At 41.9% G+C, this 72089-nt stretch overlaps 1 long non-coding RNA gene, 1 other non-coding gene and 1 pseudogene across 3 annotated transcripts; 1 reads left to right on the top strand and 2 right to left on the bottom strand.

Moving 5' to 3' along the window:
* Positions 1-4448: 4448 nt before the first annotated feature.
* Positions 4449-10261, bottom strand: LOC100434040 (spermatogenesis-associated protein 31D3-like; annotated as a pseudogene).
* A 1677-nt stretch (positions 10262-11938) lies between these two features.
* On the top strand, positions 11939-49766 carry LOC129047892 (uncharacterized). 2 transcript variants are annotated; one of them, XR_008509754.2, is made up of 5 exons: positions 11939-12445; positions 15136-15289; positions 23089-23278; positions 27390-27517; positions 49093-49766. It is a non-coding gene; the product is annotated as an uncharacterized LOC129047892 (long non-coding RNA). The 2 variants fall into 2 exon arrangements; XR_008509756.2 differs by lacking the exons at positions 11939-12445; positions 49093-49766 and adding an exon at positions 28137-28298 and having other exon boundaries at positions 15038-15289.
* Positions 37815-37882, bottom strand: LOC112135034 (small nucleolar RNA SNORD95). Its single transcript, XR_002916350.1, has one exon. It is a non-coding gene; the product is annotated as a small nucleolar RNA SNORD95 (small nucleolar RNA).
* Positions 49767-72089: the final 22323 nt, after the last annotated feature.

Genomic DNA, 72089 nt, shown 5'->3' with positions numbered 1-72089 from the left:
GCCCTTTTTACTGCCTTCATAGTTTTGCCCATTTTCAAATGTCATATAGTTGGAATCATACAGCCTTTTCAGATTGTATTCTTTCACTTAATAATACACAATTAGTTTTCCTCCTTTTTTATGTTTTGTCAGTTTATTTCTTTTCAATGGCATATAATTTTCCATTTTTGGATATACCAAAAAGTTTACTTACTTACTGGAAGACATTTCTGTTGCTTCTAATTTTCCCAATTATGAATGAAGCTACTATATAAACTTTCTTTTTAAAAATTCTTTATTGAAACATAATTTATTTACTATACAATTCACTCACCAAAAGTATACCATTCAACAGTTTTCAGCATATTCACAGTGTTGCGCATGTAACACCGCAATCAATTTTAGAACATTTTCATCACCCCAAAAAGAAACTCTGTTTCACTTAGCCTTCACCCCTCAATATTTGCATTCCTCCCTATGTTACCAGTAATCTACTTTCTGTCTCTATCTATTTTTCATTTCTAGATATTTCATCTAAATGGAATCATATAATATGTGGATTTTTGTGTCTGGCTTCTTACCATGATATTTTCAAGGTCTGTTCATGTTGTAGCATGTATCAATACTTCATTTCTTTTTATGGACAAATGACATCCCATTGTATGGCTATATCACATTTTGTTTATTTATTGATTTAGTTGGTGAACATTTGGGTTGCTTTCACTTTGGGGCTATAATGCTGCTGATACAGTAGTTAAGAAGAAATTACCCAGGCAGATAATAAGGGTATGGGAGTCCTCAGTAAATCTTTTCTTTTTAACGAGAATCAGCCCCAAATCATTTTCTAACAAAGAGCAGCCTGTAAATTCGAGCTGCAGACATAGATAAGCAAGCTGGGAGCTTGCACAAGTGAATGCCAGCAGGAACTAGGGGACTAGACATGTTCAAGATGGTGGCTCCATCTTCTTTTCTCTGTCAGCCACATGTACCGTAAGGAGCAGACAAGATGGCACCGATCAACTGGATAGCCCATTTGTGTAATAAGATTAGGTTGGGGCAACCAGCCTTGCCCGTACACTATGTAAACATCATACCTGATTGAACCAATCTGTGAGCCCTATGGAAATCAGATACTGCCTCCTCAAACCTGGCTATAAAATCTGGTGCATTCGCTGCCAGCCAGTCTTTTCCAGTTGGAGACTTTTCTTGGTCTGTAGAGAGAGCTGTTTCTCTTTCTCTTATCTTCTGCCTATTAAACCTCTGCTCCTAAACTCCTTGTGTGTGTCTGTGTTCTAAATTTTCCTGGCACAAGATGATGAACGCCAGGACATATACCCCAGATATTGTAGCCCCTTCAAACTGGGGGCTCATGTCTGATACCAAGGTACAACCTTCATTGACAGGGTGAGTAGAGGAGCGGACTCCAACTCTGTCCTTTCATTTCAAGGCTCTCAGCCTTCATTTTAGAACCAAATCAAACCAAATACTGGGCCCTCTTCAGCCATTTTAAAACAGTTAGCATGGCTGCCAGCCTTACAAGACTTAGGGGACAGGCTTACAGGGAAGAACATGGAGAATCCCCAGGCATCCATGAGTCGCTGATTCTCCACCTCCACAAGTTCTTTGCCCTGGGCTTCATCCCAATTTTGTCCTTCTTAAAGCCTTCCTGAAATCTGAATTATTTCTGCAATCCCAAGCTTCAGACACTGCAGGGTCAGTGGCATACGCATGGACAGGTGAAGAGAAGGATGGTTGAGTGAGGGAGCTGTAGTGCACATCTGTTCTGATTTGTTTTGTTTTGCTTTTGTTTTGACACCAAGCATTCACAAATTTTTCTGGAAAACCTACCTCAAGTGCCCTCTAGAAAACACATCTCATTTTTGGCTGGGCGGGGCAGCTCATGCCTGTAATCCCAGCACTTTGGGAGGTCGAGGCGGGCAGATCATGAGATCAGAAGATTGAGACCATCCTGGTTAACATGGTGAAGCCCCGTCTCTACTAAAAATACAAAAAAAAAATTAGCCAGGCGTGGTGGTGGGCGGCTGTAGTCCCAGCTACTCGGGAGGCTGAGACAGGAGACTGGTGTCAACCCAGGAGGTGGAGCTTGCAGTGAACCAATATCGTGCCACTGGACTCCAGCCTGGGTGACAGAGCAAGACTCCATCTCAAAAAAAAGAAAGAAAGAGAAGGAAACAAATCTCATTTTTTAGTCCCAGTCTGTATAAGTGCAGTTGCCTTCTTTTCAGACCTCTAATCCTCTAATATTTTAAGGGTGGGTATGTTCATACCCTTGGGTAAAAGGAACATTCTGTAAAGGTCCATAGTGAGCCACCAAATAGCTGTAACCCTCATGCATAGTCCAGGACTCACCTCAGATCATGAGCTGTAGGTGTTCTACACAATATTTATTATATTCCACTAACCCCATGAAGATCATAAGTGACACCTCCATCCTGATATGTGCACCGTATACACTAAGGGAAGATCTTGCATGTTGCCATCAACATGGCTAGAAAGAAGACACAGAGATCACCTTCCCTAAAGAGAGGGATGCTATGCTGGACAACAGCCTTGCAGATACTGTTTTAGTCCTTAAAGAACAGCCCCATGTACACTTCTGCCAAAATGGCATCTGTAACCTCTTCAGCACCCTGGTAATCCTCAAGTGGTGGTGCGTAAGTCCAGATGGAGAAAGGGTCGTGATATGGGCGTGAAGGGCATAAACCTTTTTCCACCAGTAGGCTCATCCTTTCCTAGCTCCACTTTTTTCTTACTTTCTCATTCATTCTAAGGCATCTTTTCCTTACTCTCAGCTATATTTTACCCCAGGAGGTAGGTGGTTGCCCGGTCAATATTTCTGCCACAGACAGCTAGGTGATCTTTTTGCCCATTAAAAGTGTCATCAATCCAGGCAGCCTGAAGAAATACACAGGGAGGGGAACTACTTCCCCAAAGTGACTTTGTAGTAAAAAGATCTCAACATCGAGGTCAAAATATGCTTCCCCAAATCATGAGGATGCCCTGCTTGTCAAATTCTTAAGCAGCATCCAGTGTTCCTGACACCCTACCCCAACCAGCAATACCCCAAACACTCCCACCAACTTGTATAACTTTTTAAAAATAGTGATTAAACCACTATTTCTGAAAAATGTACCTGTCCTTCACCCTCTCTTCAGATATGGAAGGCCTGCCTTCCTTACTGCTCTAAAGGAGATGAAGCAGTGAATGGGGAGGAAGGTGCAGGCTGCCATACGATATCAGTAAGTCTCAAGCAAAGAGGTAGAAAAGAGCTCATCTCTTCAGACTTCATCAGGGAGAGAAGGGGCTTTTGGAAGCACATGATACTCATTCCTTCACAAGAGTTTCAGGGGATTGGTCACATTTGAGAAGTCAAAGGAGCAATCAGTAAGAGCTGAGCTAACTCCTACCTTTACCTAACCACAGCTTGGGTTACCCAAAACCTATACCCCCCAACACAATACACAGAGAAAATACTCTTATTAGAACATTTATTGGAGAGAATCAAATTCTCAACAAGAAGTGAATTATTGTGGGGGAAAATTTTCCTCCCTGGAAATGTTTCAGAAGCATTTTCTGTCCAGTTAGTAAAGGCACATCACTGAACACAGTGCTTTTAGCACTGGTTGGGATGGCTGGACACACCAGGTTGACTTGACATCAGCAAGTGGGGTTTGGATGTGGCACAGGCTTCCTATGGGGCATGGATTAGGGATGCCTTGACACAATATCTTCCCCTTAAATGCCTCAACTTTCTGGGGCTGTCTGTCCTTGTCTATGATCTGTCTAATCCTTCTAGGATAATTCTGGCCAACAAAGATAGCTTGTTGGCTGCAAGATTTGGTACATGTCACTTTGCAGGAGGGAGCCATGTAGTTGCAGGGATAGCCCTGGACAGGCTCTGCTCCGACCTGCACTTCTGGCACATGCTGAGCTTTCCCAAGCTCCACTGGGGAGAAAAGGGGCTCTTGGTGACAGGTGATATCTATCCCATGCCTATGCCCCTGCTTCTCCTCTAGGAACTTCCCAGTGTCTTTCCTAATTTTCTGAGCTTCAGTAGTCCCAGGAAAGGCAGCTGTACTTTTAACTCGACCTCTATTCTGCACAGATGATGACAGGGAGCTACCCTTTTCCCGGGAACTTTCTTGTTCTTCATATGTTATGCTGGGTTTATTAAACTGCTGCAAAAAGTCTTCATCCATTTTCTGAAAAGGTTTCAGGAGGAGGCTGTGTTTTCAAGGTTGGGGAAGATTTGCTCCCAAGCACCTCCTCTGATGTCTTGCTTTGAACAGGATGGCCTTTCTCCTTGGTCGGGATGTCCCCAGTCCAGCATCCCCTCCACCAAGCTCTCCTCCTTTGGGTCTTGGCAGTTTCACTGTCTTTGTAGTGTTTGTGAGAAATTCTTTTTTTTTTTTTTTTTTTTTTTTTTTTTTGAGACAGAGTCTCGCTCTGTTACCCAGGCTGTAGTACAGTGGTGTGATCTCAGCTCACTGAAACCTCCGCCTGCGGGTTCAAGCAATTATCCTGCCTCAACCTCCTGGGTAGCTGGGACTACAGGCAAGCGCCACCATGCCCGGCTAATTTTTTTCATATTTTTAGTAGAGAGGGGGTTTCACCCTGCTGGCCAGGCCGGTGTCAAGCTCCTGACTTCGTGATTCACACACTTCGGCCTCCCAAAATGCTGAGATTACAGGCGTGAGGCACTGCACCCGGATGCTTGTGGGAAATTCTTATCTGGGCATTTCTGTAAGACATGCTTAGGGACCGTGGGCTCCTGCTGCTGTTCCTTACAGATCCCTCTGTCCTCCAAGTGGACATACACCACCTGGGAAGTTGCCGTGTTCTCACTGGAGATGCCCTGGGCATGAGTCAGTAAGTCCTTGGAAACCAAGTTATCTAAGGCAAGGGACATGTCAGTGAAATGGCTTTGAACTTGGCTATGCTCCCTCTGGGCCAATCTAAACTTTAACTCGCTCAACATCTGATTTTAAGATATGATGACTTAGGATGTTGGGGAACTGATGTTCTTGATGGGAAACTTTCAGTTGTAGAAGTGCTTATTTATGCATTTATCACTGAGCAGCTTCCTGACTTTCTGGTTGTCAAGTTGTTCTTAAATGGTGTTTGAAGAGCGCAGAGCTCCTCTGCCTTGAACATCTCTTTAGACCCACTGGTGACAGAAAAGGTCTTTCTACTGCCCTGAAGCCTTTCTACATTATTACTGGAACTCTCTCTTATGCCTTCACTCACAGTGAGCCCTAGCTTGCGTCATGGGCACCTTTTGGCTGCATCTACTGGTTAGTACAGTCTGTTTCTGACTGACTTCGCCTATGATGCTGTGTGGTGGGGGCAGGGAAGTGTCTCTGCCATCCTCAATTGTCTGGACTTTCTGTAAGGTCATGGTCAGTATCAGAGAATTCTCTTCTCAGGGCTCCCTGCCTTTCTTTGTCAACAGGTGAGATGATGTGGTGAGGATGACCCAAGATAGGGAATGAGCTTGTTGTTTCTAACTTTTCTCTTTGAAAATCTATAGTGCTTCTTCTAAGAGGCATGGAGGCCCCATCTTTGGACTCTGTCTCTGTAAGGTCATGGTCAGTATCAGAAAATTGTCTTCTCAGGGTCCTCTGCTTTCTTTGCCAACAGGTGAGGTGACAGGGTGAGAACGATCCAGCATGGGAACTGAGCTTGTTGTTCCCAACTTTTCTCCTTGAAAACTTTTTTCTAAGGGGGGTTGGAGACCACATTTTTGGAATCTACACCAGATATGGAGGAGGCTGAGGAGGGAAGGTCGAAATGGGAAAAGGAATTGGAAAGGTCCTCTTTCGAAGTTAAAGATTTCTATGGATTCATGGACTTGGCGGGGAAGGCCCCACAGCATCCTCATATGGAAAGTTTTAATATGGGCTTCCAACATCTTTTGTTTGTTGGAACTAAGGAAGGAAATCTCCTGGGAAGTATCAACGCGGTGGTCCTCACCCAGCAATGCTGCCAAATTTCGATGTTTTATTTGGCTTTGGGATTTCTCAGCAAGAGACATTGTCTGCTTGACTGAGTGCCATGAACTATGCACAGTCCCAGGCATTCGACCCTCATTGATTTCCTCAAATTTCTTGCTCAAATGTACTGTCAGGGCATTTTCGAGTTCTTTCTGACCTAGGCTCACTCCTGAATGATTCCCTGACAGATGCATCACGTGACTGTCCAGGTTTCTCTCAGAGTTAGACCTCAGATCCTCATCTGAAAATGTCTCCGGCTCAGGCAACAGATGATCTTTTGGGCCATTCTCCTGGCTGTATCCCTGATAATTCCCCACATTCTCCAGGGAAAGCATATTTGAGCTCCTCTCATGGAAGCTTCTAGGGATGCTTGATTCGAACTTCATTAGAACATTGCGGCTCTGACTTTCAACCAAAGAGCTATGTAAGGGTCCCTGATTGCTCTCTGACTCAGATATCTCCGAAATTTCCTTCTGAGGATGTAGCATTGACAGAGACTCATGGATTATGTGAGGCAGGCCCCAATTGCTCTGGATGAGTCTCTTTCAAAGTTGGTGATCTCGTTTCTTCCTTAGCTCACAGCTGAATGGAAAATCTCCAGTAATGATGGAGATGGGAACATGGGCTGTAAAGGACTGGCTGAACAATGCAAGATTGGGAGTTGGAGGACAAAAGCCTTCTTGGGATTTTTGAACCAAAGAGGGTAAACCCCACACACTTTCCTGTACTTTCTACAACACGTTCTGCTCCAGATGGTTAATTTCAGATGGCATAAGAGACTGTGCCTCATTCTGGGGTCTATGAAAACACACTCCGCAGCTCCTAACCAGGAATAGAGGACTAGGTAGTAGAGCTGGAAGTGGAGATTGATGTTGAGCCCTGGACTGGACCTGAGTGCAATGTGGGGACTGACCCCAGGGCAGGGTTTGAGGCAAGGGTAGAGGTTGGGTACTAGGTAAGGACAGAAGTTGGGGATGGAGAAGTACTGGAGATTCTTGGAATACAGAGGTATTTGTAATTCTATTGAAGAATACAAACATGGAGTAATGGCCATGTTGGACAAGAACAATAGGGTGCAGAGACTCACTGTGCAGAAATGGGAGACCCCAGAAGAGCTGGACATATTTTTGCTCTAAATGATCCTCAATGCACTTAGAATATGGGGGCTGCTGATGGATGCACAGTTGTTCTAGTTTTTCTTTACTGGCCCAAAAAGGAAGGGAGGTTGCCAAGTCTTGCTTATCTGCAATTGAGGCTAACATTTTCTGTGAAGAATTTAGTTGATAGTTTGGCCTACGTTGTTTTGGAAAAGATTCTGCTTTGTTTTCATTCTTTCCACATCAGGAAATCACTCCTTTTTTTTAACTTGTCTCTCCAGGAGTGCCAGAATGTCATGACTGAGAAATGAGAGGTTAATAGGCTTTATGAGGTTGACCACAGAGTGCCCTCCTATAGTGGTCTCAGAAGAATGAAGGGTAAGAAGCTCTTGCATGAAATCATATGGTGCAATAGTGGAAGGAAAAAAGTCCTTGTCATGAGGCTGCCACCAGGAGAATTCTGAAGATGCAGGGCATGAATGGTCAATGCCTCTGATTGTTGGAGCATAGGTGGATGATCCACCAGAGCTACCTAGAGATAAGTCTCTGGAAAAGGCTTCAATATTGTGGGACTTGCTTTAGACTGAGTTACAGTGCAGTCCTGCAGTGGTAAAGCAGATGGGGTTGGTGGTTCGTGACGCCAAGCACATGAATCAGTGGGATTCATGGCCCAGGAAATATTTGGTAAGGGGTTCATATCTTGGGATAAGGTGGAGTCAAATAAAAAGACGGTGTTCAGAGACAAACTGGCCTCAGGTTGGAGACTGGGCTCCGCTCTCTGAATGTGATGTGGTGGTAAAAGGGGAAAGGGAAGCTGTTGGGGTGGGGAATGGTCTATGGGGAACTTGGAATCCAAGGGAGAAACAGGCTGTGGTGGCAGAGGGTGCCTCAGTGGTGAGGGTGAAAATAAGTCAGCTAAGGTGGTGATCAGGTCAGGTGAGAGAATTAAGTGGGGCGGTGGAGATGGCTTAGGCCAAGGGGACAATATTAGGTCTTCTGGAGGGGTTGCTGAGGGGGTGGAAGCCAGAGTGAACGATGACTCAGTCGCAGAAGCTGAAGAAGCCAAAGGGGACACAGAGGGAGCAGCATCTTTCAGGGACTCCCAAGACAGCAGTCGCTGGATATCAGCAGTTGCTCTGTTACACACCTGACAGACAGGGTCTTGGCATAACAGTCGATGAAAGCAGGTGGTATCATGATGCTGGACCAGGGGACTGCAGGAAGCAGGAGGCCCAAAGCTGCAGCCAGGACCAGAACAAAGAAAGGAGGGTCTGTTAGCCTGGCAGGGGTGGGGCCCCCTGAATCCTGCTACCTGTTTCACATTGCCCCCCACCCATGACCTCACTATGCACTCTGTAGCCTCTCCCCAATGCATTCAATTCACATACCCGTTCCTGTGGAGACCCATGCCCGCAACTATAGCAGGCTACAAGGAATCCCTGAAGTGAATAGAACATGCTAAAAAAAAAAAAAAAAAAAAAAAGGAGGGGGTGGGAACAAGGACAGAAGGGGAATGATTAATCACCTTTTCAGAATAGAAAGCAACTTCCTTTCCTCTTCGGCTTCTCTCTGGAAACTTTTCCAGTCTGGGAAACCAGAACAGTATGTTATATGCAATGAAGGTAGAGGCACAGGGCTCATACCTGTGGTATGGCACAAGGATCTGTGGAAGACCCTTGGGATATTAAACTCTGATAGCCCCAAGAATCAGTAGAAAAGGGCAAATAGTCATTGATAATATTCACAAGTTCACATTTGTATGTGGCATCATTAGTAAAGTCCTTTCACATACATTACCCCATGTGATGCTCAAAACCACCACGTGAAACATAGACATCAGTAGTTACCTCCAGGAGGAATCCGAGCATCAAGGAAGTCAAAGTACTTATGCAAAGTTGTGAGACAGAAGCTCTGACTCCAAGTCAACCAGTAGTCCTTCCTCGATATCTAACTTGGCTGCGTATTGGGCAACACTCATTGCTCAGGTCCATCACTCCATCTTGCCCATGGATGGGCAGAGCAGGGCCTCTGAGCAGTGTCTCAGGTCTTATCGCTTTCCCATAAGCCTGTCTTCTGAGGGCTCTGTTTTCTGAGACTGTATCTAGTAACTGACATTCTAAGAAGTCATGGGACTGAGTCCTCATGAAAGAGACAGGAAGGGTCACCCTGAAGCTCAGATAGAGCAGGCTGACATTACCTTTAAATGTCCCACCTTTCTTTCTCTTCCTGGCTCTGCCCTGATGCTGAGAACGAAGAAAGATGATGACAGGCTAGGACTCACTTCTCTCACTCCTCTAGGAAGCACATTCATTATACAAGAATAATATGACTCTGTAATTAATAGAAAAGCGTTCCTGCTATCAATTCTTGAAGGTGATAAAATATTTCCAATTTTTCCTTCTCTGAAAAACTCAAAGAGGATTTTGTCTATGCGAATCACACTTGATGTACTCAGTTAGCAGTCCTCAAGGAGGGCACAGGCTCAGAGGCCAACATTCACATCTGTGCTCCCTCACAGGACAAGTGTCCCGCAGACAGAATTCTGGTTCCAGCCTCTGCTCAGAGACTATCAGCATTACTCCTCTGGTCAGCCCATAATGAAGGAAGACTTGGTCAAGTGACAGGTGACATGGGAATCTGACTCATGATCAAACTTTAGGAGGAACTATTCTCCTTCAGAGAGCCCACATTTTCTAAATAATTCAGTCCAGGACCACAGAATTATTGCGTTTTGGATTTTATCCTGGAACTCTTCACCACAACCAGATAGGTAATCTATGAGCTTCAGATGGAAACCTTAGTCCTCCTGAACCCCTACATCTGCCCAACCTCTTCCATAGAAGAATGAAGGTCTATCCTCTCTTCAGACTTCCCATCTAAGACATCTCTCTGAACCACCCAAACTTATTTAGAAATGTGGAAATGGGATTGGGAAACAACAAGAGGGAATCTCTCTTGGGTGTTCACCCACAGTTCCCTACCTTTTGGATATCATTATTTTTCCCAAGGGTTGACAAACACAGCATCAATACCACATAGAAAAAGTACAGCATAAACAACCACAACCCACTCAAGTAGATGCAGTTGTGGTCAATATCCATCCAAGCAAGGTGAGTCAGGGCTAAGCCCTGTCTCAGTATAGCTCTTTAGAAAACAAAGGATATTCTCCATGGTTTGAATAGCATGGCTTCCTAAGGCAACTGAATGCTGTGTGTGCCCAGTCTTAACTATAGGCCCAAACCTGCATCACAGAGCATGGAAGAGTCACAGAGGATTTCTGAGGGTGGAGGTAGCAACAAGAGAAAGGTGTGTCCACAGCCCTGCCTTTTACCAGCCCAGCTGACTCTACCCCTCCTGGGCCCTCTAGGTCCCTCTGTCCTACCCTGACACTCCATTTCCCACCTCCATCCTTTCTTCATGTCATATATTTATCTTGGTCGAATTTTTGGTTTGTTCCAACAGTAAACCAGGTATTATCTGAGTCCCCCTTTACTGTTTGGAGCCCTTAACTTGGACCCCACCAACTACACTGCCTTGAAAGCCTGAAATACTGCCTGGAATATTTGCTGTACCCAGGCTTTGCTACTCTCAGGATCACAATAGGTCCTCAAATCCGTCTTATCTACAGAATGTATTTGCCTTACATTAACCCAGATATGAAACTTAAATTTCCTTTATACTTACTTCATTTTGTGAATGTTGAACATTACATTTTTTGTTTTGAAGTCAGTTTTTACTATTTCCAATCAGAGGGACTGTCTCAAATGATTAAAACTAATGTTATCAAGGAAAATGAGCTCACTGCCCAATTTGGGTTTTTGAGAAAAGAAGGTTTTGATTGTAAATTAACCAACAAGGAGACAGGAGTCCAGCTCAGATCTGTCCCGTGTGCTAGCTTTCATGCAATCATTTTATTAGAAAAGGTTTAGGAGGTGGCCTCTGGGATTAGTAGGTGATCTGTGGAAGGAAAGAGGAGGTCTGGGACATCCTCGGGCATGCACAGTTTTGTTTAACGCTACTTCATGGATCGCATGTGCACATTTTGGGGGAGTTAGTTTGAAACATGGTAGAAATTTGGCCTATGACTTCAGCAAGCCTGTTCTGGCCAACTCCAGTTGGCCTTATTAGTTTTAATCCATTTTAGCCGGTTTTTTAATCTCACAAGCAGAGACAATTTTGGTGTTTTAGCAAGTCGTTGTTGTTTAATCTGCTATCCTGTAAACTGATGATTTTTTGTTAGTCATTGGCTTTTTAACTCTCTGGGGCATGGTTTAACTAATAATTCATTATTTAACATCTACAAAACTAAAGCGAGTATAAAATAAATGTATATAATTAAAACTTCAAGGGTTCTTGGAAGTGAATTTATAACACTTATTTTTCTGAAGTTAGTGAAGTTTAAACTGTTCAAAGACCTTTGGAACATGCTCTATACACAAACACACATACACATTGACCTAAAAAGAAGAAATTCAGGCAAAATCAATATAAATAGAGAATTCATTTGGGTCAAGCTTCAGGATCGCAACCTGGGAACACAGATGCAAGTCACCCTAAATATACACTGTAATTAGCACCAGTTGCAAATGGGTTTCTAAAGTCGAAAAAGCAGACAAGGAATGGGCTGATACAAAGTTGTTATCAGGAATTCTCATTGGTTTACAAAAGTGACATTGATTAGTGATTGCCTATACTTTGTTAAGCTATAGGGTGTGGGTTATATTGTCAAATGTGGCATCATTTGGTTAATGTCTAGCTACATGTGGCAATACCAAGCAGTTCCAAGAGGTGAATACATAGCTCAAGGAGGAAGTAGGGCCATGATTGCTGTCTTATTTTAATGTCTATCTAGGCCTGATAACTTAAAAGGACTCATTCCTCAGATAAAATTTCCTTCTTTATAGACACACCCACATACCTATCGTGTGACAAATCAATCAGTATTTTGAAATCCAAAATCAATTAGTTCCTCGTTTTATTTCAATCTCCTATTTGTCATTTGGACCCACAGTTTCTAACTCTACCTCAAATACACACAGTCCCAGCCCTCCTCATCAGTTTCATAACAAGTCTGTGACTCCCTTCAACCAGATACACGTTACAGTGTCCTTAGCTATTGTGATGTGCCCTGTGCTGTAGCTCAGTAGCTAAGGTATTGCCCTTTCACACTGGCAGTCAGATTTGATTCCCTACTTAGAAAGTAAGTTCTTTCTGGTTTCATATCTACATGACCTTGTATAGTCTCTTCTCCTCCACAGGCTGTCTTAAATTTTCCTTTCTCTGAGCACCTGGGAGGTTACTTTTGGTAAAGTTCAAAAGCCAGAAATATCAGCCATTTGGCCTGGCTAAAATAAGGTAATAAGAAATTTTAAAAGACTTTATTAAAGAGTACTATGGTTAAAAGTTGGCTTACTTAAAAGTGGATATTTAAGCTCTAAAAGCCTGGACTCCTTGGGAAAAACAGGAGGCATCAGAGACCCCTTTCTTGGCCCTGTTCTTCCAAGGACTCCACCATAAAGCCAGTAAGCAATTAAGAAACTTAAAAACTGGATAATGAAAAATCTTACAATTATTGTAGTAATCTTCTTCTCTCTGTCTGTGTAATTATACATGTGTTGTGTGTAATGTTTATATAAAAGAGCTCTAATTAATTGGCTTAAGCAAAAATAAGCGCTTAAATCAAATATTTTGAAAGAAAAATAAAAACTGTAATGCCTTTTAGTTCATGTAACTTTAGTAATCTTTGGGGAATAAAAACAGCTTTAAAGATTATTGATAAAATAAAGACATTTTGGCCAGGCGCAGTGGCTCACGCCTGTAATCCCAGCACTTTGGGAGGCTGAGGTGGGCAGATCATGAGGTCAGGAGATGAAGACCATCCTGGCTAACACGGTGAAACCCCATCTCTACTAAAAATACAAAAAAATTAGCTGGGCATGGTGTTGGGTGCCTGTAGTCCTAGCTACTCCAGAGGCTGAGGAGGGAGAATGGTGTGAACCCGGGAGATGGAGCTTGCAGTGAGCCGAGATCATGCCACTGCACTCCAGCCTGGGTGACAGAGCAAGACTCCATCTCAAAAATAAATAAATAAATAAAATAATGACATTTTGTCTCAATTATGCAGGTCAGATATTAGGTTTGCTAAATGCTTTAAGGTCATAAACTACTTTGACTTTTGAAAATTATTCAATTTATTTTGGAGATGTTATATTCTAAATAAGGCCTGGGGATTTATGGAATTAACCATGCCCCCTAGCTATGCAAAGAACGTTATGAAAAAAGAGATTTTATATAAGAAAGGATGTTGTATGGTAAATTCTTGTCCTGAAGTAAAATGACTGGTTGTTTAAAAAGAGGGATATTTAGGGCAAGTCAGAAAGTCTAAATATGTTGTACATGGTCTGTGTAAGTTGTGAAAGAATTTATAAAAAGAATTTATGCCAGAAATGTTGTACAATTTAAAGGTGATTAGGCCTCCTAAATCCTTCATAAAATGCCACTGTGACTCTTAACTGTACAGCCTGCATGACTTACAGCTTGGTGAGGCCTGGAACATATGTGGAGTTAAATGTTGGAAAGAGTCAGGCCTTATCTACATTTCTGTCTGGGTCCTAGGCTCCACACCTAGTACATCATTGAAATTCCTTACTTACCAAGGCTTTCACCAAAAGTAAAAGTTGCTAAGAGTTAACATTGTAATATGTAATTGAGACTGCTGAAAAAATAGGTTTAGATTCAAGGTGTGTAAGGAGAATGAAATGTGTTTTTTATAAGAGATTATATGAAGGTATGAGAATGTGAATTTTTTGCCTAGGTTAGAGGGTTAAATGATTGTTTTAAATTAAATAAAGCTAAAGGTTGGAACAAATTGTGGAAAGTTTATGAAAAATTGATTGTAAGAGATTGTATGTGTGAACAAATTGGCTAAAGTTAAAATGGCATTATTCAGTTTTTTCTATAAATTGGACATTGGAATAAAAGCACAACAGAGTTTTCTTAGAACATTGTTCTGCTTTGAGAAAAAAATTGTAAAGGGTTATAAAAGGCTTATAAAAATCTTACTTTATGGTCAAATTAGTTTAAACTGAATAGATTTATAAAATGTTATTAAAAACTAGCTTTAGTATTAAAAATACACCAATAAAAACATAAAATTTGGATTTTCTCTTTTAAAAAGGATTTTTATGTAGTATTAAAAGATAAAAGTTTTTTGTTTACCTTTTAAGTAAACTACAAAGGACAAAGAGGGGAAGAGAAGGAAAGAAGAGAGAGTCAGTTGGCCTCATGCTATCTTCATTGGGTCTTGTTTGGGAAGCTGTCTCTTCTCTATTAGAATGATATTTTTCCTTCAAAAAAAAGTTTTCAGTCATCTTTTTGGCTAAATGAATGACTTATGGTAACCTAAGATTCTATTTTGTAATATCCAACGTTTTAAACCTGTGGTATTTAATAAACCTTTCAAAATCAAGCTCTGGATTATCATGCTAAATCAGCCAATACCAAAATTGTTTAAATATACAATTTGAATGAACTCCATGGTCTAAGTCAAATTATTTATGATAACCCATTAGTTGTCAATGCTGTGCACCCAAATTGGAGAAACAACTGGTATTCAAGAGAACATAAGACCATTTTTAAGCATGGACTCATGAAGAAACAGGACAGCTGCCTTGTCCTTCCTGAGTCCTTAAAGCTTTTGTTATTAAAGGCTCTGCATTCCATGACTCATTATGGAAGAGATAAAATAATCCAAATTGAAGATATTGATGTGATGACTTATCAATTGCAGAAATAGCTTAAAACCAATGTTTGGTTCCATATTCCTGGGAAGACAATCAAAGCTTCAGGTACCTGATGGGCCATATAAACATTTATAAAGGGATTTCATTCAATTGTCATTTTCAATGCTTATTTTCTTGTTGTATAAAAGCTTTCCCATGCAAGAAGGCTGATGTTATAACAGTAGATTATTATGCTACAGTGTATTTTCACTAGGTAAAGAAAGCTTTTTATGGTTCACTGAGGACAATCCCTTCACAATCTAGAACCTGATTGGATCTTCTGAGAATATCAGAGAAAGATTGTCCTTGCCATCCACACTACAGCAAAACTGGAGCCTTGAACCTTGGGTTCATAATCTCACAACTGAGAAGCGTTCCTCCACACTCCTGGAACTGTACATCCATTGGAATCCTTAAGGTAAAACTAACCAGGAAAGTTTCTCCCCAGAAGAAGATGGCATCCCTGATGTGAACAGCTTTTCCCAAGATCACGGATCAAGACTTCTACTATCACGAGACTCTTATCTTTGAATATTTTTTCTGTGTTTATGCCTCTATGAACAACAGAAATGAAAAGGAGGTCTATTATGTAAACTTACAGGGTATACTTTTATTTGCGAATGATTTTGCAGCCAGCCTTATATATGAATAACCTTATACTTTAATAGATAGAAGATGAAGGCCCAATGTAGGTGAGAAAGTTTAGTGGTTCATACATTGCTTCATAATCAGTCAAAACTCCTCTTAACACACATCATGGATTAAAGAGAACATTGCCACGAGGCCTTCACTCTTCTAGAAGGACATTATTTGTTAGTTCCTTTTTCCATGACTTAGAATAAAAGAAGCAATAATTAGAAATGTCTCCCTCATAATAGGCTTTACAGCAAATTCTACTTTAAAGGCTATCATTATGCAATAGACTAAATTCTCTCCTGAAAGTTATGCTAAATAATAGAATTGGCTAAACAGAAAAGTACCTGTGCAGCTGCTGACACTTGTGGCCTATGGAGAAACACATCAAATGTAGATTATAAAAATTCAGTTTCAAGGGATTAATGAAAAATCCACTTAGTCACATGAGTAGACTCTTCACCTAGCTCATTCTTTAATCTATTTAATTTTATGTCGTTTGGTTTATGGGGGCCCTGGGTAAGGGTCACACTCCAAACTCTTGGTATTATCCTCCCAGTAGTCATAACAGTCTCCCTGGTGGGGTGTATTCTCTCAAAAGTTTTAAATGTTTGCACACAGCCATCTCTAGTACACCAAATATTCTCTCTTCAACTGGAATGGCAAAAGCTGAAAGAAATGTGTGACTACGAGGACACCGTAACCTATGAATAAGATGCTGAGACCAGAAACCAAAATGATGGTAACTGAGAGTGGCACTAAGGCCTTAAGTTTTGGTCACATTCTCACTTAAGTGAGAACCTGGTCAAAAGGGGGGAATTTTTTTTTAAATAAAATTATGGGAGGCCATTATTTTGGACTGAGCTCATGCACTTGGCCCCAACAAACCAAACCAAACTAAAATAAAGTCACTCATGCTAAATGTGACATAATCAAACTAAGGCTTAAAAAAAAATTGATCCTATAACAGACAAGGTTTTGCTTTTCTCCTATAAACAGGATGCTCCAGTGTAAGGAGGTTCCCTCTACTCAGTCTTTATTCTCTCCTTGCAAAACCCACTGTTCTACTCTTTCCCAGTGGGTTTCAAAACCATATAAGTACGTTTACAATCGGGATAGTAACATCAATGACTAACATTATGGTCAATCTCTCAAAATTGAGAAAATGACCAAAATGGGGGAATTTTTAAAGCAAACTAAATATGGCCTGAGAAGGACTCTGCACTTCTGTATTTGAGTCCTTGTAGATGAACTGTAACCTAGCTTAATAGTCAGAAAAATTGAAAACCTAACTCAATAGTATGCACCTGTAACAACAGCTGAGTGTTGGCCAATCCCAGCGGACATACTTCAACCACTCATAGCCTGCTGAATGTTCAAACTGCGTTCAAATAAGGCAAATGCCAAGCTATAACCAATCTCACTGTTTCTGTACCTCACTTCCAATTCCTGTATGTCATTTTACCTTTTTTGTCTATAAATTTGTTTTAACCACAAGGCACCCCTGGAGTCTCTGTGAATCTGCTATGATTCTGGAGGCTGCCCAATTCATGAATCATTCATTGCTCAATTAAATTCCTTTAAATTTAATTTGGCTGAAGTTTTTCTTTTATCAAAGTAGAGAGTTCATTTGGGTCAAGCTTGAGGATTGCAACCTGGGAACACAGATGCAAGTCGGCCTAAATATACACTCCAATTAGCAGCAGTTATAAGTGGGTTTTTAAAGTCAAAAAAGGGGACAAGGAGTGGGCTGACACAAAGTTGTTATCAGGAATTCTCATTGGTTTACAGAAATGACATTGGTTAGTGATTGGCTATACGTTGTTAAGCTATAGGGGGTGGGTTATATTGTCAGGTGTGGCATTATTTGGTTAATGTCTAGCTACATGTGGCAATAGCAGTTTCAAGAGATGAATACATAGCTCAAGGAAGAAGTAGGGTCATGATTCCTGCCTCATTTTAATGTCTCTCTAGGCCTGATAATTTAAGAGGGCTCACAGTCCTCAGATAAAAGTTCTTTTTCTTACAAACACACCCACACACCCAGGCTGTGACAAATCTATCAGTATTTTCAAATCCAGAATCAATTAGTTCCTCCTTTTATTTCAATCTCTTGTCATTTTGACCCCACATTTTCTAACTCTACCTCAAACACAATCAGGCCCAGCCCTCCACATCAATTTGGTAACAAGTATGCAACTCCCTTAAAGCAGGGATAGGTTACAGTGCCCTAAGCTGTTGTGATCTAAGAGACCAAAATAGATGCCCCTTTATCAACAAAGACAGACCCTTAGGTTAAGGAAACAAAGTTACCTATGGGTCAAGGGTTCAGGGCTTGGATGGCATGGCAAATTTCTAACTTTCTATAGCTAAACTCCCTCTCACCAAACGAGCTATCATCTCTGATTGGACAGAGGACCAGCCTTACAAATGTTATTTTCTGATAAGCTATTAATATTAGACTGCCAGTTTCTACCAGCTTATAGAGGCTGCACACAAACCACATTTGCATCCTGTAGTTCACCTTATGATGTAAAGGGCCAAATTCTACCTCATTTTAGTGCTAAACCCCCACTCCAAAGTCAACATGGGATGTATGTTACATATGTTTACTCATTATGGTGTGCTCGGCTCCCACATAAATATATGTAGCTTTTCCCCCAAACTTGTTGAATATGTGTGAATATGAATATAAAACCCAACCTGTCCTTCCTCTATTCCAACAGAGAGCACCTTCATTCCACACTGGTTGCTTTCCCTTCCTGGCTTGCAAACTGATAAGAGCAATGAGGCTCTCCTTTCTACTATTTAGTCATCTTGGTGGTCTTTTGGATGATACTACTGATCCTATCAGTGTTAGGTAGCAGAGTGAGACTTAGGTGTGTCAAATCCTTAGAGCAGAATGTAGTCTTAAGCAACCTCACCTGACTACACTGTGGGCCATGTACATGTGATCTTTTCCTGAGTGCCTTGGCATCCAAAAAAACTTGAGAACATCTGCCCTATATTCCATATAATCACCCCTGCAAATATCCAAATACCAACTTCCTGTCATACTTTATTCAGGCTCCTCTTGTCAGGTTTAAATGATCCCAATATCCCCCATCCCTAACCAGTCTTCCTACACATTCTTTTCTGAACTCTTTATATGCCAGCTGTCCTCTGAACTGTCTCTTAATTTCTCATGTCTTTCTTAAACTATGAAGCCCTTTATCTGACACCCATGGGCCACCACTGCTACTTGATCCCTTTTGAAGGGGTAAGACAGCCTTCAAGCCAGGCCAGGTCTCCTTTCAATTATGCAGGAGAAGGTAACCTGCCTTGAGGATAAAATCTGCCAAGAGATGCCACTTCCTCCTCTCTTTGATATGCAGTCTCAGTCAAGTTTTCATCTAATAAATATTTACTGCTGGAAACTAGGAGACACAAGCATCTGTAAGCCACCGGCTCTGCCCTTGACCTCCTGGTGCAGTTAGAGCAATTAGTTCTACACAGCTCAAGATCTATACAAACGTAGAGGAGAGTTTCCCCCGCCTCCAGCATTTACAATCACCAAGCGATCTCTGGAACTGATCAGATACTGTGGGTCATAACTCCTCAGACACATCATGCTTTTTAGCAAGAAATCCCTGCACGTCCACCCTCTCCAATTTTCTGATACCAATTAATAATTCTTTGAGAAGATGGTCAAAGAACAGCTTCTCTCTTTTAAAATGTCATTCATTAGCTAGATGTCTTTACAAACATGTGTGTGCCCACAGTTGAAAGCTTCACGAAGTTTCAGTAAAAAGGCTTTTCCCCAAATGCTAATAAGATTCCCTTTCTGAACCTGGTAGAAGCTCCTTCAAAATTTAAAGGAACAAGAGACTAGAGATATATTTATTTTCTTTTTTTGTACCACCAACAGTAAATTCCATTGACATTGAGTGGCAGTGCTTCACACTACTTATCCTTTCTGCACTAGCACCAACTAGAAATAATAAATTTGTCTACCTTATAAAGAAGTCTACTTCCAACCATCTCAGTGCATTTTCACAACCTATGAGGTTAGCAGGTCAGGTATTGTGCCTGTTTTTGTTTTTGTTTTTTTCTCTTTTAATTTGCTTTTATTGTAACAGGCACTTAGATTTTCTCTTAATATTGTGCCTATTTTATCAATGAATGCAACCAAAGCTCAGAGAGGGTAAGTGACTTCTCTAGATCAGACAGCATGTAAGTATTAGAGCTCTAATGAATAAATTCTCTACGTTCTCGATGCTTCTACTTTAGACAATATTAATATGTAATTTCGTAAAATTAAAAGTATCCCCTAATCCTAAAATTAAAGCAGCTATATAGCTAAGAATATTCACTTTGCCCATTAAATGTTGACAAATTTGAGAAGTAATGAAAAACTATTTTGGTACTCTATCACCTCTTAGGTAACTTTTTCTTTCCACATTTAGCATCATTTTCTTTATAGGATTTTTTTTTTCCTATCCTCTTCTTAAAACTTGCTTTCAAGAACTATATTACATATGACTCCCAGTAATGTATAAAATAAAAGTTTAAAATGTCATTCCTCCCAAGAAAACATTTCACACATTCTACATGTATCTACCTCCATGCCTTGTAATAAGCTCTTACAAGAGCATTTTAGGCAGCCTTTGGGAGGTGGCAGAGGTGGCTTCTGGTAGAGTGGGACTGTCTCACCACTACCCCATGACATCTTCCCAATTTACCTACATCGCCACCCAGAAGTCTGTTCTTGGATTTCACACTGCACTTGGTTATATTGTCTCCAAGGAGGAGTCTTTTCCAAAAACTCTACTACAGTAATATGCTACCATTTGAGGATACTCAGTATACGTGGCAATAAAGTTACATTTTGTCGAAGCTTGTTGCTCTCTGAGATTTTTGTAGTACAACCAACCATATTAGAATCTCTATGAAATGAGAGCTTTGGAGTCTAAATGCACTTTTCATCAAGTCTCTGGGTGCCTCACTTTGCCCTCTTGCCAACACTCTCAAACTTAGCCCTTGAAATCAGCCAGAATGATGACGTGTAATAATTAACATTTAAGAGTGATGAACACCTAGCCGGACGTGGTGGCTCACACCTGTAATGCCAGCAGTTTGGGAGACATAGGAGGGCGGATCACGAGGTCAAGAGATCGAGACCACGGTGAAACCCCGTCTCTATTAAAAATATAAAAAATTAGCAGGGTGTGGTGGCAGGCGCCTCTAGTCCCAGGTACTCGGGAGGCTGAGGCAGGAGAATGGCGTGAACCCGGGAGGCGGAGGTTGCAGTGAGCCGAGATCGCACCACTGCACTCCAGCCTGGGTGACAGAGCGAGACTCCGTCTCAAAAAAACAAAAAAAAAACAGTAATGAACACCTTATATTTTTGAGGTTCTATTCTTAGTAAGTCAGAAAAGGGTGTCAAAAGGGGAAATGCAATCCACACAGAACATGAGCAAATCTACAATATCTAGAAAAGTGCATGTTTGGTTAAACTAAAGCATAAGATATGTGCCTGAGGATAACCTAGCAAAAAATTAGGCTGAAAAAGTAGAAGGGGACCCAATTGTGAAAGACTTTAAATGACAATGTAAGAAGCTTGACCTTTGTACTGAGGGCAGTGGGAAGCGAATTTTTCTATACCATAAGAACAGCATACTCAGCTCTGTGTTTTGGAAAGAAGACTGGCAAACAGAAGCTGGTGAGAATTCATGGGGAAACATACAAACCAATTACTGTATCACATAATACTCTTTCTCCAGCCAGTGATCTAAAACAAGATGAATTCTGGTTTATACAAAAATGTTAACTTATGGGCTTATATTTGTCCACAATAGAGGAGTAGATCCAGCTTCTCACATACTCTCCCTTGGATATGCCTTCATTCACTCATTCTCAGGCCACGTCTCTGGTGGCCAAAGATGGCATCCAGCCAGGAGAAAGGAGAATCATTGTCCTGGCATTCCCAAGCAAAGTGCCAACTTTGAGGGTCCAGGACCAGCTTAGGTTATAAGAATACTCCTGAAATAATCACTGGTAACCAGAGAGCACTAATGGTCTAGCTAAGTCAGTCTACTCAAAAGTGTGATCCATGGACCAGTCCCTGTCCACACGTTTTGGGACTGTGTGTCACAAGATGAATATAGAAATTGAGAGTGGTTAGAAATTTTACTGCAATTTGACAGGGTAATTCAATCTAATAATAAAAAATTGAGGCTTGTATTCTGTATGTGTTTGTCTTTTTTTTTTTTTTTTTTTTTTTTGAGATGGAGTCTTGCTCTATCACCCAGGCTGGAGTGCAGTGACGTGATCTCAGCTCACTGCAAGCTCCGCCTCCCGGGTTCACACCATTGTCCTGCCTCAGCCTCCTGAGTAGCTGGGACTCAGGCTACTGCTACCACGCCCGGTTAATTTTTGTATTTTTAGTAGAGACGGGGTTTCACCATGTTAGCCAGGATGGTCTTGATCTCCTGACCTCGTGATCTGCCCTCCTTGGCCTCCCAAAGTGCTGGGATTACAGGCCTGAGCCACCACGCCTGGCCTTGTGCCTCATTTTTTTTCGTTGATTCATTTTTTTTTTTTTTTTTGTATTTTACGCAAGTATCAATCCACAGTAGATGCAGGGGTGGGGAGTCCTTCACCACAGATAGTTTTAGAATCTGTGGTTTAATGTACATGCTCCACTGTGAAGTCTTGGTGTATGGTTAATTTTATGAGTTAACATAAGGGAAAGAAGAATTTGCCCCGTTTTTCTGCCTTCCTGCCTGAGCTGGGGCATCAATCTTCTCCTGCCCTCAGACTGAGACTTACACCATGGGCCCCTTTGGTTCTCAGGCCATAGCTTATATATGTCTTACTGGTTCTGTTTTTCTGGAGAACACTGACTAATACAGTAAGGGTGCGTCAGGATCCTGGAAGCACATGGGGAGAATGCTGGGGAAACCTTTCCCTCTGGCTATGAGAAAGGACTAAAACAAATGTCCACTATAATCCTGGGGCCTAATTTGGAGAGGGAAAGGACTCTCCCAGACTTATTTTCTCCCTCCTATTTTCTCATGCTTTCCTCCACAGTGACCCATCCTTAGTCCGAGTCTGGTAAAAATTTACTCTGGAAAAGCTTTGGCCATTATAATAAGCTAAACATTACATGGCCATTCACCCACCTTCCCCTTGGAACTTTATTGCTAGAATCAAAGTATCCAAATGGCTCTCCTAAGCCATTAAGAGCAAAACAACTTTGAGCTAGACTAACACGAGGTAGTTACTAAATTGAGTCAAATTCCTTTGCTATGCTCTTGGCACTGAGGTATGGAAACTCCAGAGTCCTGTAAGAGGTCTGAAGAAAAAAAAAAATGTTCAAGACAAATTTCAGAGATTGGAGTTTTTCATTAAAAGTACGTTTTAGAAAATCGTTTTAGTTAACTTGCTAAAGAAGTTGTATGGGGAAGAAATGTGTGCAGCTCTTTGGAAACTTGAGGTTTTCATTTCTCTCTTTGAAATAAAATGGAAACAATAAAAACACAATTAAAATTAAAATTAAAAAACCATAATCTAAGAGTATTTTGTTTCTTTTTCTAATTAAAGCTCTGCAATTAAAGTTTCACTGGAGAGCAACCTGTGTTTTTAATCTCACTGTCCATGAAGGGCTAATACGGGCAACAGGAGGTGAGATGTCTGCTACACTCTTGGAAGTGACCTTGGAGAACTTTCCAGTCTGACTGAGAAACCTCGTCTGCTTTCTCATTTTACAAATTGGAAACTGAGGCCAAGACAGGTTTAATTCTTTTCTCCTTAATTCATTGTTGCATGCACGTGTGTGTGTGTGTCTGTATGTGTGTTTTCTCTCAGGGACCTTGGAAACTGGATGTCTGCACAGTTTTAACATAATTTAGACACAGAATATGAGATTTTTTCCTCTCCAAGGCCCTAAATAACCTACCAGCACCAAGAGGAGGGCTCAAAAAGCACCAAATTTTATCTTGTGTTGCCTTGAAATACATAATTTTTGCCTAAGTGAACTTCACAAACAATTAAGATAGTAATGCTTTTTGTGAAAATCTAACTAAAATCTAGCTGAAAACGTATGAAAATCCAACTAAAATGTGACTCACATCACTCAAGATTCTCACATCTAGAATTATGTAAGATCAGCTTTGGAAGGTAAGTGCACCTCATGTGCCAATTCTAATAATTGTGGCTATCTGGGCACATTTTAAGGATTGTGAGGATCTGTCTGAAAAAAAAAATGCAGTGATCTGTTAGTGACATCTGGTAGGAGAAGGGAGGAAAGGGGTCAGACTGATAATAAACTTGCTACATATTTGCCACCTTTGGCTTGGATATTAAGGAAACTACCCAAGATTATTTTTTCTGAGCCCTTTCCAATGCTTACTCAAACAAGGTATTAAATACATCAATTTAAAAAAATTACATTCCAGTCATTTCTCAAATTTACATACGTAGGCAAAGTCAACCAAGGGCATTCAAACAAAGGTAGAAAAAGTACAGAGTACAGGCTACATTGCTTCTTCTCAAACACTTCCTTTTTTCATGTAATAACAAATTGCAAAACAGAATTTGCCTGCTGGAAGAGTATGTGGAGAATACAAATATCCCCAGCATTCTGGCTTAGCTATTTCTTGGCCATGCTGCCCAGCACCTGACACTGAGGCATCCTTAGAAATACTTTTGGGAGATTAGGTATGAAAATTCTCTTTGTAAAGCAAAAGTTGCATTGGTCTCTTCCCATCCCTGGATTGCTGGAATGAGAACACAGGCAACCCTTTGGAGGGCACCAAGATCAGAGTCTGCCCTATTGACACAGATATTTTTGAGAATCAATCTAAAATTGTCGTTATTAAAAAATCATTCAGCCAGGCATGATGGCTCACACCTGTAATCCCAGCACTTTGAGAGTCCAAGGTGGGTGGATCACTTGAGGTCAGGAGTTTGAGACCAGCCTCTGCAACATGGCAAAACCTTGTCTCTACTAAAAATACAAAAATTAGCCAGGTGTGGTGGCATGTGCCTGTAGTCCCAGCTACTTGGGAGGCTGAGGTGGGAGGATCATTTAAGCACAAGAGATGGAGGTTGCAGTAAGCTGAGATCATACCACTGCACTCCAGCCTGGTCAACACAGCTAAACCCTGTCTCAAAAAATTAATTAATTAATTAACTAAATAATTAAATTTTAAAATCACCCAGTGGCTGGTTTTCAGTGATTCTTTCCTATAATATTTAAGATTTTGAGAGGGGGACCCATGATTATTTATACAGCTCGATTAGGTTCCTTTCCTTCGTTTGAACCTGAGCTCTTCTTTCCAGCAAGACACAGTGTGATATGCACTGAAGATACAAAGGGAAATAGGAGATAGTCTGTGCTTTCAAGGAGTTCAAACCTAATTAATGATCAAAGAATATATAGAAGCATATCTTAGTCCAATACCAGCAAATTTTTTCTGTAAAGGGCCAGATAGTAAAAGCTGTCAGTGCTGTGGGTCATCAGGCTCCGTGGCAACTACTCAGCTCTGATGCTATAGCACAAAAGCAGCCACAGCCAGTCCTTAAACAAATGGCATGGCTAATTTCTAATAAAAATGTATTTACAGAGAAATTCTGCTAACCAGATTTGAACTACTGTTTGCTGACCCCTGACTTAGATTCTACTCGGTGAATCATAGAACTTGAGCATCTCTCAGGGGAAAGGTTAAAAAATGGGCAGATCAGTTTTTGGTTAGTGTGGTGGCTTGAATAATGACATATTTATTCATAGGTGGTGATTTTTTTAATTTATTGAAATCCCAGAGAAGATCTATGACATCTCTGGTGAATCTGTGAGAAAATTACGTAGTTACATTTACCAATAGAATGGTTTTATTCATTTAAAAACTATTTTTAATTCAAGATTTGCCATGTCACCAGTTGATTCAATGAGGCACAATTGCCAAACTTGAAAGTAATGTTGTAGAAATCCACAGGGCAGAGTGGAGGACACCCTAGAGGGAAATAAGAAAAATCATCATGGAAAGCATACAGTGTATATGCACCCCCATCATGCAGAGAGTGAAAATTTCAAATTATCATGGAATAATCTGGAAAAATCACTCTCACCCCAAAACCTCAACAGGGACTCTCCCTATTGATCTCCCTTCCAACAACTAGGAATTTGTTGAGCAATGGGACAAATAAAGCAGTCTGGAGAATTTGATGGAAGATAAGAAAGCACTATTTTAATATTAGCTGTACTGATATTCTAATGAAATCTTTACCTTACAAAAAGAACTTGCCCCTGAAAAGTGGATTTCAGATGTCCATTGAAACACAAAGGCCTGTTGTATAGTCAGGTGCAGAAGTCCTTCTGCTGATCACCTGGTCATGGACAGAGGCCTGGGGCCAATGATGCCCTGTGTCCTGTGTGTTTTAGTTCATTCTGGGTCACAGTCATGAAGTGTCACCAGTATCCACAGAGCTGTGCGCTCTGTTTTGCACTTGCTTCCATGGCTTCTGCCTCCTGCCATAAAACCAGTGAGTGTCATGGTGCAGGCAAACCCTGCAGGCTGCTGAGCTGAGAGGAGGCCAGATCCCCAGAGAGCTATGCAGCAGCCACTGGGACACCCCCACCCCACCTGGTCCTGTCCCCACACGGAGCTCCCGTGATTAGTAGTCCATATGGATCATGTAGACCCATCCAACACACTCCTGGCCCATGGCTCAGTGACACCCTGCACATGTATTTAACCTCCCCCTTCCTTATATCAGATGTTGAGTGATCAGGTCTGTGGCCTTGTCTCATTAAAGGCTTGTGATTAACTGTGAAAAGAAGGAAGAAAAAGGAAAGGAGAGGAGAGAAGAGGGGAGCGGAGGGGAGGGGAGGGGAGGAGAGGAGAGGAGGAAGGGAGGAAGGAAGGGAGGGAGGGAGGGAGGGAAGGAGGGAAGGAGGGAGGGAATAAGGAAGAAAGGAAGGAAGGAAGGAAATACAAAGGCTTTGTGTAGACAGTGCCACCAGCTCAGCTTATATAACAAAGCAGCTAACGTCCCAAAGTTCATCACACTTTTCCTCATCATATGATTAAATTTCATAGTGTCCTGGAGATTAGAGAGACAAGCACTCTGTTTTACTGTGAAACCTAATTCCAGACAGATTCAGTGATAGTCAATGGCAGAATCATTGCCAACATTCACAAAATGATACTCATTTCTGGCCACCAAACTAACTTCACTTCTACATCACAGATGTGTCTGCTCTAACCCAAGTGTGTGTGTGTGTGTGTGTGTGTGTGTGTGTATCCTTAATATTTGGAGCCCATCAAAATATCCCAAAGATGTCAGCCGACAAATTTAATACATCTTTTACCCGACATTAGGTATTTATATTTTCAAAGAGGATTCTTTAAAGACCAAAGAGTCTTTCAAGGCCTGAATAATGATTTTGTAATGGCAAAACTTCAAACATCATGAGCAATAAAATAATTTAATTGAACAAGGGAAGTGGGCTCTTCTGCAACTAACCCTGACTATTAGTTTCCCAAACACTTAAGAAACAGTTTTTTTCAATCAAGTTAGTAATGGATAACCAGCTGTCCATCCACCATATTCATTTCTCACCATTTTCACACAAATTGCATATCATAGCAAGCTATCCAACGGACTTGGTTAACTAAGTTCTTTTTTTTTCTTTTTTTTTCTTTTTTTTTTTTTGAGACAGGGTCTTGCTCTGTCACCCAGGCTGGAGTACAGTGGTGAAATCATAGCTCACTGCAGCCTCAAACTCCCTGGCTCAAGTGATCTTCCTGCCTCAGCCTCACAAGTAGCTGTAACTACAGGCACGTGCCACCACATCCAGCTAATTTTTGTTGTTGATTTTTTTTTTTTTTTTTTTTTTGTAGAGACAGGTTTCGCTATGTTGCCCAGGCTGGTTTTGAACTCCTCAGCTCAAGCAATCCACCTGCTTCAGCCTCCCAAACTGCTGAGATTACAGGCGTGATCCATAGTGCCCAGCCAACTAAGTTTCTTTGTAAGTGTGTTTATATAAAACCTCACTCTCAAGAATCCGAAATAGAACAGGCAGCACACGTTTCTTAGTTCCCCAACTCTACTTACTGTATAGTATGAAATGCTGGGAACCCTAAGAAATGTAAGCTATGGTTCCTGTCCTAAAGAAACTGGTGTAGTCAACACAAAAATAAACAATAGAGCAAATTGTCATTTGGCCAATGTAATTCCCACAAAAATGTAATAGTACGCATACCAAAACCACTCCACTTTTCACTGGTTTCCCTCTGCATTTAAGATAAAGACAAAGCTTCCTAAAAGGGCCTGTGAGAATCTGTGTGCTCTGGGAAACAGCCTTTCTTCTGGACATAGATCCACTTGCTCTTTCTGCTCCAGACACCCTGTCTTTCGGTTCCCTGTCTGACTATGCTCCCTTCCATCGCAGGGCCTTTGAGCAGACTCTTTCCTGGGCCTGGAAGGCTCTGCACTCCCCTTTTCCCTAGACCATTTCTTTTCATCAGCAGCACTCACCCCAAACTCCATATACTTCCACTGTCCCCACTGGGTATCCTTCTTGGCACTTTTCACTACAGCAAATCTTTCATTCATTATATAATTATTTTATATTTGTTTCTCTTCAGTCTGAAGATAACCCAAGAAAAGAAAAAAAAGAAAAAAAAATTTTAAGTAAAAGATATGCATCTCTCCACTTATATGCTTAGCATACAAATAAATGGACCCATGAATGAATGAATACCTGGAGTTACATAAATAAATTAATCCATAACATTTTCTTTTTTTTTTTTTTTTTTGAGATGGAGTCTCACTCTGTCCCCCAGGCTGGAGTGCAGTGGCGCGATCTTGGCTCACTGCAAGCTCCACCTCCCAGGTTCACGCCATTCTCTTGCCTCAGCCTCCCGAGTAGCTGGGACTACAGGCGCCCGCCACCACACCTGGCTAATTTTCTGTATTTTTTTAGTAGAGACGGGATTTCACCGTGTTATCCAGGATGGTCTCGAACTCCTGACCTCGTGATCCACCTGCCTCGGCCTCCCAAAGTGCTGGGACTACAGGCATGAGCCGCCGCACCCGGCCCATTTTTATTTCAATAGCTTTTATTTCAATAGGGGTACAGGTGGTTTTTAGTTACATGGATAAGTTCTTCAGTGGTGATTTCTAAGATTTTGGTGCACCCGTTCCCAAAGTAGTGTACACAGTACCCAATATATAGTCTTTTATCCCTCACCCTTTTCCAACCCTTCCCCACTGAGTCCCCAAAGTCCATTATATCATTCTGATACCTTTGCATCCTCATAGCTTAGTTCCCACTTATAAGTGAGAGTATATGATATTGGGTTTTCCATTCCTGAATTACTTTACTTAGAATAATGGCCTCCAGCTCCATCTAAGATGCTGCAAAAAATATTATTTCATTCCTTTTCAGGGCTAAGTAGTATTCTATGGTGTGTATATATACTACATTTTTTTTACCCATTCATTTCTTGATAGACCCTTAGGTTGGTTTCATATCATTGCAATTGCAAATTGTGCTACTATAAACATGTGTGTACATATGTCTTTCTCATATGACTTTTTTAAATTAACCCATATCTTTTTATTGGATAGTAATAATTTAATAAAGTTATTAAAAGTCTAAAGTTTGCTCAGCAAATATCTCTAAAATTCCCATTGTATACTCTGCTAGGCACTGGAATATAAAGATAAAGGCATTGTCCCTACGCATGCTGCCTACTGAGAGAGACAGACAAGAAAACAATACACCCTGCATTCTAGACAAGAGAAATCCAAAGTGTCAGGAGATAGAGGCAAGAATTAACTCCTCCTGGAGGAGCTACAGAAGATTTCCTTTTACTTTATTTTAGTTTTATTTATTTTTTGTTTTCCATTTTTTATTTTCGATTCAGTGGGTACATGTGCCACTTTGTTACATGGGTATATTACTTGATGCTGAGGTGTGGGGTGTAAATGATCCCATCACCCAGAGAGCGAGCATAGTAACCAACAGGAAGTTTTTCAGCCCTTTCCCCATCCCTTCCACCCTCCTTGTGGAGTCCCCAGTGTCTATTGTTCCCATCTTGATGTCCGTGAGTACCTAATGTTCAGCTCCCTCTTACAAGTAAGAACTTGCAGCATTTGGATTTCTGTTTCTGTGTTAATTCACTTAGGATGATGGCCTCCAGCTGCATCCACGTTGCTGCAAAGAACTTGATTTTGTTCTTTTTATGGCTGCATAGTATTCCATGGTGTATATGTCCCACATTTTCTTTCTTTTTTTTTTTTTTTTTTGAGACAGAGTCTCGCTGTGTCACCCAGGCTGGAGTGCAGTAGCATCATCTCTCACCACAACCTCTGCCTCCCAGGTTCAAGTGATTCTCCTGCCTCAGCCTCCCGAGTAGCTGGGACTACAGGTGTGCACCACCATGCCCAGCTAATTTTTGTATTTTTAGTAGAGACGGGGTTTCACTATGTTGGCCAGGCTGGTCTCGAACTCCTGACCTCGTGATCCACCCACCTTGACTTCCCAAAGTGCTGGGATTACAGCCGTGATTTGTTTATCCAATCCACCATTGATGGACACCTAGGTTGATTCCATGTTTTTGTTATTATGAATAGTGCTGCAATGAATATATGAGTGCATGTGTCTTTTTAGTAGAATGATTTATTTTCCTCTGGGTATATACCCAGTAATGGGATTGCTGGGTCAAATGATAGCTGTACTTTCAGTTCTTTGACAAATCTCCAAATAAATTCCACAGTGGCTTAACTATTAGGTTGGTGCAAAAGTAACTGAGGTTTTTGCCACTGCTTTTAATGGCAATAACTGCAGTTACTTTTGCACTAACCTATAATTTGTATTCCCACCAAGAGTGGATAAGCGTTCCCTTTTCCCCACAGCTTTGACAGCATCTGTTGTGTTTTTACTTTTTAGTAATAGCCATTCTGCCTAATGTGAGATGGTATCTCATTGTGGTTTTGATTTGAATCTCTCTGATGATTAGTGATGCTGAGCATTTTTTTGTATTTTTGTTGGCTGTTTGTATGTCTTCTTTTGGGAAGTGTCTGTCCATGTCCTTTGCCTACTTTTTAATGGCGTTATGCTTTTTTGTGTGTTGATTTAAGTTCCTTATAGATTCTGGATATTAATCCTTTATCAGATGCATAGTTTGAGAATTTTCTGCCATTCTGTCAGTTGTCTATTTACTCTTTTGATAGTTTTTTCTTTCTTTTTCTTTTTCTTTTTTTCTGTGCAGAAGCTCTTTAGTTTAATTAGGTCTCAATTGTCAATTTTTATTTTTGCTGCAATTGCTTTTGAGGACTTGGTCATAAATTCTTTGCCAAGGCTGATGTCCAGAGGGGATTTCTTAGATCTTATTCTAGAAATTTTATAGTTTGAGGTCTTACATTTATCTTTAATCCATCTTGAGTTAATTTTTGTCTATGGTGATAGGTAGGGGTCTAGTTTCATCTTTCTGCATATGGTTAGCCAGCTTTCCCTAGGGAAATGATGTATGAACTCTTGAAGAAGAAACAGAAGTGCAATGGGCTGAATAGTGAGAGAAGGCAGTGTATGCAGAAAATGCAACGTGGAAACGTAAAAAGGTTTGAAGAGCATGATATAGGGTGCAATAGCAAATCACTTGGTGCCACTGTGACTCAGTGTGCAGAATGGGTATGACTTGAAATGGAATGGAAATTGTTGACAGAGGTGAAATGATGAAGACACGATAAATTTGAGGTAAGAATAAGACAACCAGGTGGGACTGAATGGTAATTAGTGGGAGGTAGACAATAGAGGTTTGAGAAAGTGGTAAGAAAGAGAGAAATATTCTAAGGAAATGATGGTGGATATTTGGGAATCAGGGACTCCCAGTCTCTGACCACTTTTTCAAAATCATACTTCATAGGGTAGTGCTTCCCACACTTCTCTAATGACAAAAATCACATGGTTGTTAAAAATACATATTCCAAGGACATATCTCAATCTTAATGAGCATCCCCAAAGGAAAAGCCTGGAAATCTGTATATTTAACCAACACTGCAGGTAACCCATATTATCAGAGAAGCTTGAGAAATATGTTCAAAGGGAATTCCCTTTTCTCTTACAGATGTGACTCACCATCCTATTCCCCAGCACTGCCCACTCCCCCGTCAGGGACGATGGCTACCCAAAACATCCACTTCAACCATTAACATAACGACCTTTATTTCCAATATGACAATAAAATATGACTAGACTAGCACAGAGAAAGTACTGGTCATTGGGATAATTATGCACACTACTGGAGGAAATTTTCAGCCAATTATGCTCAAAAGGTAGAGAAGCTGGGCGCAGTGGCTGACACCTGTAATCCCAGCACTTTGAGAGGCCGAGCACTTTGAGAGGCAGGTGGATCAGTTGAGGCCAGGAGTTTGAGACCAGCCTGGACAACATGGCAAAACCCCATCTCCACTAAAAATACAAAAATTAGCTGGGCATGGTGGCACATGCCTATAATCCCAGCTACTCGGGAGGCTGGGGTGGGAGGATTGTTTAAGCCCAGGAAGTGGAGGTTGCAGTGAATCAAGATCATGCCACCCTACTCCAGACTGGGTGACAGAGTGAGACCCTGTGTCAAAAAAAAAAAAGTAGAGAACTATGCTGTCTGAGCAGAAAGAGGAGGGCCCATGCACGTCTGCCATTAGCATGGTAGCTGTGGGTGACTTCTTAGGTCTCCAAACCTATTTGCTTCTCCGCAGTTGATCATCAGTTCATCAGTTGAGGTCCCACATGCTGGGCAGTTGGCTACAGAATAATTGAAATTCTTTCCACATTTAGTTGTTGGGCTTCTTACTGACAGAGAGTGGAGAAATGGTATATATCACATAACATGGCTCATTCTGAGGCCATCACACCCCATATACTGAAGAACAAAACAAAAAGTCCATTTCTGTGCTGTTGAGAAATTCTGTGCTGTTCAGAATTGGAGGTGGTGATACCGTAATCATGCGAATAGCAACCCTTCATTTAGCCCACACACTTTTCCTGTGACCAGCTGGGTCACCACTTGACTATCCACAGCTACAGATATAAATGGAAACTTGGTATTGCAAGCCTGAACCGTTTCTAATGGAAAGCTGCTGCCCTCCCTGGGAATCCAGCTGGGTGACTGCCTCCAACCTCAGAACTCACTGAAAAGCAATGCAGTGAAATCTCCTGTTGTTTATACAATTTCCTTCATGGTTTTAGCTAAGTAATTTCACAGCTGTGTTCCTCAGTTTCCTCACCTATGATTCATCACAAATGCAATCTTTTTAACTTGTTTTATATAATACTATAAAAATAAGGGTTTTTTTATTTTGTTTTTGTTGTTGATGTTTTGTTTTTGTTGTTGTTGTTTTGGTTTTTTTTGAGACACAGTGTCACTCTATCGCCCAGGCTGAAGTGCAGTAGCAAGATCTCGGCTCACTGCAACCACTGCCTCCCGGGTTCAAGCAATTCTCTGTCTCAGCCTCCCAAGTAGCTGAGATTACAAGCACTCACCACCATGCCCGGCTAAGCTTTGTATTTTTAGTGGAGACAGGGTTTCACCATCTTGGCCAGGCTGGTCTTGAACTCCTGACCTCATGATCCGCCTGCCTCGGCCTCCCAAAGTACTGGGATTACAGGCGTGAGCCACCGCACCTGGCCTAAAAGTTGTTTTTAAGAGTTTGCTTGACCAAAATTACTTTGCTGGTATCAAACTACATTTAAACAGAAGTCTCCTTTTCCAGCAGGCAAATATGTATAATATATTGAGGGTTTTTTTCTCTCTTTTTTTTTTTTTTTTTTTGTTTTTTTGAGATGGAGTCTCACTCTGTTGCCAGGCTGGAGTGCAGTGGCACAATCTTGGCTCACTGCAACCTCCGCCTCCTGGGTTCAAGCAATTCTCCCACCTCAGCCTCCTGAGTAGCTGGGACTACAGGCGTGCACCACCATGCCCAACTAATTTTTGTATTTTTAGTAGAGATGACGTTTCACCATGTTGGCCAGGATGGTCTCGATCTCTTGACTTCGTGATCCACCTGCCTCAGCCCCCCAAAGTGCTGGGATTGCAAGCATGAGCCACCGCGCCTGGCCTTTTTTCTCATTTTAAAAGCTAACTCAATCAAGCTATATTTACAACAGGCACCTATTTGAGGCAGTAGCAAATTGCTGGGAGGTGAAACCTTTGTTCAAAGGTAGAACAGCTGAGAGATAAATACTACTAAATCTATATTTTATCTTTCTTTCCTGATGACATTTGAATGTCAGATAAGGTGCTCTTAATAAACGAGGACTTGTTTTCCAAAATGTTGTACTACTGATTTGGCAAAAGAGGTTTTGGGGAAGGAAAGCAATGAAAATGGAGAAGGACAAAGCGTAGTTCCTGGGTGTTAGTGAACTATATTCAGATTTCTGAAAACATCAGAAATTGTATTTGGTAGATCATATGGATGTATTTAAATGAGGATTCCAGGAAATGCTGGGCACTGCTTTCTAAATGTCCATCTCTAAATTTTACTGATATTATGCCCACTCAAAATGATTCATGGGGTGTTCCAAGGTTTCTTGCCCTTTGATCCACAGAAGAATTTCTCAAAGTGTGTTTACAATGGATGATGATAGGGATTATATAGAGAGAATAAAATAGGAGAGTCATGCCTAGAACTTGAGTACATATGGACACTTGATTTATAACAAAAAATGAAACTACAAGCAATGGAGAAAGAATAGTCATTACAATAAATGGTGCGGGAACAGCTAGACAGATGCAAGGGGGAAACTTATGTTGAATAAAATATTGTTGGGAACAAAATAATTCACACTGTGTATTTGGCATCTCATAGTACGGAGCAGTGCTTTTCGAAGTGTGGTTCATGGACCACTTGATCCAAGTCACTGGAGTTATAGTTAAAGGTGTAGATTCTTGAGCCTTAGACTCATTGATTCTCTAGGAGTGAAACCTAACAATCTGCATTTTTGTTAAACTCCCTTAGATGATTTTCTTTTCTTTTCTTTTCTTTTTTTTTCTGAAATAGAGTCTTGCTCTGTTTCCCAGGCTAGAGTGCAGTGACATGATCTTGGCTCACTGCAAGCTCCGCCTCCCAGGTTCACACCATTCTCCTGCCTCAGCTGGGACTGCAGGTGTCCGCCACCATGCCCGGCTAATTTTTTGTATTTTTAGTAGAGATAGGGGTTCACCATGTTAGCCAGGATGGTCTCGATCTCCTGACCTCGTGATCCACCCGCCTTGGCCTCCCAAAGTGCTGGGATTACAGGCGTGAGCCACCGCGCCTGGCCTAAACTCTGTTAGGTGATTTTCAGTACACTAAAGCTTCAGCTTCATCAGCACCGTGTTTGTTTTGTTTTGTTTTGTTTTTTGTTTTTTGTTTTTTGAGACAGTGTCTCACTCTGTTTCCCAGACTGGAGTGCAGTGGCTCGATCTTGCCTCACTGTAACCTCTGTCTCCTGGGTTCAAGCGATTCTCCTGCCTCAGCCTCCTGAGTAGCTGGGATTACAGGCATGCGCCACCACACCCAGCTTATTTTTGTATTCTTAGTAGAGAGAGGGCTTCACCATGTTGCCCAGGCTGGTCTCGAACTCTTGGCCTCAAGTGATCAACCTGCCTCGGCCTCCCAAAGTGCTGGGATTACAGGCATGAGCCACCGCACCCGACTGGCACAGTGTTTTTCATTTATGAAAACAACCATCTGAATCCCACCTTTGCCACATATAGGCATATTTATTAATCCATCTATATTTCAGTTTTTTCACCAATAAAGCAATGATAATTTACAAATTCATAGGCAAGTTATGATGATTAAGTGACATGCTACATAAACAGTGCTTAGCATAGTCCCGGTTTATACTAAGTACTCAGTAAATGTTAAAATTACTTTTCACATCCAAAAACTTACTAGAAATAAAGTGTGTTAAATCACTTATAAAAATTTTCCCTTGTCAAATTTTGACTTTGTATTGGTATTCCTGAATTATTACTGTATCTAAAGGACAAGTGTATCAACAGATAAGTGGAGAGTATTTGATCTTGAAGACTTGTTCAAGAGTTTTCAAGATCAAACCAGGGGGTACTACCTGGAGAACATAAGTATTCATTTATACATCTCACCAAAGAAACCAAGATCCTATTCAAATGATGCAACTTCAGGGTTTGTGTGTGTGCTGCAGCTCTGGACATCTGCCCAGTGACCCACGTGAGCTAAATAAGCTTGGTGATTAATGCAATAGCAGATAAATTCACTCAGCAAACATTTACTGGAAAATTATGATATTCCAGGTACTCTACTAGATGCTGAGCATTCAATAAAAAGATATGGTCCTTCTTCTCAAGTAAGACATAGTCTATGAGATTTTGCAGCATATCATCTTCATATCTGCATGGATTTCTTTCTTTTTTTTCTTTTTTTTTTGGATACAGAGTCTCACTGTGTCACCCAGGCTGGAGTGCAGTGGTGTGATCTCAGCTCACTGAAACCTCTGCCTCCCGAGTTCAAGCAATTCTCCTGCCTCAGCCTCCTGGGTAGCTGGGACTGCAGGCACACGCCACCATGCCCAGCTAATTTTTGTATTTTTAATAGAAATGCGGTTTTACCATGTTGGCCAGGCTGGTCTTGAACTCTTGACCTCATGATCCACCCACCTCAGCCTCCCAAAATGCTAGGATTACAGGCGTGAACCACCATGCCCTGCCTACATGTATTTCTCAACCAATTTTTTTGTTGTTATTACATAGCTAAAAAACTAGAAAAGATTTGCTTTATGGACAGGGTATTTATGGCTATTCCTTCTGAATTGGGGATAAGAGAAAGATATCAAACAAGTGCACCTCACTTCCTCTCCTCTTCTTGTCTTCAAAAGCAAATAATTTTCTTTGGAACTTTGAAGACGTTGTTACATTTTCTTCTGGCATCCAGCACTGCTGATAGTAAGTGTGATGCAATGAAGGAAGGGAGCTACTCTGGTAGGGTGAAAGCTACCTTGGCAACTTCTCTGACCTGTACAATTCTCTGCTTGCTCTTTAGTACTGCAGGATTATATATCTGTGCTGGGAAGTGGACAGCAAGCTCTAAAAGTAATGGGCAAAGAGTTCAGGAATCTGGGCCCAACTGTGCTGAGATAGTCAAAGGCAGAGAGGCCTAAGATTCAAACAAGACATTTTGCACAGATACTTTGTATCAGTTTTTAGGGCTGCCATATCAAAGTTCCACAAGGTAGGTGGCTTAAAACAACAAAATTTTAGGCCGGGCGCAGTGGCTCATGCCTGTAATCCCAGCACTTTGAGAGACCGAGGCAGGCAGATCATGAGGTCAGGAGATCGAGACCATCCTGTCTAACACGGTGAAACCCCATCTCTACTAAAAATACAAAAAATTAGCCGAGCGTGGTGGTGGGCACCTGTAGTCCCAGCTACTTGGGAGGCTGAGGCAGGAGAATGGCATGAACCTGGGAGGTGGAGCTTGCAGTGAGCCAAGATTGCACCACTGCACTCCAGCCTGGGCGACAGAGCGAGACTCCATCTCAAAAAAAAAAAAAAAAAAAAAGTATTCTCTCATCATTCTGGAGGCTAGAAATTCAGCATCAAGGTATCAGCAGGTGCATGCTCCCTCTGAAGGCTCTAAAGAAGAAACTGTTCCATGCCTCTCTTCTAGCTTCTGGTAATTGCTGGGAAACTTGGCTTTCCTTGGCTTCTGGCTGCATCACTCCAATCTCTGCCTCCATAGTCAATGGCTGTGACGTTGCCCTCACTCTGTGTTCTTTCCACTTCCAAGGACACCAGTCATTTAATTTAGGGCCCTAATTCAGGACATTCACCTAAATTTAACTAATTATATCTACAAGGATTCTATTTCTAAATAAGACACATCCTGAGGTTCCAGGAGGACATAAATTTTGGGGGACACTGTTGTTCAACCCAGTACAGTCTCAGTAGAGCATGGACTTTAGAAAAAGAAGGTAATAGGGTTAGTTGGAATCCAGGCAGGTAGGAAATGGAAGCAAAGACCAGACACAGAACCAGCTACACACTTGGCACTCCAGCATCCCTGAACCACACAGGGCTGGCTCTCCACATGATTCCACCTTCACTAACAGGGCCAGTTTATCCATTACACACAGTAGGCACAATGCCAAGTTCCCATGATACTTTTAGAAACCCATGAAAATGTTTTAATCTCTTTCAAAATCTAAAAATAAATAAACAAATATATTCCAACCTGGATTATATTCCTATGTATATCAACGCAGTCATAAAATTTAATTTTAATGCTTTTTTATGCAGTGGTTCAGAAACAGCCTCTGGGTTTCAGCACAGGCATTCAGATGGAATGTTGGGGTCATCACCACCCAAATTTTTTTTTTTTTTTTTTTGAGGTGGAGTTTCACTCTTATTGCCCAGGCTGGAATGCAGCAGCGCTATCTCGGCTTACTGCAACCTCCGCCTCCTGGGTTAAGCGATTCTCCTGTCTCAGCCTCCCAAGTAGCTGGGATTACAGGCTTGCACCACCACTCCTAGCTAATTTTGTATTTTTAGTACAGATGGGGTTTCACCATGTTGGCCAGGCTGATCTCAAACTCCTGACCTCAGGTGATCTGCTCACCTCGGCCTCCCAAAGTGCTGGAATTACAGGTGTGAGCCACCTTGACCAGCTCACCACCGTAATTTTTTTTTTTTTGTTTGACAGAGTCTCGCTCTGTCACCCAGACTGGAGTGCAGTGGCGCAATCTCGGCTCACTGCAAGCTCCTCCTCCCAGGTTCATGCCATTCTCCTGCCTCAGCCTCCCAAGTAGCTGAGACTACAGGTGTTCACCACCATGCCTGGCTAAATTTTTGTATTTTTTTTAGTAGAGACAGGGTTTCACCATGTTAGCCAGGATGGTCTCGATCTCCTGACCTCATGATCCACCCGCCTCGGCCTCCCAAAGTGCTGGGATTACTGGCATGAGCCACTGTGCCCAGCCCCTCCACCCTAATTTTTAATATATTGTTTAATGAAGGAAGGAGCCCTTAGAAGGCAAAAGTGCCCAGAGCACACAAAAGTCATCACACAGCCGTGTTCACCAGTACACATGCTCATACACTTGGCCTGGAGAAGCTGGAGAGTCTGCATGGGCTTTCATTCATCCCTGCTCTCGGGGTGGTCCATAGCCAATCACTGGTGATGGCAGGGTTATCACAGCCTAGCACCTTTGCTGACGGGGAGAATACCTGTATGGGTATAATTCACTCTCCATAGTGCCCCATCAAATCACATCATTGCCTTGCTTCTTCCCCTACCTTATACTGTATCCCTTCTACCTTTACAGCATTCCCTCACTAGATCACTCGCCTAAGAAGTCCCATCTCAATCTCTGTTTCTAGAGAACATGACCTAAGACACTTTGGGTCTCCATGACAAGCATTAACACTGGCAAAAGTTATCTAATAAACACTCATATTGAATGAGTAAATGTTAGAGAGACATGGAAGCAAGTATGAAAGACCTAGCCAGGACTTTGCATGGACTGAACTGATCATAAAAGCAACTTCAGTTCTTGGCCGGACACAGTGGCTCACGCCTGTAATCCCAGCACTTTGGGAGGCCGAGGTGGGTGGATCACCTGAGGTCGGGAATTCAAGACCAGCCTAGCCAACATGGTAAAACTGTCTCTACTGAAAATACAAAAATTAGCCAGGTGTGGTGGCACATTCTTGTAATCCCAGCTATTTGGGAGGCTGAGGCAGGAGAATCACTTGAACCCGGGAGGCAGAGGTTGCAGTGAACCAAGATCCCACTACTGCACTCCAGCCTGGGTGACAGAGTGAGGCTCTGTCTCAAAAAGAAAAAAAAAGAAACTTCAGTTCTTGACAAATTATAGACTGGAGACATAGAGAAAAGATAATGATGTGGATTCTTGAACAAGGGCACAAGACAATGAATTTGCTCATAAACATGTGGGCAGATCTACCAATTAGACCTGAGAAACAATGCCTACTGTGTGCCCAGCACTGTGTAAGTTACTTTCATATGTACCAACAGACTAAGATAATAGTAAGCTGTCCAAACTGACTGAGGTCTCCTTGAATTCTCTCAGACTTGATTGGCCCCAGAGCTGGGGACAAGATGAGCAAGCATGGACTATGAGGTTGGTTCACATGAATTTTTGTGAACAATAGTCTGTTGATGAAAGGACTGCCTTTGAAGACAGTATCCTTGGTGATCTTAAGAGTATGGTCCTCTGAAGCCAGCGTTCAACAAGATGTAAAAATGAGAAGATTTCATGCCATGGAATTTCTATCATAGATATGGTTTTTTGTAATTTTAGCAGTTCCTCTCAACCTTTGCAGCAGTTTTGGAGCCGAGCAGATGGCAGGGGAGGGCTTAACTAAGTGGTGAAGTTTCAGCTGCAAAAGGCAATTCCTAGAATGACAATTCAGAAACTCATTTCCCCCAACACTTATCATATTGGCAGAGGGTTAGTGAATCTTTTTAGAAAAACAAGAAGGAGGCAATGCATCAGAATAAGGCAGCCTATGTTTGGTTAGGTTATGTGCAGGCAAACACTACTGAGTCCAATTCTTTCCTTGCATTGCGATTCCCAAGGCAACAGGCCAGTCTTGTTTGTAAATTAAATAATATCCAAAATAGCTAAAGCTTAGGATCTGAAATATAAGGCACCTCCAGTACATGGAGCAACTGCTACATGCATCCGAAACCAGGGGATGACAGTTTCAGCTAAGTTGTTCCAACCCTGGCTGGCATTAAGGACCCCTATAGTTTCCAGCTATATATCATAAAGAAACAGCAAGTTTGTAGAAAGAGCATAATCTGTGCTCAAATCCTGCCTCTGATACTAAATAACTATATGATCTTGAAAAAATTACTTTTCCTCTCTGAGCCTCTTTCCACAAATGGTGGTGGGGTGGGGGAGGGGATAATTGCAATCTCAAACGCTTATTGTAAGAATTCAGTGTGATAATATACGTGAAAGTAACTAGCAAATCACAGATCTTAAACTGGTATCCACTTTTCTTCATTTCTATTCTGCCTGGCTCGGCAGAAGTTTGTCAAAATAGCTGTTGCTCCTTCAAACTGCTTCAGCTTTGGCTCATCCATAATTTTTTCTTTATCTTCAAACAAATTTAATTATAATGGTTTGCTTTTCTTAAAATTTCATAGCCCATATTCTTTGTGAATGAGACAGTGAGGTTTGGCTTTTGGGACTTTAGTTTTGATCCTTTACAATATGCATATAACAAAAACAATAAATGTATTTTATATTCTGAAGCTATAAATGTATCCTTTTTTAATGAGGCCTGTTTGTTTCAATTAAGCCTAAATTACTCAAGCACAACAAAGGAACTATCGATTGAGATTATTTCTGTGTCAAGTAACAGAAAAGCTATTCAACTGGCTTAAACAATTAAGGGAATTTACTGTCTCCTGTAACTGAAAAGTCCACAGGACTTTTCATGGCTTGATCCAGGGATGGTTTGGTCCAGGCTCTGGCTCAATTTTTCCTGCAATCTTCTCAGTTTTTTCTGCCTCTAAATGTTGGCTTTGTTCTCAGGCTGGCCTCATAAAATGACTACTAACAGCATTCGTGGTGGTTTCTCATTCACATCCAATACAGAGCTAAGGCCAAGGCCAGTTTCTAGGACCGCCATACAGAAGTCCCAAGCTTCACTCTGATTGGACTACCCTGATCCTATTTCTCCCATCCAAGCAGTTCCCAGGCCCAACCCTGTTTAATTTCTGAGATCAAACATGTGCAGGGTGATACGGCCATAGATTCTGATCCTATTTCTGTAGCTAGGAAAGTGCCATCCTCTGATTGACTTAAATTGGTATCAATCCCTATGACAAGGAAATGGAATTATTCTCAGTGATCTAGAAAATCAGGTTCCTCTTCTGGATCTGAATATGAGGTCCACTCCTCCTAAACATCATGGTTGTCACTCAAGGGAACTGAAATGGGTAGTAGAAGAATAATTTCAATGTCTGCTACAATTAAAAAATAATTCTGGCCGGGCGTGGTGGCTCACGCCTGTAATCCCAGCACTTTGGGAGGCTGAAGCTGGTGGATCATGAGGTCAGGATATCGAGACCATCCTGGCTAACACGGTGAAACCCTGTCTCTACTAAAAATACAAAAACTTAGCCAGGCATGGTGGCGGGCGCCTGTAGTCCCAGCTACTCAGGAGGCTGAGGCAGGAGAATGGCGTGAACCCGGGAGGCGGAGCTTCCAGTGAGCCTAGATGGCGCCACTACACTCCAGCCTGGATGACAGAGCAAGACTCCATCTCCAAAAATAATAATAATAATAATAATAATTTTAGCAATTTAATGCAGGGTTCCTAAATGCTTTTTCTTCATTTTAAAATTATCACTTAGGCTGGGCACAGTGGCCCACGCCTGTAATCACAGCACTTTGGGAGGCCGAGGTGGGTGGATCACAAGGTCAGGGGTTTGAGACCAGCCTGGCCAATATGGTGAAACCCCATCTCTACTAAAAATACAAAAATTAGCCGAGCATGGTGGTGGGTGCCTGTAGTCCCACCTACTCAGGAAGCTGAGGCAGGAGAATCACTTGAACCTGGGAGGTGGAGGTTGCAGTGAGCCGAGATCGCGCCAGTGCACTCTAGCCTGAGCGACAGCAAGACTCCGTCTCAAAAAAGAAAAAAAAATTACTGATTTCACTATATTAGACTCTTTCCAAATAAAATCTTAGGCTTTAACATCCAAAGGCAACCGTAAACTAAGAGTCAACTAATGCAAGGCAAGATGTTAGGAGGAATTTCAAGACATCTAAGTTAGGAGTCTTTCTTGTTCTTTTTTCCTCTCCACTTCCTCTTGTTTTTCTTTCGCTCAATTTTGTTGATAATCTTTTCTTTTTCTCACTTTCTTCCTTCCATTTATATAGTCCTGTTTGCTTCTCTCAATATGCATTTTAATATATGCAAACATAACAGGATGTACAATTAGACATTTTCTGATCTCTCACAATTTTAGCTACAGTCTCAAAGCTGTTGACACAGGTGACAGAGTCCTCCTACGGAGGCATGGACAAACCCTCTCAGGAATTACTAAGAGGGGGCCAAACTTATCCACTGCAGTTCTCTCCAGTAGCCTATAAAAAAGAAAACTAAAGATTCATTAGGAAGGAAGTTTTCAAAGCTGCACTTTTATGTAGAGATAATAGATGGATGGTCTCACCCTGAGCCAAGTGAGGAAGGCTTTTAAGTGGATCACTCATAGAGTGCTGGTGCTTGTCAGAAGCTGGTGTCTTATTCTTAAACTAGATATTTATCAAGAGCCACAATCTTGGAGTATAGGGGAGACAGGAGAGAAAGGGAAAGTAAAAGAACAGATATTGCCTATCCTTCCCACTGCTGAACCCAAGCTTTGCATCAGGATTGTGTTGGGCAGAGGGTGGGAGGTTGGAGGAAACTTAAGTTGTATGAAGGATGAAAGATTTATTTAGATTGAACTGGGCTTCCAAGTACCTGAAAACATCACTCTCTACTGATATCCAAAAATAACCTTGCTAGGCTGGGCGCGGTAGCTCACGCCTGTAATCCCAGCACTTTGAGAGGCCAAGGTGGGCAGATCACCTGAGGTCAGGAGTTCAAGACCAGCCTGGCCAACATGGTGAAACCCCCTCTCTACTAAAAATACAAAAAAATTAGCCGGATATGGTGGCGTGTGCCTATAGTCTCAGCTATTTGGGAGGCTGAGGCACACGAATCATTTGAACCCAGGAGGTGGAGGTTGCAGTGTGCCGAGATGGCACCACTGCACTCCAGCCTGGATAACAGAGTGAGACTCCGTCTCAAAAAACAAAACAAAACGAAAAGAAACAAAAAATACAAAACCTTGTTGAAGCTGTTTTCCAGAAGTGAGGAAGAAAAATCCAAAAGAACATTATTTTACATTCGTTGTGGAAACACTTTTTAAAGTTTTACATTACTATTTTAAATTTCTATATCACGGCCAGGCACGGTGGCTCACGCCTGTAATTCCAGCACTTTGGGAGGCCAAGATGGGCAGATCATGAGGTCAGGAGATGGAGACCATCCTGGCTAACACAGTGAAATCCCGTCTCTATTAAAAATACAAAAAATTAGCCGGGCATGGTGGCAGGCGCCTGTAGGCCCAGCTACTCGGGAGGCTGAGGTAGGAGAATGGTGTGAACCCGAGAGGAGGAGCTTGCAATGAGCCGAGATTGTGCCACTGCACTCCAGCCTGGGCAGCAGAGCGAGACTCCGTCTCAAAAACAAAAACAAAACAAAACAAAAAAATCTATATCACAAGTCATCAAGCAATACATTTTTTATGTAAAGAAAAATGCAGTTTCCTAATTGTACCCTACTAAATTCAGTTTATTTAATAAGCTTAGCACATAAATGCAAAGCATCATATATGTATCTTCAATATACTTTGTGAGCACACCTAAATAATGCATCAGTTGGGTCTGCAAGAAACCATGCTTTCAAAGAGAGCAATTAAGGAGAGTTCAATGAATATACTGTTTACAAAGACGTGGGTGGGGCTCTTAAGGAATTAGCAAACCAACCACAGACAGCAGGAGCCCTAGTAATGCTTAGGCTAGGGGCTCCCACCATCTTTGTTTGGTTTGCCTGTGGGGATCAGTGGGGTGGGGATGGGTGGGTTGGGGGGTGGAGGGAGTGGTTGCCTCAGAATGCCTTGGACACCAGCAAGCAAGGAAAGTACAGGCAGTGCTGGACACAGAGCAGAATTGAGAGAGAGATAAACAGCTCATTTCAATTGGCAAATGGTGAATATTTAGCACATATATTTCAATTTCTGTTTGGGCATGATGGCTCCTACCTGTGATCTCAGCACTTTGGGAGGCATAGGTGGGAGGCTCACTTGAGGCCAGGAGTTCAAGACCAAACTGAACAATATAGGGAGACCCCATCTCTACCAAAAAAAAAAAAAAAAAAAAAAAAAAAATTAGCCAGGGTGGTGGTGTGAGCCTGTGGTCCCAGCTACTTGGGAGGCTGAGGTAGGAGGATCATTTGAGCCTGGAAGTTGGAGGCTGCAGTGAGCTATGATCCTGCCGCTGCACCCCAGCTTGGGTGACAGAGTAAAACCCTGTCTCTAAAAAAAAAGTAATAAATAATATATTTCAATTTCTCAATTCTGGCAAATGGAATTTTAATTGACATATGAAATACTCAAATTATTTGAACCTGGTAGGAATTTGTAGAATAAAGTAGAATTTTTCCACTGAATCCCTTGGTAAGAATGAAACTATATTTCCCAAGGAAAGAAAAGTTAAGTTCAGGTCAATGAAATCAGCCTGCAAAGTGTAGAAAATGTATTTGAACAAAAATATTATTAGCCTAAAATCTAAAGTGAATATGGATAAATATATGATAGAAAATAGTCACCAAGGCCGGGCGAGGTGGCTCACACCTGCAATCCCAGCACTTTTGGAGGCCGAGGTGGGCGGATCACCTGAGGTCAGGAGCTCGAGACCAGCCTGACCAACATGGAGAAACCCTGTCTGTACTAAAACTACAAAATTAGGCCGGGCACGGTGGCTCACGCCTGTAATCCCAGCAGTTTGGGAGGCCGAGGCGGGTGGATCACGGGGTCAGGAGATCCAGACCATTCTTGCTAACATGGTGAAATCCCGTCTCTACTAAAAATACAAAAACAAAAATTAGCCGGTCGTGGTGGCCGGTGCCTGTAGTCCCAGCTACTGAGGAGGCTGAGGCAGAAGAATGGCCTGAACCCGGGAGGCGGAGCTTGCGGTGAGCCGAGATGGCACCACTGCACTCCAGCCTGGGTGACAGAGGGAGACTCTGTATCCAAAAAATAATAATAATAATAAAATAAAATATAAATATAAAATTAGCCAGGCGTGGCGGGCCATGCCTGTAATCCCAGCTACTCCGGAGGCTGAGGAAGGAGAATCACTTGAACCCGGGAGGCAGAGGTTGCAGTGAGTTGAGATCGCGCCATTGCACTCCAGCCTGGGCAACGAGAGCGAAACGACGTCTCAAAAAAAAAAAAGAAAAAAAAAAGAAAAGAAAATAATAATAATAATCACCAAAACAAAATCTCAAAATAAAATTGCTGAAAATGGAAAGTGAAGAAATCACGATCCTACCTAAGACCACAAATGGAGGCCAGAAGCCGGGGACCCGTTTCACCCCACACCAGCACCTCTGCATCTAACATTCAAGTCCTGCCCTCAACAACGTTTTTGCTGTGACAGGCCTTCAGTAGTATGTTTTCTGACATCTGACATCTAAAATCATGCTATTATAAAATCATCTGTACTCCAAGGAAAACAGGAAGCTTTGTCCTTCATAGCATCTCAGAAGATCATCTCCTCCGCGTCATTTTTCCATGAGTCTTTGCATTCTCATTTTTGTGAAGGTAAAGTAAGTCACCTAAATGTTCTACACGTTTGTTTTTTTCTCACTGATGCAATAGGGACATGAGATATGGTCAATTAAACTCTTTCCCCAACCTGCCCCTCCAACTGGTTCCCACATTCCAACCATGAAAGTCTCTCTTTCTAACCTCAAGGAAACTCAAGAGTTCTGTGTTTTCTGGACAGCTTTCTTCCCTCTCCCCCACACTCACACCCACACATAAGCACATCTTCCCTCACCCTTACTGTCAAGATCCAGCTTAAAAGTCCTCTCTTTTCTCAAACTCTCACGAGTCTCACCCCATACTAGACCCCCCCATCCCCAGTGTGACCAACATAATCAAACATCTCCTTATCTCTGCTCACCTAGTATTTAGTCCACAAACTTTAGAATGGTCCTTATCACCCGCATTACAGTTGCTGTTTATGGGACCATCTTCCCCATGAGACTGTGGGCTTTTGGGGGCAGAACCTGTGCCATTTATTTTTATGTCCCCAGTGGCAGAGGGAGAAGGTTCATAATGTATGCTAAAAGAAAGAAAATAAGTCTGAAAAGGTTTTCAAGCTTTCTTAAAGGTTTCCTAAGCACTGGAAGTCACCCTGTGCTCGCTACTGTGCTCACTGCTTCCTTAGAGCCAGGACGACAAGGTGCTGGCTGACTTCTAGGCTTCCCACTTTGACCCTGGCAAGGACCCCGAAATTGGGTCAAGGCTACCTCCAAATTCCTTTAAAACAAACACAAGGAACGGCATGTAATAAATCAAAACCTTCTTCTGCAATCCTTATTTCTTAGCTAAATTCTATATGTCAAGTTGCCTTGAAATGAGAGGTGGCTGTTTATTAATATGTTCCTGTTTATTAATGAGCAATGAGGTGGCTGTGTTTATGAACTGGGTTGTTGCTACAACACATTTACACAGTTATAAATAAAGCAAACTGCAAAGAGATTAGCAGTGGAAGATCTGAGGTTTTATTTGTTTTCACGAGAACTCTGCCAGTTGCTTCCCACTGCACCTTAAGATCTTTTTAGCCTTCTCTGAGGCAGTTATCAGTCCCATAAATGCCACAGCAAGCTTGGTGGAGCTGCTTGCAGACCAGGGAGGTGAAATGGTGTCGCCCAGCTTTTTATAGACCCAGTTCTGAAGTCTTGAGTTTCCTTTGCAGTCAGTAAAGAGAGACCCAAAGTGAAGGAAGTTTCTGTCTGTGAATGTTCCCTTCTGGCCAACTCCTCCTCTTGAGTCATGTTTATAACGCATATTGGATAGGTCACTAAACGTACAGTAAGTTCCTATTGTTTGCAACCCATTGTTCTCTTAAATGGCTTTGTAAACTATGAAGGGCTTGAACAATTCACTTGTTTTTCAGCCTCCAACTGCAATTCTCAGCACACACTTAACACCACTAACACCACTATCCGCCAGTGAGGAAGGACTTTCCATGACTTCTGAAGCAACATATTAAAGTAAAAAGTGCACTTTATTTAGAGAACCAAAGGCTTAGGTCTGACCTCTGGCTATATTACCAGGACTGGGACTAGGGTAAATTGATTGAGAAACCTAGATTGCAAAATTTAAGGCAGCACTCACTCCCAGGGTGAAAAAGTAACAACTTGTGTTACTTTTTTAAATTGAAGTGGAATTCACATAACACAAAATTAACCATTTTGAAGCACAGAATTCATTTTGTACTGCAACTGGCATAGTCACAATGTTACACAACCATCCATCTGGTTCCAAACTGCTTTTATCACCACACAAAAAAAACCCACACCTAATAAGCTATTACTCCCATTCTCCCTCCCACTCCCTACCAAGCCTCTGGCACCCAGCGACAACCTTGCTGGCTCAATGGATTTACCTCTTCTGGAGACACCTGTGTGTTTTGAGAAGTAGTAATAATAGCTAACTCACTTGTACCAAGACACCAGTTGAAGGGTTTTATGTGCTGAAATTCAATTAATCCTCACAAAAACCCAATGAGGTGGGCCCTAATATCTTCAGGTAAATGGTTCACTATTTAATTCTCTGATCATTATTTCTTCAGCTGTAAAATGAGGAAAATTGCAACACACTACCAGTTTACTAAGCACATTTGTGTGAGACGCATTGTTCTAGGCCAGGAACTGGATTGATCTGTAACCAATTGGGAGTGACTTCTTGTAGAACAGTGGGAGATGAATTGTCAAGATGGATTACTGGGACAAAGTGAAGTAATCATTGACTAGTGATGTCTGCCGTGGACAGAGGAATGAATGAAGGGGCTGTAAGTAACAGATTTGCCTTCCCTCCTAGGCAATTGAGAGGGAGTGAAAAAGACAAGTAAAATGCAGATTCTGCCGCAGTCCAGTGCAAGAGGAAAGCATTACCCATGGAAGTACAATGACAGATGCAGGCAGTGTGTAGAGTGTTAAGAACAGAGGCACTGGAATGAAAACCAGACCAAACCGAAACAAAACAAAGCATGTTCAAATCTCAACGCTACAACTCATAGACACATCTTGAAAGAAGTTATTTAATCTTTCTTGTTCTCATTTCTTCTTCTGTAAAATAGATAATAAATCTAATTCATAGACTTCCAGTGGGAATGGCATAAGATAGTGTGAGCAAAGTACTAAGCACAGTATCTGACACATAGGAAGAGCTTAATAAGTGGTAAGGAAATAAAACCTATATCTACAAGGCCGGGCATGGTGGCTCACGCCTGTAATCCCAACACTTTGGGAGGTTGAGACGGGCAGATCGCTTAAGGCCAGGAGTGAGTTTGAAACCAGCCTGGCCAACATGGTGAGACCCCATCTCTACTAAAAATACAAAAATTAGCCGGACGTGTGGTGCATGCTTGTAATCCCAACTACTCGGGAGGATGAGGCAGGAGAATCGCTTGAACCTGGGAAGTGGAGGTTGCAGTAAGCTGAGATCGTGCCACTGCACTCCAGCTTGGATGACAGAGTGAGACTCCATCTCAAAAAACAAACAAAAAACAAACAAACAAAACTTATATCTATAATAGTATACTTAATATGTATTACATAATATTATATATTACTTATATTACATTTTATATTTATCTTTATATGATAATGTTATACATAACAATATAATGTATATTATATATGTCTTTATACATATATAGTGTGTATATGTATATACATTCTCTCCTCTTTATAGGACAAAGAATAAACACAAAAGAATCAGGTCTACTCGCAAGAGGAAGAAGAGGTCAGGAAAGCCTTCACCTAAGAGGAAGCCTCGAGGTGCTTCTTGAAGGAACAGAACCATGTGCCTGCCTCACCTTGCTATTCTGAAGATTTAGTAACATCATTTATTTCAAGCATTCAGCATACCTGCAGTCCACAAATGTTAGTGAAAAACAAATGTTTTTGTTGGTTGTTTTATTATTCCACAGTGACCCTCTGAATCTGTCAGCATTCTCGATGCCAAACAACAAAAACTTCCTCCGGGTAATCTAAGCAGAAGACAAAGTTATTGGAAGGGTCTTAGAGAGCACAGTGAACCAACATGAAGCGGGCTCCATACAGTGGCAGGAACCAAGCAAGGCTGGGCAGATGAGGACACAGTCGAGGCCAGCCCAGGAGCAGTCTGGTTAGGTTGATGCCATGCGACGACCAGGGTGGTTGTCAGTCATCCCCGGGACTGTGCGTCACTCCCTCAGGGTGTCACACCCTTGGTGAGAGAACCCATCGGCTAATCCAGGTCAATTTACACAGAAGGAAGTAGGGCCCTTGTTTCTAAGAAAAATTACATTCCAGGGCCTATTTTTTTTGTTGTTTTGTTTGTTTGTTTTTTGAGATGGAGCTTTGCTCTTATTGCTCAGGCTGGAGTGCGGCAGCATAATTTCAGCTCACCACAACCTCCGCCTCCCAGGTTCAAGCAATTCTCCTGCCTCAGCCTCCCGAGTAGCTGGGATTACAAGCATGCACCACCACTCCCGGCTAATTTTTTGTATTTTTAGTAGACATGGGGTTTCTCCATGTTGTTCAGGCTGATCTCGAACTCCCTACCTCAGGTGATTCACCCCCCTCGTCCTCCCAAAGTGCTGGGATTACAGGTGTGAGCCACCGTGCCCGGCCTAGCAGGGCCTATTTTAAAAATAGAAAGCAAATTTGGATGCCAGGTGTCCAAAAAAAAAAGTTTCAGCTGTAAATTAAAGAATACTGTTTTGACACAGCAGAGAATATTGTACCAAAAATGTAGAAAATCACCATAAACTGCAGAAATTTACATTCAAAATATAAAATAACTTAAAAATCAAGATTTTCAGATCATCCTTAGGTATTTCATGCTAGGTATCTGCTATATAGTAGGTAATGAATAAATAAATATATTTACCAGGCAGGACATGGTGGCTCATGCCTGTAATCCTAGCACTTTGGGAGGCCGAGGCAGGTGGGTCATGTGAGGTCAGGAGTTTGAGACAGCCTAGCCAACCTGGTGAAACCTCATCTATACTAAAAATACAAAAATTAGCTGACTGTGGTGGCACGCACCTGTAATCTCAGCTACTTGGGAGTCTGAGTCACGAGCATTGCTTGAACTTAGGAGACGGAGGTTGCAGTGAGCCAAGATTGCACCACTGCACTCCAACCTGGACGACAGAGTGAGACTGTCTCAAAAAAAAAAAAAAAAAAAAAATATATATATATATATATATATATATATATATATGTATATATATATATATGTATAGGCCGGGCACTGTGGTTCACACCTGTAATCCCAGCACTTTGGGAGGCCAAGGCGGGCAGATCACAAAGTCAGGAGATCGAGACCATCCTGGCTAACACAGTGAAACCCCGTCTCTACTAAAAATACAAAAAAATTAGCCAGGCGTGGTGGCGGGCACCTGTAGTCCCAGCTACTCGGGAGGCCGAGGCAGGAGAATGGCGTGAACCCGACAGGCAGAGCTTGCAGTGAGACGAGATGGCGCAACTGCACTCCAGCCTGAGCCACACAGCGAGACTCCATCTCAAAAAAAAAATACATACACACACACACACACACACACACACACACACACACACGTATATTTACCTCACTAGGTAAATATAGAGCCAGTTGTTAGATGCATGATTAATATTAATGATAAATAATGTTATTCAAATCTTCTTCCAAAACTGATCTTAAATGAGAATCTCCCAGTTTGAACTCACATCCAGGCCAATTTGAAAAGTGGATAAATTGTTTTTGCTCACTTTACTCCTGCTAACAAATTTGAGAGACGCTTTTTTTCTAACAGGAGTGTGAGCATTCAGGACAGAGTCCATGGGGAATGTAGGCATATGGATTGATAACAAGACCTGGTAGTCAAAAGTTAGTTGATAATGGATCCATAAGAGATAATTCTGATGCTCCTAAAAGATCTGCTCCACAATTTCCAGGAACTACACAGACCTTTAGACAGAAGGCAGGAACTAGAAAAGAGAAAAATTACTTCTATAGAAAAATGGCCCTTTCCCATTAGCACTTAAACATGCCCAACTTGCTCTTGTACCAAATAAAACCATTTTTCTACATCTTCTCTGGTAGGTATGACCCTACTTTCCCCCTTTCCTTGACTGTCCCAAACTTCTTGATAGTTGTTTACATTCCCTTTTTCTACTTCCTCTCCTCCCACTCATTTCTCAGCTCACTACTTTGGCTTCTAACCCCATGCTCCATTGAAACACCACTTGCCAAGATCACCAACAACTTCCTTATAGCTAAACTTAACACGTTTCCATCTGTGTCTTAATTGGCTTCACAGAGGCTATGGATGAGAATAACTCCCTCTTGGAAAAACTCTCTTCACTAACTTTTATGACTCAATACTCTGTTGTTTTCCTTCTGTTTATGTTCCATTGTAATATGTTATCTTGGATTCACAAACCACCCAAGATGCAACACTCCCAAACTAAACTCACAATCTTTCTCTGCAGATATACCTTTCCTCCTGTGTCCGCCTTCAAAATTAACTCTTCCCATTTGTATGGATACTAAAGCTAAAGGCCCAAGCAGCATCCTTGAATCTTCCCCCTCACTCAGAACCCAATCCCACCACCAAACCAGTCCATCAGCATTGACTTTTTGTTATTGTTGTTTTGAGACATAGTCTCACTCCCATCACCCAGTCTGGAGTGTAGTGGCCCAATTGGCCTCAATTGGCTGGCTGCAGCCTCAATTTCCCAGGCTCAGGTGATCCTCCCACCTCAGCCTCCCAAGTAGCTGGGACTACAGGCGCACACCACCATGCCCAGTCAGTATTGACTGTCACGATTCCTAAATGCCTTTCAAATATTTCTACTTTTCTGCACCCTTTCTGAAAACACTCTAGTCAAGTAACAAAATAATGAATTATCTTAATGACTTCCTGTCCCTGAGCCTCAATTTCCTAGTATGTAGGATACGACAGATAAAATGAATGCCAAGTTTCTGTCTTCTGTATCCTGTAATTATAAGAATGTATAACCAAGGAGAGGCTCAGGGAAAGTCAATTCGGTGCTTTGAGACATCATTCTACTTTCCCCATTGAAATTAAACACGGTGGTAACCAAAACTGTGCCTCGCATCCTCAATCATAGCGCTGCTTTTAAAGACAATCTAAGAGTCTGCAAGACAACTTGTAACAAGGTCTTTCCCCTTAAATAGACATCTGCCTTCTGCCACATTTCGACCTGTAGAAAAGATTTCAGAATGAAATTCTAATGCTGTTAACAAATTTACTTATTTTATTTCCTTAATCCATCTAAAGTTCTTAAGAAAAGGGGTTATAGCTATTCTTGAAAATGTCCCATGTGGAAAAAAAAAAAAAAAATCTTATGTAAAGATTCAGTCAATCTTTTTTGACTATTGTCTGGAGTGTATATTTTAAAAACCTGGATAGGCCAGGCATGGTGGCTCACGCCTGTAATCCCAGCACTTTGGGAGGCCAAGGCGGGCATATCACCTGAGGTCAGCAGTTCGACATCAGCCTGGCCAATATGGTGAAACCCTAGCTCTACTAAAAATACAAAAACTAGCTGGGCATGGTGCCAGGTGCCTGTAATCCCACCTACTCAGAAGGTTGAGGCAGGAGAATCGCTTGAACCCGGGAGGCGGAGGTTGCAGTGAGCCAACATCACACCATTGCACTCTAGCCTGGGCAACAAGAGCAAGACTCCAAAAAAAATAAAAATAAAAACAAAAAAATAAACCTGGATAACAGATAAAGGTTGATAGAGATTAGGGAGCAGGGGCGGGGAGGAGTAATAATGAAGTTTAGTTGATTTTCAGCAGTAATAAGGTAAAAATAAAAGCATTATAAAAGAAGAATAAAATATAAGTCAGGGCTGCTCTATGAAAAAAAATAAATACAATAAGCAGTGGGAAAAGTTAAGTGACACAATAAGTCCACTTTAATGGGAGAGAAAGTAAATTGCAAAATTGGAAGAAGTTGGGGAAACCTAAATGGCCAGTGTCAGAAATGTAAGGGGTCACTTCCTGCCCGAAGGATTCTTTGGTTCTGAAGTGTGTTGGTCCAGCTGAGAGAAGCATGGGGAGGTTGTCATTTATCCTCTAAAAGGGAAATCCAACAATTGCAGAGATGTGCCGTGTGTCTCCAAAGGTCATTAGCAGATTGAAATTGTGACACTGCATTACTCTGATTAAGGATTAATTTTCTAATTCCAGGAATGGAACTTTCCTCAAATGAGTAGGCTTTTACACAAAAGCCTAGACTCACATGATACGAATAAAAGAGAAATAACCTCCCATGCTGCCTCCTATCTTCCTAAGATCCAGTGGGAAAGAAAGGGGAGGTTCTCTAGTAAAGAAAGGAGTTCAGGCCGGGCTCGGTGGCTGACGCCTGTAATCCCAACACTTTGGGAGGTCGAGGCAGGTGGATCACGAGGTCAGGAGATCGAGACCATCCTGGCTAACACAGTGAAACCCCGTCTCTACTAAAAATACAAAAAATTGGCCGGGCGTGGTGGTGGGTGCCTGCAGTCCCAGCTACTTGGGAGGCTGAGGCAGGAGAATCGTGTGAACCCGGGAGGCAGAGCTTGCAGTGAGCCAAGATCACGCCACTGCACCCCAGCCTGGGCGACAGAGCAAGACTCTGCCTCAAAAAAAAAAAGAAAGGAGTTCAGAATTAGAATTTGCCAGCCTTCCAAGCAAAGTGCAGGTCCCACTAATGACGGAGAAGTGTGTGCCGTCTTCCCAGCAGAATGAGACCTGGGGAAAACTTGGTCCTTCTCTTCTGGTAGGGTAAGACATCATATTGCCAACAGACAACATCAGCAGGGCAGCAGCAGTATCAAGACTACATGAATAACCTGTTTCATCAGACCCTCCCAGGGAGATAGCACTTGGGCTCCTACAGGACCCAGTTACATGGGGATGACTGTGTCCCTGCCCTTTGGAAAATGCCCAGTAGTGCCAGGGAAAGGCTTCCCAGGCAAAGGCAACGTGCTAATCTTTTTAAAATATGTAACTAAAAGCAATCTACATTTTTATATTTCAAGTATATTGTCATTTTAAACTGCTGTATTATCAAATTGCCTCAGACAGCTTTAAATCCAAGACTGTGGCTTTCAAACTCTTTGGACAGCAACTCACAAAAAAATAAGTAAAATAATTTTTATCATAAACTAATATACACAAACACACAAAACTAATACAAAAGTTTTGTGAAAATTTCCTTTGTTACATGTAATATATCTAATATTATCTATTCCAGTTAGTTTTGTTGTTTCTTAAGTGCTTTTCACAATTCCCAGAAATATTTTATGATCCAGGACCTGAAGTTTGAAAAACACTATTCTAAGATTATAGATTCCAGCTACTTTATCCAGCAGGTGGGTATCCAAATTTTTTAAGGCTCATTAAAATGCGTCATCAAAAAGCCACATTTGCTGAAGAATCCTCAGGCCCCATCAAGAGCATTGTCTTGGAGAGTCTCACCATGACTCATCAAATGAATACCCAGCTTTCCCGTCGCAGAACTGAGATGTGAGCTAAACATGAAGTGAAAATGACACAGAAAAGAACAGAATTGAAAAAGAAGGACACTCCATCACTAAACGCAAAGTTTATCCCTCTGGAAAACATAAAACAGCCTACAATGAGGCAAGGGCAACAAAACAAAACAGAAAAATATATATATTAATAGAGAAAAGCATAGGCTTCTGACTCTATCTCCAAGCTTCACGAGTTGCACTTGAATACTTTCCAACCCTGTAAAACAGGGAAATATTCAAGATGATTCCACAAATCATGTGGCCTTGAGTATCTCAGCAGACATCATTTAAGTCATTTAAAAGGATAACTGCAAATTAAATTAGTTTGTCCTAATTATGCAAAAACGATAAATTCAAATAAGCAAGGTAATTCACTTCTAAATTAAAAATTTTTTCAATCACTTGGCATCTCAAATCAAAGCAAATGGGTAATGTTACCAATTATATCAATTTAAATACATAAACATATGATGAACTGAATTAAAATTCTTATTTGATAGTCACTTAACTTATTAACATTTGCACTGGAGTAGGGAACCACATTCAAGATGTGAAACAGGGTCATGTCCTTGAAAATCAAAGAAGGTTGCCACAAAAGTGCCTTCGTAAGATTCTAGCAACAAAATGACTCCTCAAAAATCTATTAAACAATTCATCCCCACAGGAAAACTAAGGTAGATCCACAACTAAAAGCAACACTATGGAAGCTCATGAAATACTTATTAAGAGCTTATCAAGAGAGATATTTGATAAATAATCAAATATTACGCTTTAGGAAGTCATACAAAACCATGTTAAGCTTCAAAATGGTTGTACTCATGATTGCAGGATTTCATAGCAAAGAAAAAAACCTTTATTGAATGTCTGTTTTGTCAGGCATTACTAAATACTTTTTTTTTTTTTTTTTTTGAGATGGAGTCTCACTCTGTCGCCCAGGCTGGAGTGCAGTGGCGCCATCTTGGCTCACTGCAACCTCCACCTCCCAGGTTCAAGCGATTCTCCTGCCTCAGCTTCCCGAGTAGCTGGAAATACAGGCGCCCGCCACCATGCCCAGCTAAGTTTTTGTATTTTTAGTAGAGACAGGGTTTCACCTTGTTAGCCAGGATGGTCTCGATCTCCTGACCTCATGATCCGCCCACTTCAGCCTCCCAAAGTACTGGGAATACAGGTGTAAGCCACCGTGCCTGGACTACTAAATACTTTCAAATACAGTCATGTGTCACTTAACAACAGGTATACATTCCGAGAAATGCATCATTAGGTGATTTCGTCATTGTGTGAACAACATAGAGTGCATGCACACAAGGGTCGACAGTATAGTGTACTACACATCTAGGCTATATTGTTTCTAGTCTACAAGCCTGTGTAGCATGTTACTGCAGTGTATACTTTAGGTAATCATAACACAATGATAAGCATTTGTGTATCTAAACATAAAAAAGCACAGTAAAAATACTGTATAGAATATAAAAATGGTACGCCTATGTAGAGCTCAATTGTAATCTTACGGTACCACTGCTGTAAATGCAATCTGTTGTTGACCAGAACATCATTATGCAGCACATTAAGATACACGATAGCACTGGAAACCAGGAATCAGAGATGTTAAATAATTTGCTCCAGGTCACACAGTGATAAATGACAAAATTAATATTTAAACCCATCCTCTGATTACACATCAATTATTCTTGTCACATCTACATCACTTTATCCTGACTAGTACTGAAAATATTATAGTGATTAGGCCGGACTCCGTGGCTCATGCCTGTAATCCCAGCACTTTGGGAGGCCGAGGCGGGTGGATTGCCTGAGGTCAGGAGTTCAAGTCCAGCCTGGCTAACATGGTGAAACCCCATTTCTACTAAAAATACAAAAATTAGCCGGGCATGGTGGTGGGGCATGGTGGGTAATCTCAGCTACTCAGGAGGCTGAGGCAGGAGAATCGCTTGAATCTGGAAGGCAGAGGTTGCAGTGAGCCGAGATCACGCCACTGCACTCCAGCCTGGGTGACAGAGCAAGACTCCGTCTCAAAAAAAAAAAAAAAATTAAGGTGATTAAAATATTTGCTTAACTATTTATGATAGCAAAGACATGGAATCAACCAAGATGCCCACCAATGGTGGACTAGATAAAGAAAATGTGGTACATATACACCGTGGAATAACGTGCAGCCATAAAAACAAAAAACAAAATCATGACCTCTTTAGCAACATGGATGGAGCTGGAGACCATTATCCTAAGCAAGTTAGCACAGGAAAAGAAAACCAAATACTGCATGTTGTCACTTACAAGTGGGAGCTAAACATTGAGTGCACATAGGCACAAAGAAGGGAACAATAGACACTGGTGCCTACTTGAGGGTGGAGGGTGGAAGGAGAGTGAGGATTGAAAAACTACCTATCAGGTGGGAGGCTGAGGCAGGAGAATCGCTTGAACCTGGGAGGCGGAGGTTGCTGCGAGCCGAGATCGCACCATTGCACTCCAGCCTGGGCAACAAGAGCGAAACTCCGTCAAAAAAAAGAAAAGAAGGAAGGAAGGGAGGGAGGGAGGGAGGGAGGGAGGGAGGGAGGCAGGGAGGAAGAAAGACTACCTATCTACTTATCGGGTACTATGTTGATAACCTTGATGACAAAATTATCTGTACACCAAACCCCATAACATGCAATTTGCCCATGTAACAAACCTGCACATGTGCCCCCAAACCTAAAATTAAAGTTGGAAAAAATTTTGCTTAAATTCTTTCAAGGAATTCTGGTTAAGAATAGGTCAGTTCAGATTCTAGTATCAAAGGCTAATGAGTAATAAAGTGATCTTTAAAATTTAAAAAAATATAAAAAATATACACGCATTTTGGGTTGCATTATGAATCTTTCAAACATTTGATGAAGCATATGTATTCTTTATGTTTTGTATAAGGGTAAAATAAGCCAAAATGTTTTCATTATCTATTACTGTATAACAAATCATAGTAAGCATGGCAGCTTAAGAAGGTAATTTATTCCTTTTTTTCTTTCTTTTTTCTTTTGAGACAGTCTTGCTCTGTTGCCCAGGCTGGAGTGCAGTGGCGCGATCTGGGATCACTGCAAGCTCCGCCTCCCGGGTTCATGCCATTCTCCTGCCTCAGCCTCCCGAGTAGCTGGGGCTACAGGCGCCCGCCACCACGCCTGGCTAATTTTTTTTGTATTTTTAGTAGAGACGGGATTTCACTATGTTAGCCAGGATGGTCTCGATCTCCTGACCTCGTGATCCAACCGCCTTGTCCTCCCAAAGTGCTGGGATTACAGGCGTGGGCCACCGTGCCCAGCTGAAGAATTTATTCTTGACTCTTGGATTCTTGACAATCTGTGAATTGACGGGAATTGGCTAGGCAGTTCTTGCTTGGGGTCTCCCTGGGTGTACAGTCAGATGTCAGCTGGAGCTGCAGTCATCTGAAAGCTCAATTGGGCTGGACATCAAAACAGCTCATTCACACGGCTAGCAGAGATGTGGGCTTTTGCTTACTTGGGGCTGCCAGCTGGAGTGCCTATATGTGGTCTCTCCATGTGACTTGGACTTCCCACAGTATGGTGGCTGGGTTCCAAAAGAAAGCATCCCAGGAGTAAACGTTCCAAAGACCCAGGCTTCTTGCAACATAGCCTCAGAAGTCCCAGAAAGTCACTTCCACAGCAATGCACTGGTTGAACCAATCACTAAGGCCAGCCCACTTTCAAAGGGTTGAGATTTAGACTCTACCTTTTGAAACAAAAAACAAGATGTGCATAGAGCGAAGGAAGGAGGCTACCAATCACACCTTCATCTTCTGTCTGCCATTCCTAGCATCTCTACTCTATTCCAGTGTGTTAGAAGGGAAAATAACTCATACAATTACAATAAAATTTGTTATTTTGTTGTATTTTCTTTGTACATTTGGTTCTGTCTTTTTCTCTGGAAACACAGCATTTCTTGAACTAATGAAGGAGTGAAGGTCTCTATATTTTCTGTTCTATTTTTTCCTCCTGATGCCTTTTCTCTCTTTTCTTTCCTTCTTTCTAACTGAAGACAACAGAGTTTTTAAAACTAACATCACGCCTGTAATCCCAGCACTTTGGGAGGCCGAGGTGGGCAGATCACGAGGTCAGGAGATCAAGACCATCCTGGCTAACACGGTGAAACCCCGTCTCTACTAAAAATACAAAAAAAAAAAAAAAAAATTAGCCAGGTGTGGTGGCGAGCACCTGTACTCCCAGCTACTCGAGAGGCTGAGGCAGGAGAATGGAGTGAACCTGGGAGGCAGAGGTTGAAGTGAGCGGAGATCGCACCACTGCACCCCAGCCTGGGCGACATAGTGAGACTCCATCTCAAAAAAAAAAAACGAACAAACAAAAAACCAGCACAACATACTCTAATTGGTTAGTAAATCTTATGGTTAGTGAATTTCTACCCACATCTCCCATTTGATATCTGCCTGATTGATTTAGTCATCATCCCATATAGGAAGGTAGTAAGAGAGTGTCTTAAATGCAAGCAAAGAAAAGGAGAGAGAAAAAAATGGGAAAGAAAAAGGCTGTGAAGGAAAAAGAAAAGCATAAATGGAAAGAGAAATAAATCCGGAATATTGAACAGCCTCAAGCCTGAGTGACTGAAAAAGCAAAAAGAAAGAAGCCAAATTCTCCCTTTAAAATGTGTGCTGCATCTATCCCTTTCTCCCCAGTTCATTGCCACCATTGCCAATCTAGTCCAACCTTATATCCCAAAAGCTGAATTATTGCTACATCATTATACCTAGTCTCCCTGCCAGAGTCTTTATCCCCTTAGACTAGCCATCAGAAACAGTTTTCCTCATGGTGTCCCCAATTAATAATTAGTTAATTAATCAACCAACCACTAAATGACTTCTGAAGGATAAAGTCCAATATAAGCTTTTTTTTTTTTTTTTTTTTGAGACAGAGTCTCGGTCTGTCCCCCAGGCTGGAGTGCAGTGGCTCCATCTCTGCTCACTGCAAGCTCCGCCTCCCAGGTTTACGCCATTCTCCTGCCTCAGCCTCCAGAGTAGCTGAGATTACAGGCGCCCGCCACCACGCCTGGCTAATTTTTTGTATTTTTAGTAGAGACGGGGTTTTACCGTGTTAGCCAGGACGGTCTCGATCTCCTGACCTCGTGATCCGCCCACCTCAGCCTCCCAAAGTGCTGGTATTACAGGCGTGAGCCACTGCGCCCGGCCAGAGTCCTGATAACTTCTTAAGAATACAGACCTCGGCCGGGCGCGGTGGCTCACGCCTGTAATACCAACACTTTAGGAGACCGAGGCGGGCGGATCACGAGGTCAGGAGTCCAAGACCAGCCTGACCAACATGGTGAAACCCAGTTTCTACTAAAAATACAAAAATTAGCTGGGCGTGGTGGTAGGTGCCTGCAGTTCCAGCTACTCAGGAGGCTTAGGGAGGAGAATCTCTTGAACCCGGGAGTCAGAGGTTGCAGTGAGCTGAGATCGCACCACTGCACTCCAGCCTGGGCGACAGAGCGAGACTCCGTCTCTAAAACAGAAAAAAAGAAAAAAAAAAAATACAGACCTCATTTTTGTTTCCTGTCCTTTGTACCAATGAACCTCACTAGGTGTTTTCATTCCTCCTCTCTGCCTTCCCAAAGTCTGTCTCACAAGGACCCACAAGAAGACCTCTTCTTCATAGGAATTTATATTAGCTGAACAATTTTCAGTTGCAAAAATGTGGAACCAACCCAAATGCTCATCAATCGAGTAGATAAAGAAACTGTGGTATATATATACGATGGAATACGATTCAGCCATAGAAAGGAATGTATTAATGGCATTCGCAGTAACCTGGATGGGATTGGAGACTACTATTCTAAGTGAACTAACTCAGGAATGGAAAACCAAACATCGTATGTTCTCACTCATAAGTGGGAGCTAAGCTATGAGGGTGCAAAGGCATAAGATCGACATAATAGATTTTGGGGACTCAGGGGTAAAGGGTGGAAAGAGGGTGAGAGATAAAAGACTACAAATCGGGTGCAGTATATACTGCGCGGGTGATGAGTGCACCAAAAATCTCACAGATCACCACTAAAGAACTTACTCATGTAAACAAATACCACCTGTTTCCCAACAACCTATGAATTTTTAAAAAAGTGTTTTAAAAAGGCAAGAAACCTGAGGGATACACACACACACACACACACACACACACACACACACACACACACACACACACAAAGGAATTGATATAGCTGAGTTATTGGGAAGCTGATGTGATTAGCAGGATTATTCTGGACCCAAAGTCACTATACCATCTGATATGATTCTCTGTGGAGATCAAATCACCCAATTTCCATTGCGCTTTTTACTCAGTGGACTTGTACAGCATACAGTAGTTCAAAGGACTATCTCACCTCAGTTGGTAGGTAATTCAGCCAGCATTCAATCATTTGTCACAAGTTTGATTTGCAATAATTATAAAAAATTTACAGCAACAGTTAAAAACACTGTCACCAGTGTTATAGCTCTTTAAAAGCACAATATAAATTGAGATTTTCTAAAAAATAGAATATCTGGAGATGACATCTGATTACATAATCTAGTGTGGCACATGATGAAACAGATTTTGTGGTAAGAGCAGTTTATTGTCAGGTATAATTAAAGCTGTAGATACCATTTTGAAAGTACAGACTTTAGGGGGCAGGGGAAGAGACTTTTTGAAGCAAAGTACAAATTAGGAATAATTACAGTGATGTTCAAGGAATGTCAACACCTATTTCATCATGGTGAGCTCAGTATCCTTCAAAGTTTCATTGAATCAGGGAAAGCATTAGTATAAGACCAAAGGCAGCTTTGGGAAAGGATATCTTTGAAGTATTAAGGAGTAGGTCGACTGGCAGTCAGCAAACACAAAAGTAGACTAACGCATAAATGTCTTGATCTCCAATAGAAATCAGTACACTTCAAAATATCTTACTTAAAAGGAAAAAAAATGGTTTCCTTTTTAAGTCCAGTATTGAACGTACAAGCAGTTGTTGTTTTTAAAAATCTATTTTGGGGGCTGGGAGGATGGCTCACCCCTGTAATCCCAGCACTTTGGGAGGCTGAGGCGGGCAGATCACCTGAGGTCAGGAGTTCGAGACCAGCCTGAACAACATGGAGAAACCCCGCACTACTAAAAATACAAAATTAGTCGGGTGTGGTGGTGCATGCCTGTAATCCCAGCTACTTGGGAGGCTGAGGCAGCAGAATTGCTTGAGGTTGTGGTGAGGCAAGATCTCACCATTGCACTCCAGCCTGGGCAACAAGAGCAAAACTCCGCCTCAAAAAAAAAAAAAAATCTATTTTGGGTTCAAAACTGGGTAAAATTAAACTTTATTTAGGGTAGTTTATAAAGGTAGTACAATTTTGGGCCGGGCGCAGTGGCTCACGCCTATAATCCCAGCACTTTCGGAGGCCAAGGCAGGTGAATCACAAGGTCAGGAGTTTGAGACCAGCCTGGCCAACATGGTCAAACCCCGTCTCTACTAATAATACAAAAAATTAGCTGGGCGTGATGGCGAATGCCTGTAATCCCAGCTACTAGAGAGGCTGAGGCAGGAGAATCACTTGAACCTGGGAGGCAGAGGTTGCAGTTAGCTGAGATTGCACCACTGCACTCTAACCCAGGCAACAGTGCGAGACTCTGTCTCAAAAAAAAAAAAAAAGTAGTATAATTTTAAAAAGAAAAATAAGTAAAAGCTTATTGTAACAGACAGGAGACTCAAGGCTTCTGGGATCATGTCAAAGTTGTGTTCCTTGAGATGGGGGTTGATTCCCTCAGTACTCACTTTATGTTATTTGTCTTGTTTTATGCATTTTGCTGTTTATAAAGACATTAGGTAGAAAACCCACTGATAGTAATGAAGCATTCGACTTCCACGATGTATTAGCTCATGTCTGTTTCTGCCGTAACCAATATTTTACTAACATTTCATTTTAAGAGATGACTTCTTGTTTTCCAAAAGAAATAGTGAACCTTGTCTGGCTTTCTGTGATACTTTGCAACAGTCTTTTTGTGAATGATGGATATGAGAAGATGCATTTCTTTTTTGAGACATAGTCTTACTGTCGCTGACTGGAGTGCAGTGGCACCGTGTCAGCTCACTGCAACCTCTGCCTCCTGGGTTCAAGCAATTCTCCTACCTCAGCCTCCCAAGCAACTGGGATTACAGGTGCATGCCACCATGTCTGGCTAATTTTTGTATTTCTAGTAAAGATGGTGTTTCACTATGTTGGCCAGGCTCTGTTTCAAACTCTTGACCTCAGTTTTACCCAGTTTTGAACCCAGTCCTCCCACGTTGGCCTCCCAAAGTGCTGGGATTACAGACTTGAGCTACTGTGCCCAGCCAAGATGCACTACTTAAGCCAAGAACTAAGCCTTACATTTTGTACTATGTAAAGTGCCTGATACAATACAATACTTCCAAACTAGTATGCATTTAGGAATTGATACCCATTCACTCATTCATTTGACAAGTATTACTGACTTTTCTACAAACCTTGGCAAGTCAGAGGAGTTGGCCAGCTAGCATGGTTAAATGGCACTTGATAGTGCTATAAAGACACTACAGAGGCCAGGCGTGGTGGCTCACGCCTGTAATCCCAACACTTTGGGAGGCAGGAGGGTGGTGAATCACAAGGTCAGGAGTTCGAGGTCGGCTTGGCCAACATGGTGAAACCCCGTCTCTACTAAAAATACAAAAATTAGCTGGCCGTGGTAGTGGGCACCTGTAATCACAGCTACTTGGGAAGCTGAGGCAGGAGAATCGCTTGAACCCGGGAGGTGGAGGTTGCCATGGGCCGAGATCACACCACTGCACTCCAGCCTTGGTGACAGAGTGAGATTCCATCTCAAAAAACAAAACAAAACAAACAAAAAAAAGACACTACAGAGTCAGCAGTTTCTCCCAGCCATCCAACTTATTTTAGCTAATGGATATCATTGACTCTCACTCCCACTTAAGTCTTACAAAGGGATACTAGGAGAGGCTAGACCAGTTACAAGGCTGAGGTTTAATACAAATAAAAAGAGAAAGAGTCAGAGATGGAAGGGAACAAAACAAAACAAACCCCACGAGCAAAGCAGCTTAAGTTGAGCCAGATATTCTTCCTCTTTCCTTGCTGGGTCTTTCCTCTTGCCAACCCCCACCCCCATCTGTGGCAGAGTCAAGCACAGTATGGATGCCACAGAGATAGGTCAAAGACAGGCAAGAGTCCTGGGATCAAAACTTGACTGAGTAGGGTTAAAACTTCTGCACAGCCAGAAGTAGAAAGAGTCACCAGATAGATATAACCCATTTTTGAGGGAGTGCCAAAAATGAGAAGCAGGAAAGTCAAAATTAGTCATCAAGTCCAAAGGAGTGAGCAACAGAACCTGAGGCTGAGGAGAGAAGGTGAGTCAAGAAAGTCAAGTGCCAGATGACGTTTTCTTTTTGAGGGGGAAAAGAAAAAGAAAAAAAGGCAAGATCAAGAAGAAATAAAGGGTCCAAGACAATAACTGGGAATCACTCCTTGAAGTTCAATCCTGGATTTTGTTGGGTATGGGTTATCTTAATTTAAAAGCATGAGATCTAAGCAGGTATCTTCCTTCCTTATAACTTGCCCTCCCACTTTATTGCCACTTCAAGGCATTAAAAATACCAAACAAGGCCGGGAGTGGTGGCTTATACCTGTAATCCCAGCACTTTGGGTGGCCGAGGTGGGCAGATCACCTGAGGTCAGGAGTTCGAGCCCAGCCTGGTCAACATGGCGAAATCCCATCTCTACTAAAAATACAAAAAGTAGCCGAGTATGGTGGTAGGCACCTGCAATCCCTTCTACTCAGGAGGCTGAGGCAGGAGAATCACTTGAACCTGGGAGGTGGAGGTTGCAGTAAGCTGAGATCACACCTCTGCACTCCAGTGTAGGTGACAGAGAGAGACTCTGTCTCAAAAAACTAACAAATAAACAAACAAACAAAATCTGGAAGCCATGTAGGCATGCCTGCTAATGAAACAACCTAATCTAGACTGATTAGGCTACAAAGATAACCACATCTCCTGAGAATAATTTTCCCCAGATTCCTCCATTGACTATTTTTGGAATAAAGCCTCTGAACAAAGGTGATACTTGAACATATGAGTTCAGTTATAAGCAGCCTGAGGTACTGGGAGATGGAAATCAATATCACACCTTACTTAACAACCAAAATTTTACTGAGCACTTACTATGCCCTGCCTGGGTCCCCAACACCCCGGTGGGGGACCTGTACCAGTCCGTGGCCTGTCAGGAACTGGGCCGCACAGCAGGAGGTGAGCAGCCAGCTGGCAAGCATTACAGCATGAGCTCCGTCGCCTGGCACATCAGTGGTGGCCTCTGCAGGGAGGCCAAAGCTGGCCTCAGGTCAGTGGTTATTTATTTTGTGTCCTTCTGTCAATATGTCTAAAACCGCCCCAGGACTCCTGATTTATTACCTCTACAATGGGCACTGCTAATTGTAGAATTTGAGACTAGATTCTCATAAGAGCGCGAACCCTACTGTGAACTGCTCATGCGAGAGATCTAGGTTGCAGCTCCTTATGAGAATCTAACGAACACCTGATGATCTGAGGTGGAACAGCTTCATCCCAAAACCATCCTCCCCACCCCTTGATCCATGGAAAAATTGTCTTCCACAAAACTGGTCCCGGGTGCCAAAAATGTTGGGGACCACTGCATATAGCATACTGGCCCCAAGTACTCTAAATACAGTATCACAGTATAGTTAACATTTGAATATTATCCAATTTGGTTAAAATCAATTAGACTTTTTCAAGGATCTTGATCCTGCCTCACTCAAATTTAAACCATAATTTCCTATAGACTAAGACTATCTTGCCATATTCTTTTTTACCCCCTCATTTCTAGCCAATCCTCAAAAGGTTAAATATGCACTGGGATCTCATAACACCTCAGAGAGTATATGGAGTCTACCTGTCCCACCATGGAAAAGTGACTTGCTCAGTCACTATGGAGCATTAGTCAATATGCAGCAAAGTATTAAGTGTCAGATATCAGCCTTAAAATAAATATCTGCTTTTTTGTTTGTTTGTTTGTTTGAGACAGAGTCTTGCTCTGTCACCCAGGCTGGAGTGCAGTGGCACCATCTCGGCTCACTGCAACCTCTGCCTCCCAGTTCAAGCGATTCTCCTGCCTCAGCCTCCTGAGTAGCTGGGACTACAGGCACCCATCACCGTGCCGGGCTAATTTTTGTATTTTTAGTAGAGATGGGGTTTCACCATATTAGCCAGGCTTGTCTTGAAATCCTGACCTTGTGATCTGCCCGCCTCGGCCTCCCAAAATGCTGGGATTACAGGCGTGAGCCACTGCGCCCGGCCAATATCTGCTTTTTTAATTGTTATCTTTCTTTCTGCTTTTCAGACAAGAAGAAACTATAATTTAAATTTTTCTGCTATGTGGCCTACACTCCACAAGCATTCTGTAATAACTGAGCCAGGGTTTAACAAAGGAAGGCTGTGTGTGTGTGTGTACATGTGAGCACACGTGTACGTGTGAGTGCACGTGTACGTGTGAGTGTACGTGTGAGCGTACGTGTGAGCACACGTGTACGTGCCCCTATATGACCGCATAATTGCTGATGTGGGGTGGGAGTCAGGAAAGAGTGTTCAGGCACATCAATATTTATATGAAAGAGATAGTATGACACACAAAAATTATAATTTTATAGTGTTAATATAATGTTGGGGGGAGGAGAGATTTAGAGAAAAGGAAGGAAGGGAGGTTTCAGGGAAAGAAGGAACAACTAGAAGGATGGATTCCTATCTGCAATTGTGTACGGAAGCTCCACTATGAAGACTGCAGAAGCCTCTCCAGGCATTGGGATATTTCAGATATTTCATTCTAGAAAGGAAAAAATGCAATGCTCATTCCCCCCTCCCCTCCCTCCCCACTTCCTTGGTGCCCTTCCAAGGGAGGGCCCTTGGTACCAGCTTCTTAGTTCTCCCCCAGGGAGGTTTACTAAGGCCAAGAGGGCCAGATGGGGCTGCTGGAAAAGATGTTGCTGATCTGGCTCTTTCTCATCCCACTTTCTGTCTGCCAGTGCTTTTGGTCGTGGCAGCGCCTGTCCTGATGAGGCTAGAATACTCATCCTGGAGCGGGCAGCGTGTGCCCCAGTGAGCATCCAGTTGCATTTCCCAGTTATCCTCTAGCTGCTCTGTGCTGCAATGTGCCATTATGTTGCTACTCCCATTTTACACTTCACACACCAGCTTTCTCTCAAGACAGTTATTTGATCACTAACCACTTTGAATATCACGATCATCAGCTCATTTATTTTTTCTATTTTAAAGTATGGCGCTGGTGTGCTCAGGGAGCAGCCGTATTGATTTCCACATTTGCCAAAGCATCCGAGTGTGAGCTGCCTATCACAGTACTGACTTGAATAAAAGGTTATTACTGTGATCATTATTTAGCATTTATATAGCTCCTCACAATTGTTTACCTATTATTCCTCAGAGCACCCCTGTCAAGGTGATCTGTATTAGTAATGCCCACTGTAGAGGCAGTAAATCAGGGGTCCTGGAGCGGTTTTAGGAATGTTGACATAAGGACACAAAATAAATACAGACCTGGGGCCAGCTTTGGCCTCTCTGCAGCATATGTGGCCAGTTCAGTCATTCCATCGTTCGGTTAGCAAACCTTCTCAGGCTGGCTCTTTTTCCCCTTGTAGGTTGCAGCTCAAATATCATCTCCTTGGAGAGGCCTTCCCTGCTTCCCTATCTAAAATAGCATCCCCTCCCCCAGGCACTATCACTGTGCCTTATGGACGTCACAGTGCTTAGTGTCACCTGGCATTATCTTGTTGGCATATTAATGTTCTTGTTTATTATCTGTTTTCACCATTTAAGAAGATCATCTCGGGCCAGGCAGGGTGGCTCACGCCTGTAATCCCAGCACTTTGGGAGGCTGAGGCAGGCAGATCACAAGGTCAGGAGATTGAGACCATCCTGGCCAACATGGTGAAACCCCACCTCTACTAAAAATACAAAAATTACCTGGGCATGGTGGCATGTGCCTGTAATCCCAGCTACTTGGAAGGCTGAGACAGGAGAATCACTTGAACCCAGGAGGCGGAGGTTGCAGTGAGCCAAGATCACACCACTGCATTCCAGCCCTGCAACAGAGCAAGACTCCGTCTCAAAAAAAAAAAAAAAAAAGGAAAAAAAGAAAAAAAAAAAAGATCATCTCAGTGATGGTAGCATCCTTGCCTGAGTTGTTCACTTCTTCACCTGTCGTCTTTGTTGAGAGCAATGTCTGGCACACAGTAGGTGCTCAATAATGCTTGTTGAATGAATGACAATAAGAGCCCTGTAAATACTGTTATTTACACAGCATTTCCTATGCCTTTTTGTCTCTTTCTGGCCTTTCTGGATAGAGTCACACCTACAGTCAATTACTCTTAATTACCCTGGAGCTAATATCATGGATAGCTCAGGTCCTTGGCTTTCCTTTCCTTCTTGCTCCAGATCTTTCCGTCATTTCTTGCCTTCAGTTGAGAGGGGTGAAGAAGAGAGTAAGGCAATGAAAGTCCTATTAGACAATTTCACTAGGTCTAATAGCTTATAAAAGGTACAAAGTCGAAATTATTGATTCCAAGATTTTTTTGCCTTATTTGTGAATTTCAAAAAAAAAAACTCATCTGTTTTATATATGCAATTCAGTGAAAAGTGCTTTGAAGAAGTTAAAAGCACTGTATAAATGTAAGATATAATTATGTATGCATGTAGTCCCATTAACCTTGGTAATTGAGAGTTGGTTATACATTTAAGGTTTAATTAGTTTCGATAGAACAGTAGCTCACACTTTCTAATGGGTAGGGCCAGACAAGGGCTTAGAAAACGTGCCTTTGGTTAATTTTTTTTTTAACCATCAAATCAAGATAAAGTTTAAAATCCCTTCAGAGCCTGAAAGGTTGGCAGTAATGCTGATTTCTCATCAACAAGTAAGAATAGGCAAATGATACTAAATGTTTGAATTATCTTGCTTCAAATTTCAGACAATGAGAATACAATTTCACCCAAAAACTCTTAAGCTGATCTTGGAAGAAAGAACTGCTGGATAATCTAAAAATGAACTTTTCTATTTAAAGGTTATTGGTAATGTTTTTTGTACCCTTATGTGCAACAACAAAAATTGGGTTGCCTTTTGGTTTTAAATATAAGGAATCAACATAAGCTTTATAACATGCGTTGTTGCAATTGCTCCTCACTACAACCCATCTTTTTTTTTTTTTTTTTCTTTTTTGTTTTTTTGAGACGGAGTCTTGCTCTCTCACCCAGGCTGGAGTCCGATGATGTGATCTCGGCTCACTGCAATCTCTGCCTCTCGAGTTCAAGCGATTCTCCTGCCTCAGCCTTCCGAGTAGCTGGGATTACAGGTGCACACCACCACATCCAGCTAATTTTTTGTATTTTTAGTAGAGACAGGGTTTCACCATGTTGGCCAGGCTGGTCTCAAACTACTGACCTCAGGGGATCTACCCGCCTCAGCCTCCCAAAGTGCTGGGATTACAGGTGTGAGCCATTGTGCCCAGACCAACCCATCATTTTACTGATGAAAAAAATGGGTCAAGCACAGTGGCTCATGCCTTAATCCCAGCACTTTGGGAGGTCGAGGCAGGTGGATGTCCCAAGGTCAGGAGTTCGAGACCAGCCTAGCCAACATGGCAAAACCCCGTCTCTACTAAAAATACAAAAATTAGCTGGGCATGGTGGCAGGAGCCTGTAAACTCAGCTACTTGGGAGGCTGAGGCAGAAGAATCGCTTGAACTTGGGTAGCGGAAGTTGCAGTGAGCAGAGATCACACCACTGCACTCCAGCCTGGGCAATAAGAGCGAAACTCCATCTCAAAATAAAAAGAGAAAAAAAGAAAAAATGGGCAGGGCACGGTGGCTCCTGCCTGTAATCCCAGCACTTTGGGAGGCTGAGGCAGGCAGATCACAAGGTAAGGAGATCGAGACCATCCTGGCTAACATGGTAAAACTCCGTCTCTACTAAAAATACAAAAAATTAGCCAGGCGTGGTGGTGGGCGCCTGTAGTCCCAGCTGCTGGGGAGGCTGAGGCAGGAGAATGGCCTGAACCCAGGAGGCAGAGCTTGCAGTGAGCCAAGACTGCACCACTGCACTCCAGCCTGGGTGACAGAGTGAGACTCCATCTCGAAAAAAAAAAGAAAAAAGAAAAAATGGACAAAGCCATCAGGCACCTCATGGAAGGTCTTAGAAGAAGTCACCAAGAAGACTGGTGTGACTTAAGTCTCCTGACTCCAGGTTTACTATTCCCTGCAATAATGTTGGACAAACACATTGGAAAGAAAAGTCATATTCTTAGTACTGATGTAACAGCACCAAAGTTCAAAGTTGGACAAATGTATTTTACTGTATTGTGAAATCTGCCACATTTACTTAGTGTGCACACTCATACACTGCATAACAACGTTTCAGGCAATGACAGACCACATATACATTGGTGGTCTCATGAGGTTATAATGGAGATGAAAAATTCCTATCACCTACTGATGTCATAGCTATTGTAACATCATCATAGCACAACTCATTACTCACGATGCTGGTATAAACAAACCTACTGTGCTGCCAGTGGTATAAAAGTCTAGCACATACAATTAGGTACAGTATATAATACCTGATAATAATAATAAATGACTGTGTTACTGGTTTATGTATTTACTCTACTATACGTTTATTATTATTTTTAAACTGTACTTTTCTACTCATTAAAAAAAGTTGCCAGTGATGCAGTTTCAGAAAAAAGAGAGAAAGAGCTAACTGTAAAACAGCCTCAGGCAGATCCTTCAGGAGGTATCCCAACAGAAGACATTGTTATTATAGGAAATGACAGCTTCATGGGTGTTATTGCCCCTGAAGACCTTCCAAGTGGGGCAAGATATGGAGGTGGAAGACAGTGATATTGATGATCCTGACCCTGTGTAGGCCTAGGCTAATGTGTGAGTTTGTGTCTTAGTTTTTAAGAAAAAAGTTTAAAAAGTTAAAAAAAATAAATTTTGTAAAATAGAGAAAGCTTATAGAATAAGAACATAAAGAAAATATTTTTTGTCTAGCTGTACAATGTGTTTGTTTTAAGCTAAGAGTTATTACAAGAGTCAAAAAGGTTTTTCAAAATTTAAAAGTTCACAAAGTTAAAAAAGTTATAGTAAGCTAAGGTTTATTTATTATTGAAGAAAAAATATTTTAATAAGTTTACTGTAGCCTAAGTGTACAGTGTTTAAGAAGTCCACAGTAGCGTACACAAGTGAATATCCTAGGCCCTCACATTCCCTCACCACTCACCCACTCACTCACCCAAAGCCACTTGCAGCCCTATCAGCTCCATTCAAGGTAAGTGCCCTATACAAGTGTATCATTTCTGTCTTTCATACTATATTTTTACTGCACCTTTTTAATGTTTGGATATGTTTAGATATACAAATACTTACCATCTTGCTACACTTGCCTACAGTATTCAGTGCATTAATGTGCTGTACAAGTTTGTAGCTTAGAAGCAATAGACTATCCCATATATCCTAGGTGTGTAGTATGCTCTACTCCTAGGTTTGGGCAAATATGCTCTATGACGTTTGCACAATAATGAAACTGCCTAAGGATGCACTTCTCAGAACATACCCCCATCATCATGCAACATGTGACTGTACGGTGTCCCAGGTCCTGTGGTTAGCCCTGGGAGGATACAAAGAAAATAAAACACAAGTTAGATTTCCTTAGCTCTTATAACCTAGCTGGGGTACGAAATGCACACTTTAAAACATTGCTGTAATACAAGGCAGGGCTGGCGTGCATTAAAAGAGAGAAGTAAAGCACTATCATGGCAGGGAAGAGAGCAGTATCTGAAAACACTCCCTGAAAAGGATAAACTTGGCACAGGATCAAGATTTAACTGAAGATATATTGGGAAGAGTCAAGAGGAGAAATGAGGTATCTATCAAATTTTATCTACCTAAAATTTTATTTATTCAAATTGTATAGCGCTCTATCCCTTTAGAAAACCATGATACACTACCATAGCAAAAATTAGTCAATAAACATAAAAGTTAGTAGATGAAATGTTTATTTTTAATTAGAGGTGTTTGCAGATTAGTTATATAAATA

This window comes from Pongo abelii, chromosome 13 (assembly GCF_028885655.2).
Source record: "Pongo abelii isolate AG06213 chromosome 13, NHGRI_mPonAbe1-v2.0_pri, whole genome shotgun sequence".
Classification (NCBI taxonomy): domain Eukaryota; kingdom Metazoa; phylum Chordata; class Mammalia; order Primates; family Hominidae; genus Pongo; species Pongo abelii.
Note: the sequence above shows the minus strand (reverse complement) of the source record. Positions and strands in the feature narration are given on the sequence as shown.